At 39.4% G+C, this 72,089-nt stretch overlaps 2 protein-coding genes and 1 long non-coding RNA gene across 6 annotated transcripts in view; 1 reads left to right on the top strand and 2 right to left on the bottom strand.

Annotated features, from left to right (window-relative positions):
• LOC140924490 (2'-5'-oligoadenylate synthase 1-like) overlaps positions 1-3,742 on the top strand; it is a 5,695-nt gene extending 1,953 nt beyond the window's left edge. The window contains exons 2-5 of the mRNA XM_073374515.1: positions 482-723; positions 1,383-1,671; positions 2,743-3,097; positions 3,358-3,742. Of these exons, the coding sequence (XP_073230616.1) occupies positions 482-723; positions 1,383-1,671; positions 2,743-3,097; positions 3,358-3,511 (1,040 nt within the window). The 3' untranslated portion in view covers positions 3,512-3,742. The remainder of the gene's footprint in view (positions 1-481; positions 724-1,382; positions 1,672-2,742; positions 3,098-3,357) is intronic.
• Positions 3,743-16,653: 12,911 nt separating this feature from the next.
• LOC140924487 (uncharacterized) lies at positions 16,654-59,237 on the bottom strand. 4 transcript variants are annotated; one of them, XM_073374508.1, is made up of 40 exons: positions 59,036-59,237; positions 55,330-55,709; positions 54,872-54,964; positions 50,106-50,192; positions 49,662-49,753; positions 49,205-49,266; positions 48,749-48,779; positions 48,522-48,591; positions 46,938-47,024; positions 45,734-45,799; positions 43,907-43,984; positions 43,339-43,397; positions 42,362-42,479; positions 39,929-40,003; positions 38,421-38,630; positions 37,028-37,314; positions 35,470-35,760; positions 34,279-34,345; positions 33,121-33,204; positions 32,385-32,471; positions 31,819-31,878; positions 30,372-30,458; positions 29,710-29,807; positions 28,858-28,924; positions 28,130-28,158; positions 27,708-27,777; positions 26,378-26,455; positions 25,605-25,664; positions 24,899-24,994; positions 24,603-24,699; positions 24,306-24,355; positions 23,217-23,252; positions 22,100-22,177; positions 21,385-21,428; positions 20,570-20,639; positions 20,147-20,191; positions 19,325-19,404; positions 18,850-18,926; positions 17,918-18,042; positions 16,654-17,053 (listed from the first exon to the last, which is right to left on the bottom strand). In XM_073374508.1, the coding sequence occupies exons 2-39, from the start codon at positions 55,645-55,647 to the stop codon at positions 17,927-17,929; spliced, it is 3,600 nt and encodes a 1,199-aa protein (XP_073230609.1). In that variant the 5' UTR covers positions 55,648-55,709; positions 59,036-59,237; the 3' UTR covers positions 16,654-17,053; positions 17,918-17,926. The 4 variants fall into 4 exon arrangements, with proteins under 4 accessions (XP_073230609.1, XP_073230610.1, XP_073230612.1 ...); XM_073374509.1 differs by lacking the exon at positions 23,217-23,252; XM_073374511.1 differs by lacking the exon at positions 33,121-33,204.
• Positions 59,238-67,464: 8,227 nt separating this feature from the next.
• On the bottom strand, positions 67,465-69,748 carry LOC140924500 (uncharacterized). The gene is made up of 4 exons (XR_012164289.1): positions 69,591-69,748; positions 69,123-69,227; positions 68,442-68,486; positions 67,465-67,779 (listed from the first exon to the last, which is right to left on the bottom strand). It is a non-coding gene; the product is annotated as an uncharacterized lncRNA (long non-coding RNA).
• Between the last annotated feature and the right edge of the window lie 2,341 nt (positions 69,749-72,089).

The following is a 72,089-nucleotide window of genomic DNA, read 5'->3' as shown; positions in this document are numbered from 1 at the left end:
CAAATTGGAAAACCATTCCATTACTAAATCAATTCATCTAAGGACCTAACAGAGATGGAGTGATGGTTGCTTATGCGTTCATCTTTAAGGAAGTTCGAAGAAATTCTCGACGCATTTCCGCAGTAGCAATAATGATATTGAAGGACTACAATTGAACAGCTGCCTGCGGCCTGGAGTATACTGTACGTCCGGTTTGCACTTTAGTTCACAAAGAAAGTCAAGTAATAAAGCAATACTGAAATGCATTCATGAATTGTTTTACCGTTGTAAAAAGTTGTTTTCGCGCTGCTAGTCAATCTCAGCAGTTTCTTATTATTAAAATTATGAGTATAAAGAAAAGGAAGTGCCCTTTGAACAATAGAAGTCATGGATTTATAATTTAGCGCTTAAGGTGTAGTTAAGGTGTCCTGTCAAGGTTTGTTTGCTAGGTATGGCCTGTCTATCTGTTCTTCAGTGACTTAAATTGTTTCTCGAATTGCAGGTGCAGAAAATTCCATCTTCCACCTCGTTCCCATGTTCCTTTCCCTTCCTTCCATGAGGAAGGAAGAGAAGGGAATCTTTGAACAAGCTTGCTCTAGCCTGGACGTAAATAAATTCGTAAGTGATGAGCTCCAACCAGATGGCGAATTTCATGGTCTGTTAAATGATGCCATTGACTCCTTGTACCGAGAACTTCAGAAAGGCTTGGAGTATACAAACTACGGAATTCATAACTTGATCAAGGTAACTGCTAGAACCGCCCCCTGCCCCTCCCCACTAGCGCTAAATTATCGTTGTAGATGTTTTTAATTTTCAACAATATCCCAAGACAGGTAATAGGCTCTTGCCCTAGCAGACACTAGATTTATTTCAAAAGGGTGTGGCACAGGAAAACCAGCCGGCAGTTGAAATGTTTGCCTCTGCCAGTTATTTCAAAAGGCGATAGTTTTGTTAATACAGTGAAAGATGCTAGGAAATAGTAAAATTTGAAACACAGGTAAATGACTGCCACAACTCCTGCCATGTTAAAACACTTCTTGAAAGTACAAGATAAACTAAGCCGTTCCAAGAATACATGAATCGGTTCACCTCTCTTTCCCTGAATAATGTTTCGTGGGTTTGCTTGGGCATAGACGTCTTCAAAATCAACATTGAAGGGGAAGTGGAGAAGAAATTCGCAAGCGTTTCTCAACAATTATGACCGGGGATGTATCTTTAATACCAAATCACTGATTTTTATCCTTAAAAGTTACGAGTAGCGTCTCCGATACTTTGGCCTTAGAGTCCCGTCTGCTAATCCAGAGGGGTTTCTAGATCTTGGGCCGCGGTCATCGTGAGTTTAGCACGAAAGCAATAATAAAACGTGCTATGATTAGATTCTACATGTCGCCTTGTCTTTTTAGGGCGGATCCATTGCAAAAGGCACTGCATTGAAAAACAACGCCGACCTGGATTGCGTGATGGTTATGAACGGTATTGAAAACGCTTCCCAGTTGAGCAGCAAACTACCTGACATCTTGTACATGCTAGAGTCACGCTTGGGGAGCAGTATAGGGGACTCCTGGAGTTTGACTTCCATAAAGAAGACGCGGTTCTCCTTGCAGTTTAACATGTCACGTTATTTCAACCCTGGGGAGTCTGTTAAGGTTGATCTTTTGCCCACATTTGAAGCAAGCGTAGCAGGCATCGATGGTACGTACGTAACCGCAAGAGTTGAAACGCTGAGTTACTCATAGACAAGTTAGTGCACGGCTGTTTGAATGGGAGGCCCCCTTGAAGAAATTCTCAGTTAACTCAACGTTCATAACCCAACCTAACTTAACTCATCGCACAACTTCTTTTTACCCTACGTACAAATGTAATTGTTCACCCGGTTTTGACCGAAGTCAGCAAAATGTATGAAAATATTGATTGTCGATCAGCTTACAATTTGTTTTGTTTTTCCTTTTTTGGTCAATTAACATGTGTTTCCAGTAGGGCAATCTCTTTTTTTTATTACCTCTTGCAATCTTGTTTTGATTTATTGTTTGGTTCCCTATATTATCTTCGTCACTACTACTTCTCTTATACCATTCTAAATTCTTTTTCTTTCCATAATTTCAAGTAATTACACAAATTTTTGCTTCACTTGTATATCTCAGTCCACTCTGTGTTCATTTCACTTCTTTTTGTATCTCCCCAGTCAGTGTTTTTTTTGAAACAAAAGACTGGTCTTAACTTTTGTGCAACGTCTTGAATTTCATTTTATTTTGTTTGCCATAAATATCTTCCACTAGTTTGCTAACGTGCTCAAAGTTCTTTGGACAAAGACCACATCGCCGCTTCAAGTGAAATTCATAAGATGGGGGATCAGTCTCATCATCAGGTTCTCTCGGTCCTACTAGATGCATGGCGACAGTTTCAAATTCCCCCACCCTAGGGGTTTGCACAACAATCCAATAGTATACCTACCCAGGGACAGCTCTCAAAATCAAATTCCCATGAGAAGGCATTAGTGCCCTCCATTCTCACCAGGGGCTTACCATTTCATACGTAGGTGCAACAGACATACATAATCTTTGCGCGCAGATTAAGCTACTAAACAGTGATTTTTGGGTTGTTGGTCAACTGCCCATCAGTGAAGCTAAAGACACGCGCAATCTTGAAAAACGATTTATGAACTTTTACTACATCTTTTATGATGTTGAATCTGAGGGGAGATTTAATCTAAAAATACTTTTATGATGTTACATCTAAGCCGAGATTCAATATTCTTTGTCTTAGAGCGAGAAAGGTTTTACAGAAAAATGCTTGAGGACAAAAAGAACTGGCCATACTACTCCGCAGCCCTTGTGATGATTCAAAAACACTTCGTCAAGGAACGGCCTGCACTCGTAAAAAACTTGATTCGGTTGGTGAAGTATTGGCGCAAGACGTATATTCCACAGAGTGGTAGTAAGCATGTCCCGCCCTCCTATATTCTGGAGCTTCTCACAATACATGCTTGGGAAAATGCAAATCGTCCAGAAAGCTTTGACTTGAAGATTGGTTTAAAAGCTGTTTTGGAGGTTCTAAAGAATCACCAAAGTCTTCGTGTTTCCTGGGGAGATTACTACAGAAAGAATTTAATTCCAAGCAGGTACATTCATGGAGTGTTCTAAATTAGTTTAACCAGGATAAACGAACCGCCTTTTAGATTCTTGAGGACATAGGCCGTCTCGGATGTTTATAAACCGGTATGCTCTTTTTACCTTATTTCAACCAGTTGCCAAATCCGCTAGGAATGTCTATCGAGGCAAGAAATTTGTAACACGTTAATTTTAGAAATATAGCAATTGGACAAATTTTCTTTTACCGGAGAATTTTATTTATGGCATATTTTCCTTTTTGGCATTTCAGTCTCCTGTATGGGCCATATGTAATTGATCCTGCCAACCCAACCAACAACCTGCACGACGCTGTTGACTGCTGGGATGAGGTGAAAAAGGTTGCAGAAGAAACCATGCGGAAACCCCTTCTCAGAGATGTGTGGGTTACAGCTAACTGGAGATGAAGAACCACGATTTTATTAGATTTATTTGTAATATGTAGAGTCCCTAAAGGGATTAGGGTATAATTTTGAGTGTGTAGTGTTTAGCAGCCAAGCGTGTCATCGATAGCGTCATCAGCTATGTAACCGCGTGATATCTATTTCTTAAACTATTGTAAGTAGTCACCCTGTATTAGTTTTGCAGTTCATTAAAGCTTCTAGTAAGATAACAAGTCTCCACGTTCTTTAGGAATCCGAGAACTCAACAAAGTTAACATCTGAAATTTCCTCTGTTTTGTGTACTATCAAAACAACGGAAGAAAATGGTGTTTGGTGACATTTTGAGCCGACGAGAAGGCTACCCAGATCGTTTATCAAATTTCTGATTTCTGCTGCCGGCCATCTTGAACTGAAATTTGTTTCAGCGTGATGAGAGGGTCACCCAAGCCATTTATTAATATTTCAATTTGGGCTTCTTTTCATCTTCGAATTTTTACCACAGGGGATAACCTACAATCGAAAAGTATGTTATGGCTCGTAATTCCCTCGCCGCAAATTCATAAATAGCCATGATCATAACAATCAGTTTCGCACAGTGATTTATTCAGGACATGTGTCAATCAACAGTTGCAATATTATAAAAACAATCACCACAATTCAGTACTGGGTAACTCGTTACATTTTAATCCCATATTTCTTCTGAGGAGGTCCATGTTTACTTCGGGTGCATGTACAGAGTCAACGACTAAAGAGTAAAAAAAAAAGCGCGTACATCTTTTTTGTATCATACAGTCGACTTAACTTCGTTTTCTTAAATACAAGGCGAGTGTGCAACCTTGTTCCCAGGGTGCACTCCTACTCTTCCTCCGGGAGGATGAGCAGGAGAGGAATCTGGAAACGAAGTTGGATAAGTGTGTAGGGATGTGTAAGTGAAATCATCACGCTTGAAGCCTGAATCACGCCCAACGCTTCTTCATTTCACCTGAGAAAAATTGAAAAGATAATATAATAAGTATATATTGACAAATAAAATAATACAGAAAAACAAAGAACTCACCCGGCAAGCCTCTTGTGTTCGCGAAGTAAGGGCACCCAACGACCGAATGTTTCCAAATACGCCAGAAGTGTTTCAGATGGTTTTCTCTATGCTTTAGAAGCCTGTTTGGTTAATCTGGAGTTGCACTAAAAACTACTTATCTGTTCGGATGTCTAAGGGGAACTTTGGTCGTCACGAAAGTTTAAGGTAGCTTTCTCGTCTCATCCGAAAGTGTTAGCTATCCTTATAGGTCAGGTCGAAAGTTCGAGGGCATGAAGTAGCCTTGCATTCATTAGAAAATTATATGTCTTTATACCGAAAGTTCTAGGGGACCTTTTTTTTTTTTTTTTACAATAATCGCAATATCTTGGTATGAAAATGTCAATAACACAACCTGCGAAAATTGTAGTTAAGCTATTGGAAAACCTCCGCATTTTTTAGACGATTGGAACGGTTATCTAGGAATTTTTAGCTTTTCTCAAGCTTTAGAAATTTCTAGGCAATATTTGCTCCTTCGAACAGTTACTTTACAGAAAAAAGTCTCGGGGTTGTTTTGTCACAATAGTTTTGACCAACTAGTTGATTTTACTGAAACAATCATTCCTCTGGCCCTCATGGCCTCTGAGTCAATAGCCCATCAGGCCTCGAGGAATAATTGTTAAACATACCGTCAAGTTCCGAAAATAACGACCCCTCGAAAGTAGCGAAACTCCGGAAGTAGCAATAAAATGTCACAGGTGTTCATAACAAATCCCGAAAGTAGCGTTCTCCCTGAAAATAACAACCCTCCGAACCTAGAGACCTCAAAACTAATTTCCCTTTTTGAAATAAATAACAGATGTGATAGATTCCTTATCATGAACAAATGCCCTGACTGATCCGAGGTTTACTAATAATGATTATTTGACATTCCTATTTATAACTCTTAAAGTACAGGATAACATTACTTTTTTAAAAAAGTATTCCTTTCACATTTTTTGGAGTACACGTTTTAGCCATCCGAAAGTAACGACCCCCTGAAACTAGAGGGCCTCCGAAAGTAGCAATAACGGAAGGACGCCAAATTCGAAAGTAACAAAGGCCGTTACTTTCGAAACTTTACGGTAACTGACCATAACTCATAACCCACTGAAACTAGCGAGCCTCCGAAAGTAGCAATAGCGGAAGGATACCAAGTTCGAAAGTAACGAAGGCCGTTACTTTCGAAACTTTACGGTAACTGACCATAACTCATAGTAGATTTTACTTTGTAATTTCAGATTTCCATGAGTTGTTTACCACAGTGACTATCGCATGATGAGGCACATATTGCTGGTTTTCAGCTACCAGAAAACGCGGCCATACTGCTGGAAAAAACAAAATTTTTTGGCAAAATTTGCATGAGAGAGTGTTAAGTTTCCAACCGAGGTGAAAGCTTTTGTTCTTGTCCCGTCAGCTTCCAGCAAAAATAAACTCCAATTTAAAATACAACAGTGGGTTATTTTGTCGTTTTTAGTACAGTTATTAACCTCTATCAGTATTCGTCAAAAACTGGCATTTTTTCAGCCAGGATAACTTCGTGAGCTATACTCAGTATAACCATTGTTAACTACGTCGGGAATTTCCCTCTTTCAGGCCACTTTAAGCGCACGCACGTGTGAAATACAAATAAAACGAACCAGGAAAGTTTAGCTTCGCAGAAGGCTTAGTGGCTTTTACTCGAGAAGCGTCGTTCTCAAGTTATCAATGAGCAGTGAGCTAGATATGGATTCACTGTTAAAATCTTTTCAGTGTTCATTTTGCTCGAAGCAGTTTACCACCGCTAACGGAAATGATGATCATCAAAGAGCCGTACATAGTGTTAAGTATTCGCAGTCGAAACCTTTTACGTGTACGGTTTGCCCGAAGCGGTTTACCACAGATAAAGACCTAAAGCATCATATGAAAAACGCAAGCAAGAGGCATAAGAAAATGACAGGTAATAACCATCCATCATAAAACTTTTACATGTACTGTCAATAAGAATCTAATGCAACTGTTTATACCCATGTTTCAGGTGATATATCTTGTTCATATCCTTTTTGTCAACGTAAATTTCAATCTCAAGACGAGTTTGCCTCCAGCACCCTAAAGCATCATTTGCAAAACCCAGGCGATTGGCATGAGAGAAAAGGTAATATTAGCAATAATAAAACTTTTACATAAACGTTTATTTCGATTCCTAATGGTACGGCATGATGGGTCAATGAGTGTTTTAAATCTCTAAATGCTAACCATTATCGAGTCAGTGTTTAACCCTGCCTAATAACTATAGACACTCTGTATGGGTATTTAAGACGAAATCGCCGAAGTGATGGAAAACGCGCGACGAAAACGACCCCCGCAAGTAGCCAAACAGAGGCTAACTATTCAATGCTGATCTAGCCTACATGAGAAGCGCTTTATGAGCCACGCGAGGCCAACGCGGCCTTTTTGGCGAAGCGCGGGAGGAGGGAAGGAAAATATGAAGCACTTATTAATTATTTTTTCTCCTTCTTTCGTCTCGCGCTTCGCTCAACGTTCGCCTCGCATGGCTAATAAAGCGCATGTTATGCAGGCTAATGCTGATCTGACTCATGACTTGACTCATAATTTATAGACTCATTTGACTCATAAAACAATAAAACGGCACGAAGGGAAACCGAAAACTACTTTTGAGTGAAGGACGCCAACCGGAAGTGGACCTTTTTTTGTCATGTTTTTGTGGACTTTACGGTGCACAACGTTCAATAGCATCATCATTTTGATCTTATTGACCAATAAAAACGTCGCATTCATTATTACGTCACTATTTGTGAACGGTAAACAAAGGATTGTGCACCAGGAGCCTCCAACATAAACTGCAGCACCGCTTTGCTCTTATTTTTGAAGATTGCCGGCTCTCATGACCAGTCTCCCCTACTAACTATGGGTAAGTTGTATACAATAAGCGATACAAATGTTGTAGCATCGATGAATACTACAGTCGCTTACGGGAGGCGGTCGTTTACGAGAGTCGGACCGCATGGGCGAAATTTTTAAGTCAAGACAACCTAAAATTCTTAAAAAATAATGAAAGTTTACTTTCCTCTGCCACTTACTGGTAGTTTGATCGACAAAATCATTGGCTATTCTATGTGACGGTTCATTTACGGAAGTGCACTTAGTTAGATAACGCGCGTTTTAAATTTCTGGTTAAAAAATTTTACCTGTGTACGTGACTTCTTGTACAGAAATGTCTTTAAGGACGGTGCCCACTAATGGGAAGTATTTTTTAGTATTTTTACCTCCTAGACTTACAGGAGACAAACCCAGTCCGCGTGTCCTGCGTGTTGCGCAATTCTTTCGCGTCGCGCGCGACTACCTAGGCATGCGCAGAAAATGTGCGCAGTAACAATAGTGGGCACCGTTCTTAAAACGTCTGACGAACAAAAACTTAACTTCTTAAACTGAAACCTTGAAATCTGAGTCTTTTTCAAGGGTAATAGTTAATATTGTAGTTATAGTTCAAACTAATAGACAGTAATAGATATGTACACAACAATGAAAGCCAAAGAATATATTCCTTGTTGTCAATTTTTACAATGTACTTCACGGTTTAGTAAGACAATGTGTCAAGTGGTCACTTACCAGAAGTTGAAAACAATAAAATATTCTAAAACTGTCAGCCGAAAAAGCGGTCGCAGTCGCTTACAGAAGGTGGCGTTTACGAGAGGTTCCAGTATAAGGCTTTGACTGAGAACATTTTTGGTGTTTTGGTAAGGTGGTCGCACGTGGAGGTTCCACTCTACTTCGTGGATGATGAAAATCAATCTCAAGAAAACTAAGATTACGGTCTTTCAGAAACGTGCCAAGAAAAATGCCGAACTTCGCTTTTTCATAGATGGTAAAATTATAGGTGTTGTACAAGAATACACTTATTTAGGAACTCGAATCTCCTCATCAGGAGTCACGTGACTCAGTGTCACGTGAGCATCTCAAAGAAAAAGCTCTTCACGCCCTATTTAGCTGGGGACGACATAGGAGTCTCAGCAAACTAAAAACATCTCTTGCTTGTACAATATTTGACACGATGATCTCCTCTATTCTGACGTATAAATAATAACAGTGAAATTTAGGGTTTGTGTGCCAAACCAGATTTTAAGACCTGACAGAGCTCACAAATCGAAAAGACACAACTCCAGTTTTACAAAAGTTACTTAGAGTTAATGTATCGGTCAAATCGAAGCTTCAACATGCCCCCCCCCCGGGCAACCCCCCGGGCATTTGACTTTTTTGAAAATTTTTGTTCAAATTCCCCCCTACCCGGGCCAAAATGCCGTTCAAATGCCCCACACTAGGGTCCATTCAGGTGATCAAATGCCCCCACCCCGGGGACATTTCACGGGCACAAAAATGACAGAAGGACGGCGGAAACACCTTCAGTTGTCGAACAAAATCTTTATAAATATAACAAAGACTGAGAAACACGGTTAGCGTATTAACTACGAACAGAAGTCTCGTGCGCGCAAAGCGGCGGAAATCGCTGCTACAAAGTCACTGAATGCTCAGCTTTTCTTCGTCATGCAACATACAAAGCGTTGTAAAAAATAAGATCCCACCTATTGAGATTACTACATCATGACCATTTCACTGACATGCATTATCGCTCATCTTATTAATTAACATACTTGCAGTAGGTCAAAGTAGTTGACCTGAGCTTTTTATTTTATTTTATTTTATTTTATGTTGTTGTATTGAATCGCCGGTATAGGTGTTGTATTTCATTGTGAACTCAACAATAAAATACATTCATACATTCAAAGCCTGAATCCAATATTAAAAATTTTAAAATTTAAATACTTCAAATACGACACAAAGCTTGTTTAAGCCCTTGGCCACAAAGGCACAATCTTTTCCACGAAAATCCTCTAACACCGCGTCCCCCATGATAGGTCGCCACGCCAAAGATTTTAGTTACATGAAATCGAGGGTGCCGTTCAAATTCCTCACCCCTAAAGCATGGGGATCAAATTCCCCACCCCCTGGAAGACTCTGATAATCAAATTCCCTCCTCCCCGGGACGGCAAAGGTGTCAAATGCCCGGGGTATGCCGGGGGGGGGGGGGCATGTTGAAGCTTCGATTTGACCGATACATAAGCAACAAGGCTTCTAATGTTGCTTGTAGAGCTGAACTTGGTCGCTTAGCTTTAAATATCACTATCAATCAAAAAATCCTCAACTACATTTTATATATTAAGTCTAAACATAAAGAATCTTTCGTTAAGCAATTTTTTTAATGTCATTTGACATTAAAACTAGAATTTTTTAGATCTTTTAAAAGCGATCATACCACTTCTAATTACCTAGACTTAACGAGAGGAACAGCTGAGAGAAAGAAATTAGTAAACTAAACTACGAATAAGTAACCACAAAGTTATGATAGAACTTGGTAGATACAATCAAACTACCAGGGATAATAGGAATTGCCCTTTTTGTGGATCCAATCAAATAGAAGACGAAATTCACTTTTTTAAACTGTTCTAAATACTCTTTGATTAGAAATTTTTACAATGAAATTAAGATTCTGACTCCAAATATTACCCAGTTACCTGCGAACGTTTTGATCAATGAACTGATGAACACATCTAATTACTATATCAATTTACAATTCTTGAAATATATTTCAGATTGCTTTGACTTTCGCGACGAATTGTTAACAAAGTAGTTTGGCCAATGATAAAATTTAGTTCTTATTCTTAAAACATAATTATTAATAGCTTTTGCAATACTATATGTACTTGTATGGTCGTGAAACGGAGAAGGCCTCATTTCCGGTTAATGTCAGCCGTTCAAAAACGCCTTACGTTAGTTTTAGTACGAGTATAGCCCGCGAGCAACCTCTTCGCTCTCTCTTTTGGCCTCGCCGCCAGAGCACCTCGGAGAGCTTGTTGGCAGGCTAATACAAAGGAGAAAAGTCGCATATTTTGTGTATTTTTTCTTTCTGTTTGCGTTCTTAGAGATCTTTGATCGAGCTTGTTCCAGCGAGGAAGTGAATATATTAATACATGATGAGCTGCAGCCAGATGAAGGATTTCATGGTCTTTATGAGAAAGCTATTGATTCCTTGAAGAAAAAATTAGAAAAAGTCTTGTTGGATACATTCTATGGGATTCATAGCTTCATCGAGGTTAGTGGTGAAACAGCTCTCCAATCCCCAAATTGAGAAAGACGCCGGGATTATAGTATCGTTGTAGATGCCGTTAAGTTTCAATACTATGCCTAGATTTGGTTTCCTAGCCCAGAAGATACTGGAAAAAAGAAATGAACCTAGTATATGGCCTCGCTCTCCATGAGTTCTCCGTAGCTCAAGTGGATAGAGCGCCCGCCCGGTGTTTGGGAGATCATAGTTTCGAATCCTGTCGGGAACTCAGATATTTTCTTTGTCCTTGACTCGTGACATGTTGATCATGTCATTTTCACAAGATACTGGATGTCTTCAAAAAGGGCGTGGCACGCTAAAACCAGCCAGCAGAATTATTCTTAAAAATACTAAAGGTGATAGTTTTTTAATAGAGAGAAAGGTACTAAGAATTAGACCTTTTTTACTGATACGGCGGTCATATTAAATTAATTCGATTTAAGAAGTATTATAGGACGTCCAGGGGGCATGAGCAGTTTTCGTTTGTATTTTCGAGCGCTTTTCGGGATATTTTTTCTTAAAGTTTTCTTAGAATAAGATTGTAATGGGAAAAAAAAGATCCTTGTGCTGTGTTTTGATGTAATAATGATCGCCTTTTTCCCGAGAAATATACAGTGAAAGACCTTATTTCTAATACTAAACTAGAAAAAGGAGATCATTTTTACATCCAAACACGACACAAGGATCTTTTTTCCCATAACAATCTTATTCTAAGAAAACTTTAAGAAAAAATGTCCCGAAAAGCGCTCGAAAATACAAACGAAATGTGCTCATGTCCCCTGGGCATCCTACAATACTCCTTAAATCGAATTAATTCAATATGGCCGCCGTATCGGTGAAAAAGTCCATTGAAACGCGGGTAATTGAATGCTATCCTCAATGCCAATCGCTGATTTTGCCTGTACGAAATTCGTTTAGCGATTCCGATACTTTTGCCCTGAGTGCTGATCGAGAGAGGTTTCTGCAACTAGGGTCACGCCTCTTGGTAAATATAACCAATATATATTTAACAATTATGCCACGAGTGCGCGTTGGATATGAGTTGGCTGTAATCATCTCATATCCAACAAGCGCGAGTGGAATAATTGTTTTATTAAAAACGCCCACAAAATATCGAGAATTCTTCTCGACTTTATTTCTAAAAATCAACGGATTTTCAGCTTGTTTTTAATTTTGAGCAGCTGCTTAAAGTCACCATATTTGGAGAGCATGGTATAATGGCTCATATACCATGATGGCTAGGCCAATCAGAGCTCTAAAATTGCATTATCCAATGATTCAGTTTTTAATAAATATATATCTAGCAAGAAAGTGATAAAAATGCTATGATTAGACTCTACATGTTTGCCTTATATTTGTAGGCTGAATCTATTGCAAAAGGCACTGCATTAAAAAACCACTCCGAGCTAAACTGCGTGATGATCACGAAGAACATTAAAGACGCTTCCCAGTTAAAAGCAAAACTACCCAACGTCCTACGTGACCTAAAGAAACGTTTGGGGAGCAGTATAGGGATCAAATGGAAACTAACTTTAAAAGAAAAAACGCCGTTTTCGTTGGTGTTTAACATGTCACGTCATTCCAACCCTAAAGACACTATTACGGTTGCTGTCTTGCCAACATTTGAGGCAAACATAGAAGGTAACAATGATATGTACTTATTTAAGCGCAAGGGTTGCAACATTGCGTTCATGGGAAGTGGTGACAGGCACAGTTTAGTTAGTGCACGGCTTTCTGAATGGGAGGCCCAAGCTCGAATTCCATTAGTAGTCTAAGACACACAACTGATTAACTTTACTGTAACATCTTGAACTTCTTAAAATTTTGTTTCCCCTAAATCAGTCTTCAATGAGCTTAGTAATGTACTCAAAGCCCTTTTAGATAAAGACCTGACCTCATGGTCGCTCCAAGTAAAATTTCTATGGGTAGATGGCACCCCCCCAATAATAGCCACTATAATGGCGATAACGGCTAGAAACTCGGTCTGTTTAGTTTCTACCGGTGTCGTGTTTATGACTTGCAAATTTCAATGCGTCAGTTCACTTGGTATTCCCCAACGCTGGGAAGTGCAACAGAGATACAAAATCTTGAGAAAAACGATTCATCAGCTTTTTGTAAAAATACTTTTATGACGTTAAGTCTGAGAAGAAATTAAATATTCTTTGTCTTAAAAGGAGAAACGTTTTACAAAGAAATGCTTAGCGATACTAAAGAGAACTGGCCATACTACTGGGCTGCTCTTGTGAAGATACAAAGGGACTTCGTCAAAAAACGGCCCGCAAGCGTAAAATACCTGATTCGAATGGTGAAGTACTGGTGCAAGAAGTACATTCCACTGAGTGGTAGTAAGCGTCTCCCGCCCTCCTATCTGATGGAGCTTCTCACAATACACGCCTGGGAAAATGCAAATCCACTGAATCCTCCAGAGAGCTTTGACATGAAGATTGGTTTTAAAGCTGTTATGGAGGTTCTAAAGAATCACCAAAGTCTTCGTGTTTCTTGGGAAGATTACTACAGAAGGGATTTGATTCCAATCAGGTAGATTCATGGAGAGTTTTAAATTGCTTTTACTACAGTAGGAATAAGTGAGGCGCTTTTTACATTCTCGACGACATAGGCGTCTCGGATGTCGATAAACCGGCATAAAATTTCGACAAACGTCCCTTAACCCTCCCCTCCCTCTGACGCATTAAGTCCTTCATTCCCATAATCCTTTTTCTTTATTTCAATCAGCTGAAAAGTTCGCAAGTAATGACTCTCATGGCAAGACATTCGTAACACATGGCTGATTTTAAAATTTATAGCAATTGCACAGATTTTCTTTCACTATGGAATTTCATTTATGGCATATTTTCTTTTTTGGCATTTCAGTCTTCTGAATGAGGCATATATCATTGATCCCGCCAACCCAACCAACAACCTGTACGCCAGTGTTGACTGCTGGGATGGGGTGAAAAAGGTTGCAGAAGAAACCATGCGGAAACCCCTTCTCAGAGATGTATGGGTTACTTTTAACTGGGGGTGAAGAACCACGAGTTCTGAAAACAAATTCTCATGGTGCAAAAGAAATTTTGAATTTTTGCAAATTTTATTTCCCAAATCAGATTTGAAAACTGAGGCAATTCTATGTAAGGAAGTTGCCAAGGCACATAATAGACAGTAGCCTAGTTTGTACGCGCATTGTTACCAAGAAAGGTTTTGCTAATTTAAAAGTGAGTTCTTTGGAGAAAACAATCCTTCAATATTTCCACAGCTCATGATAAATTACATCGAGATTCTAAGTTTATAAAAGATTGCGAAAGAAATTTGCAAAATTGGTAAAGAACCTCAAAAGTTAAGCTAACATTAACACTTACTTCCCACTTAGTGCAAAATGATGGCTTAGGGGAGGGGTAGGTGGGCAGTTTCCACACATATCCGTTTTTGTTTGAAACCGGATTTTTTTTCTCCGGTTTGGCCTATTGTCTACACGTACCCAATGAAAACAGTCAACGAAAAAGCACCTTTTCAAAAACGCTGGCTTTTTGTGTATACAGCTATTTCGAGAAATGTTGTCGGAAAAAATGTGCACGCAACAATCCCGAAAGGTAATATGGGATATGGTCAATAGACTGTTCCTGACACCTTAGCTCTCGAACCCACTTTTGTTGCTTTCCTTTAGCACTCACAAACATATGTCCATTGTCTCTCGTGCCATTCTTTCAAACTTCTTCGAAGAACAGTGAACTCAAAACCACCCACAATCCCTTTTGGGATTGTCGCGTGCACTTTTTTCGACAACCTTTTTTTTGAAATAGGGAGCTTTGGCAACGACGACGGCGACGGCAACCAGGACGTCAAAAAAGCAATAGGTTTATTACGCAAAACAACAACTTTGCACGTGCATCACGCTTTTTTGTACATTTCTTCACCGTCCTTGCACGACTACGACGTGAGAATACCTCATTGCAAGTTTTATGGAGGACGTAAACAAGCGACGACGAATCTCTTTTTCTCTCTCTAAACTTGAGTGCGGTCCTCAAGAAATCAGCTCCAGGGAAATTCGCCTACACTTGCAATTTTCAGCAAATTGGAATAAACGCGACAAAGATTGAAAAAATGGGAATTCATTTTAAAACTGACGTTTTCGCTGCCGTTGCCGTCGTCGATGCTAAAGCTCCCTAATATCCGTATGTGGACGGACAAAAACGGAGGTGTTCGAATACGATATCATACATCATATACTTCGGGCATGACACATTTCTCAATAAGGCATGCTATCGTATTTCCATCGCTTTAGCGTTTTCATGTGGACGGGCGAAAACGATTCGAATACGCTACGTGTGGATGAGTATTTTTTTAATAACGGGGAAATAATATCCGTTTCCAAAAGTATCCGGATACGTATGGACGGGGCCTTAGACGATCATAGACACCACAGAGCATTCCAAAACACACTAGAACACTTCGGACAACCAATCAACAAGTAAATTGGCCAAGACAAACCAAGACACTAACCAGAAAATATTAATTACTTTTTTTTTGTTTTATTAATTTCACTATTTTAGATGTTTCAGTTAAGTCGAGGTAGCCTTTGATTTTGGGTCAGACTCATATTTCTTTTTTCTTTTCGTCGAAATCAGGTCTAAATCGACCAGGAAATGATGTTTATAAGTTTTAGAGTAGCGACAAGGTTATCAAGACTCTTGATTTTGGCTCGAGGCCATCTTGATTTTGGGTCTGTGGTATTTGAAGGTTATATTTAGCAACCAGCCATGTAAGGCAATATCAGCTGAGTAATCGCATGATATCTATTTCTAATATAATTCGGTAAGTAGTAATTAGTTCTGCAGTTCAATCGGGGTTCATACAAAAACTTGCAACCATTTTTCAAGGACCACATTAGATTTTCAAGGACCACCTACTATGAATACAATTTCACACATTGTACAAAAATGAACATTCCCAGTCTATTGTAATAAGACTTTAAGGCTTGAACTGTTTGCTTCACCAACTTCTCTACATTTTTCAGTTCACTGGTCTTAAATTGATAGTTAATTATTGCATGAAACATAGAGCACTTTATGTAAATAACTTTTAAATTCTCTGAGCTATGATTTATATTCTGTCTTGGACAACCAAAGAGCATAAAAAAACTCTTTCGAGGCCACTACATTCAAAGTTGAAGAAAATTCAAGGACTTTTCAAGGAAAAATAGAATTCAAAGACTTTAAGGACCTTCCCTTAAATTCAAGGACGTTTCAAGTTTGTGCGAGCCCTGTCAATAAAGCTTTCAGTAAGATAACTAGGCGCCACATTCTTTAACAATTCAAGTGCTCGACAAATCAAAATTTTAAATGTTGTTTAGTTTGTGTATTGTCAAAACAATGCAAGAAAATGGTGTTTGGTGACATTTTGAGCCCGTGACAATACACCTATAAATTATTTATCATATTCTGCTTTCAGCTGGCGGCCATCTTGGATTTTTCATAACGAGTTCACCAATGAGTTTGGGTCAAAATCTGAAATTTGCTACGTGTTTGTTTATTGCAAAAGTGCACCAGGGTGTTTCAGAGTGATGAGAGGGTCACTAAAACCATTTACAAAGATTTCGATTTGGGTTTCTTTTCATCTTCGAATTTTTACGGACTAGAGCAAGTCGTTCAATCACATCGAACATCGTGCCCGAGAGGTTGGCCGAGAGGGTTTAGGCACTACATTCTAGTCCTCACTTCTGAAAATTTACTTCCGTCTAACCATTTCGATATGTGATGCTAACACCGCGGCAAAACGCATTGCGCATAAGCACAAAATTTAACATCCGGTCAGCTTTTTATTTCCGGTCTAGTAAATAAACCAATTGCGTAAGCGTAACATTGCCGTCGCGCCAAGTTTATAAGCCAAAAAAGGGTGAAACAGACAAAAAAGGGGGCGAAAAAAATCACTTCATTCGATAGCTGATAAATTAGCTGATAAAAGTGTGTCACAGTGATTTATTCATGTGCCATCAATCAACAGTTGCAATAAAAACAATCACCACAATTCAGTACTGTGAGTAACTCATTATATATTAATCCCATATTTCTTCCGAGGTCTATGTTTTCTCCAGGTGTACAGAGTCAACGATTAAAAGAGAGTTAAATAAAAGCACGTACATCTTGTTTGTATCATACAATCGACTATTTATAACTTCGTTTCCTTAAATACAAGGCGAGTGTGCAATCTAGTTCCCAGGGTCCTGTCCGACTCGTCCCTCGAGAGGATGAGTAGGGGAGGGACCTAGGAACGGGATTTGACGAGTGTGTCGCGATGTGTAGGTGATATCATCACGTTTGGAGCCTGCATTACGCCCAACGCGGCTTTTTTTTTTCACCTAGGGAAAATTGAAAATATAACATATAAGTATATATACTGACAAACAGAAAATACAAAAGAACTAAGGACTCACCCGATAAATCCCTTCCTTTCTCGAAGTAACGGGGTGAAACCCACGATTTGGAGTTTACAAGAAGTTTTCTCACGTTTTGTCTCTCCTCTGACATAAAAGTTCAACCGTACTCTGTGAAAAGTCTGATCAACGCCAGGGTCAGAATAGAGTCCTCATTCAATTTAGATATGATGCCCACGGTATGGGCAGCCTCTGAACAGGCTCTCTTGTGGGGAAGGGATGAAGAGAAAGCTAAAGAGCGCGAACAGATGGAAAGGGGCGGAGGAGAGGGGAGGAGAAGAGGCTACCGGTTCCCTCACCACGTTCCTCTGGAAGCTTATTCACAGGCAGGCTAAGCCTATGGGTATTACTTTGTCCTGTTACGGCTTAAAGTTGACTATAACTTGAGACATTTTCGGGAAACTGTGGATAACTTCAACAGCTTGCGTGAAATTCCGTCCCATAGTCTCTGATTTTCTTCAGCGCCAGTAAAGCGAGGGTTTTTACTGAAAGATCTCCGGTTGGCCAAAAAATACGCCTACACTACGGGCAAGGACGAAGACAAGGCCAGAAGGGGCGCGAGAGGCCTGAAGGGACACAGCAAAGAGATGGCGAGAAAGCAGGAAAGAGGCCAGGGGCAGGCAAAGAGAAGCAGCAAAGAGCGAACTGATGGGAGTCTTTTCAAAGATTGTTATCATCATGTTTCTGCTTAGTGTTCTATAACAAGTAATTGATCGCCGTTTCAGGATATCGTCCTAGCACTGGATTCCTACCGCTCTCAAGAGTCATCAACTGTCAATGGATACCTACCATTTGTCGTTACCTTTCTTTATAGTCCAAGTCAGTACTAGCGATGGGATCTTTGCCACGGTAATCCTTAAGCTTGTAGCTTCGTTTTCTATCTGTTTTAAACGGTGAAATCAAGGGCGAAGGATCTAAAGATAAGACGAAAAATATCGTAAAAATTCGGTTCAGTAGGATTGGTAGTCACCTGTTTTGAATTGTGGATTAAGCAAAGTAGACCCTCATCAGATTGCCAGATGTGAGTGAGCCACAAGACAAAATTTTATCGACCAAAGTAGACGCACACGGTAACAACCCCTCTTCAATTCAGTTGAATACACCAAAAATAAGTTTTTACAGTTCATCCGCAAATGTCTTCATGCTTAAGTAGAAAAAATGTCTCAGTTCATTGGGCATTTATGGGTGTGACCACGATTTGTAAGGTAATCCCTTCCAAGAGGGCTGAAAAACAATTGAGCGAAAGTTACCAAAGAAAGCTTAAATGTTACGAGTGTTGAGACATCGAAAAAGAAAAAGTTGCCTAGTCGAAACTACGGATCGAAAGAACCATGAGTAATAAGAACCGGCAGATTTAGCCACAAATAAGTAATTTTCCATTAAAAAAAAAAACACTGACTTAGTATGACCCTTTTCAGTTTTATCGCGTATTGTGTTTCATGATAGGATAAGCCCAAAACACACCCGAGCTCGTAACTTGGTATGTGATCATGAGCTCCGCATCATCGCTCGACTACTCGAAACATCACATTTTCGATCCCAACACCCTTCTCTTTTGGCATGTCGGACGACAAGTTAACAAAGAAGAGCCTTCGCTTCGTCTCCAGTCCTCTCCAGCCGGCCGGATGAGAGCCCAAGGTTCAAGAATACTGTGACCATGTATGAGGTCTAGTAAACACATGCACGTAAACACAAAAAGCAAAACAAAACAAAAAACTAACTTTCCGAGACGGTGGATAAAGTGTTATCCGATGACGGAGACCATTCTGAAACAGGCATAGTCTTACTTGTCGGTGGTCTGCAAATGAGAGAAAGATGATACAGTCACTGTGTGGGAAGAGAGAAAAAAGGGAAGAAAAAGCACCATTTCAAAAGAATGTGTCCAGAGAAGCTTATAAATCTTATTGCATTTTGTTTTGAAATGTGAACACCATGAGAAACCCATTGTGGTATTTATTGATCTAAAATTATTTTGCGTACAAATATATTCAAAGTAAAGAACGTCATTATTTGTTGAATGAGATAATAAACAAGTACAACCAAAACGATCCTAAGTGGCATTCACCTATCAATTTAGGGAAATTGGGCAACGAATTTCATCGCCCCTTCAAAGGAATAGGGTAAAACGTTGCAATCAAGGAAGAAGAATTTGTAACATATAATGGCATAATTACCCGATTTAGTCTACGCACTTACCTTAAATTAGTTGGTGGCGTGTCTGGAAACTGATGAAGTCTTCGTTGTTTGGCTTTTGGACTGGAGATGCGGTCTAGACTCTAAAAAGACAACATACAAATCAAACTGAATCTCGAGCACCAATGGAAAAATCGAAAAAAAAACAAAAACAAAAACAAAAACAAAACAAAAACGAGCAAATCGACATACTTCGGTTAAAACAGAGTTTCTTTCCCCAGACTGTGTGCAGCCCTTATCTTTTCCTCAAATTTGGGACCCCGTCCCCACAAATTTGAAAATTTTTGAAACTGCATATTGTTTTACCCGGATTCGTGTGGACTCTGTAGAGCGGCTTCAAAAACAGGCGGGTTCGCTCAGCGGATTCACTGGTTTTGTGTGGACGAAAGGCTGAATCTTGTAAAACAATACCTCACTTCGGAAGAGAGCGATAGCCTGGGACCCAAACTAAGCGTGCTGCAGTTATGGGATTGTTTGGGGAACACGTCGAGCAGCCACCTTGAATTATGACGAGACATGCAAGTTGTTGTGTGCCTTTGTGTAAAAAATAACTTCAGGAACTCCCCTGAAACATACCACTTCGCTTTCCGCCATGTTTGTTTACATTCGCGTCCCCCCAATTAATCCCATAAATGCGCGCGCGCCTAGTTTGGGTCCCAGGCTATCACTCTTTACCGAAGTGAGCTATATGCTTTTGAAAAATATCCGGATTCGTATGGACGAGGCCTTAGTAGAGTGGCACGCGTAACACACGCGTGGCGTGGATACTTTTTCTCGCACGCGGACTAAGAAATTAGAGGGGCTACTTGTAGTGTTTTTCATTACCTCCAATAGTCTTGTGGACAAATTGCTGGCGTCCAGACCTTCTTGCTGTACAGAGAAAAGGATATACGTTAGATGACATTTTGTCGATCATTTCAAACAGTGAATGTCTCAACAAGATATTTAAATATGTAAAACAACATCAAAACGATGCCAAAAATATGATGGCAGTTAGCCTGCGAGCAAGCTCTCCTATTTGGGCGAGTGAAGCTAGCCGCGCGAGAACGCGCGAGCGAGTGGCAAAGCCGCGAGGGGCCGAGGAAAGGAGAGCTTTCGACGATCTCTCATGAATTTTCATTTGTCTCCCCCGCCACCCGCTTTCGCGTCTCCTCTGGCGTGCCTCTCGCGCGTCTACTTTTCACGATATCCCCAAACGGAGAGCTTGCTCGCAGGCTAGATGACAGTAAGATGACAATTTTTTCTTACCCTGTAGTCCTCCGCCATTGATTTCGCTCCTTGTAATTCTCGACGAATACTGCCAACTCTTTCTTTATACCTAACAAAGAAACGAAACGTGAGCTTTGCCAGATGCATTTTACGTTCCACATCATTTTACGTGGACAGTCTTTACTCTGTTTCGTTTCTGAGCGTTCCTTGTTGCTTTTAAAGTAACACGCGTATTGTTTTTGAAGGGATGGTCTGCACTCTTCCCATGATGCCTTGCGTTCTGTTTTCCGCAATGTGGTGGGGCCTGGCGCCCGTTTCTCAGTCGAAAGTCCCGATAATTAACGGGCCCGGTAAGCTGTTGCCGTTTACATTAAAGATCGAGGTTTCAATAGTTTTGTATCTAACATGATAAAACTATCAGTTAATGAAACAAAATGGAGTAGTTTGCTAGGCAGGACCCACGCCTTTATTCTTTATATTTCGATTTCAGTATCTGATTTCGGGCCCGGAAAGATACCGGGATATTCGAGAAACGGCCCGGGCAGTTAGGCAGGTTGTTGATAAAATTGCAGAGCAAGTGCGCAAGTGTGCCTTGACACAGGACGCTAAATTTCGACAAACTCAATGTTACTCGAACAAAAAAATTCATATTAAATCGTAGCACCGAATTGTCATTATGTTCTACTAACTAAACGACTTAAATGCAGAGGAAACTATATATGCTATGTGTAACTATTACGAGAGATCTGACGGTATCACATTTAACGGACATTTGACATCAAATTGTAATTGCTATTACTGTTTTTATTGTCTTTGTTTACCTTGACTCCCTATAAGCGCAGCAAAATACTAACCTGACATACTTGTCGTGAAGTTTGTCTCTTTCTCTCTGTTGCCCCTGCAACAAGGCAAAAAAAAAAACGGTTTTTGTACAGTTTATCACAAACGACAAGTTTATCCCTACAACATCAGTATGTACCTTTTGCAGGCACTGAAACCGTAGTGGCTAAGCAGTTTGTAAACAAAGAAGCAATACAATTCGCCACTTGCACATCTCCCATAATGCACCTTATTTAACCCCAAACATTTTGCATAAGCATTGTTTTCAATTTCTCTTGGGATGGCTGTAATACCCCGGAGAAATGAAAAACAAAGATTATGCAAAACTTTAGGGGGCAAACAAGGTGCAGTATGGGATATGTGCAAGTGCCGAGTGAAAGAATTGATATATGAAGTGCCGGAAGAAGAATTAAAAGTAAAAACGATCAACGCAGTTATGGACGAAACTTTTGTAGTTGCCAAAGAAAGCCTGAAGAAATTAAGGCTTGTACCGGATTTGAACGCTATGAATGACGTTGAGGTCACACGATTAACCAATAATGATAACAAGCAAAATTCTTCTGTCTACAACAACCAGACAACCATATCACGTGATAAGAACATGAAGGCGCTGGGAAAATAAAAAAAAAGCAAAATATAGCTATTCATCTGACAATAAATCACTGAGGTTTTTAAATCTATTTAATGTCAGAGTTAATCTGTAAGTTCAATATCATAGTAGTTTCTTACCCGTAAACCTTCAAATTCTTCTAGAACCTTTTGTCGGTCGTCCAGAGCTTCAGCCGTGGCGTGTAAGGCTCGTGTACTCTACACAAACAAGCACAATCACGTAATTCAACACTATTTTCATATACAGTCGAACTTCCCGTAAGAGACATCCCAAAATGCAAAGATTTAGAGGTCATTAATTTTAAGAGAATAGAACAGGGGATCTCTTCCGAGGGGAGTTTCGACCGATGTAACTTTCGGTAGAAAATTTAAGTTACGAGAAAATATGTATTTCCACGTTGTCACTAAACATTGTTTGTATTCTCTGGGTGGTGTAGTACATACAGCAAACTTAGAGATCAGCTCACGTGTCAAGTCATGTCGCTTTCAAGAGGTTAACAACAGTAAAAATTGTAAAATCGTCATCCAAAACGGGGTCGTGATTGCTAACGAGGGATGGTCGTTTAGGGGACATTCCAACCATAAAATTGACGGGAAAAATTTTGGTGTTTGGATCGCTGGTCGCTTAAGGAGTTTCTGCTGTAGTAGAACGAAAAGGTTTGAATTTGTACGAGAAAAACGTTGGCCAATTTATAGATCACACTGGCATTTTTTTCGATTCTAAGGCCATCCTCTTTTTTTCTCCGTTTAGCGTCCTCCGACCGACCCAAATTTTTGGCATTTTAAAAAGAGAAAAAAAAGGAACGACGTAGTTGAACCATTTTTCACTTGAAATAATTCTTTTAATCTGAAAAATGAGCACAGTAACAGCATAGAGAAAAACAGGAAAATTTTTTTACAGTATTTGTGTATTTTGTTAATCCAAATACGTGAATCTTAACTTTTAACGTCGTCCTGGGTTACCGGGGCCTCCTATTCCGAAACTTCTTGTGACTTTTTTTCTTTTTTTCAATCCGACCGACCGACCCAATATCAGAGAACGCATTCGACGCTAAACGAAAAACAAAAGGGGATGGCCTAATACGTCTCAATGCAAAATAACGTATAAAATGCCGTACCTTAACAGCGTCAGAAAAAAATAATCAATTGTGCCATAAACTGCATTTGGTTTTAGTTCATCATTTACAATTGATCGTATCGTACACTGAGGAAAAGATTGTATTGGCATAGCACTTACCGTTTCGAGATGCGAGGTCAACTGAGTTATCCTATCCTGGTTAAACAAAGAAATAAACGCATGATAAATTCATGAAAAAGTGCTGATGGTGGTGATCTCTTGATAAAGGGGATAATGATAGTGGAATGAGTGGTGAAAGTGGTGGTAATAGCGATGGTAACAGCGATGGTAAGGGTGTTAGTAAGGGTAGTGGTACAACAATGGGAATGATGGTAACACTCTAGACAAGTACATTTATCCTTTCTGGAGTTCGTGATAACAATAAAGATGATGGCGGTAGCGGTAATGGTATTGATAATAATGATGGTAGAGGCGATGGTATTGGTGATGATCATGGTGTTGGTGTTAGTAATGGAATGGTAACGATCATGGTGATGGATGGTGTTGGTTATGGTGACGATGATGGTATTGGCATTAGTGATAGTAATGGTGATAGTGATGGTGTTGGTAATGGCGATGGCAATATGGTAATGATGATGGTATTGGCATTGGTAATGATCATGGCGATGACAAATGATAATGGTGATGGTGTTGGTAATGGTGATGGCCATATGGTGACGATGATGGTATTGGCGTTGGTGATAGTGATGGTGTTGGTAATGGCGATGGCAATATGGTGATGATGATGGTATTGGCATTGGTAATGATCATGACGATGACAAATGATAAAGGTGATGGTGTTGGTAATGGTGACAGCATTATGGCGATGATGATGGTATTGATGACGTTGGTGGTGATAGTCACAATGATGGTAACAGCGGTGTTGTGGTGATGGTACTATCGATGGTAATGAAAATGGTGATGGAAATGGTATTGGCGACGGTAATGGTGTTGACGAGAAAGGTATTGGCGATAACAGTGGTGATGGTGGTGAATATATCAATAATAAGCAAAGGTGATGCTCTGATTGTCTTTTTACTCGTACAGATTACACAGAGGAAACATGTCAAAACGCTTATGTGAATTAAAAAAGCCACTTTAAAAGCTATCTAAGGAGCCCTGTTTTCTTAATAAAAACGACCAAAAATAAAAGACAAAACCTGTAAACGCCCTGGGTTGGAGAGTAAACTTTAGAAATAAATAAGTTACCTGAAGAGCTTTGATGTTGTCCGTATTCTGTTTGTTCTTGGACTCTAAACCTGAATAAAATAACATAACCAATGTCAGAAAATTTTTCGAAAAAACAAACTTGAAAAAAAATGGAAATATGAACCCTAGACAGCCGTCATCTTCTTTTTAGATGTATTGATTTATCATGGGTGTAGGTTTATTTCGCCTGTGAGTGTATTTAGGCGGTAAAATACCCCTGAGCCCTCCCCCTGGGTCGGCCATTGGCCCATCTCATTCTAATGATAATCTGTGATTTTCAAGATTTTACGTGATTACCTTTCTTTTGTGCCGCTAGTTCATCGAGTAACATGCTCTGTTTATCCAGCTCAGATATAAAGTATTCCTTATCTTCATCCGCTTTCTGTACGACATCCTAACAATGCAAAAAAAAGAACAAAAATTTTAAAATGTCTTGCAAACCCACAAGAACGCGCGAAAATACTCTCACAAGAAAAATACGCTTCCATACGTTCCACGCTTGCCATGCGCCTCAGGGATCGCTCACTCGCCTAATGAACGACTACTTGAGGTCTACTGTGAAAAGCACCAACTTTAAAGGATCCTCTACAAACCCTGATTCTCTTGTGGCTCCATTCTGCTTGTTCTTTGAGTCTCCGTTCGGTTGCGAGGCGAGCCTTCAGCTCTTCAGAAAGCCAACGAAATTTGCCCTACAAAAAGAAAAAAACAACTTTACCATATTGACTTGTTTTCGAATCCCTCCTTGGCCAAAGTGATGCCAAAAACGACACCGATGTTATGCCATGTAATGTAATACATAGATTTAGCCAAGGCTAAAGGCGAAGCTCCAGTTAATGAATTTATCATTTACTTCACACAATAAACTTATAACCATGAGTTGCCAAGAAATCCACTTGGAGTTTAGCCTGCGATCAGTTGAAAACTAGGAATTTGTCAGCGCAGAATTTCAAAACAACACGTAACCTTGATGGGCCGGCACCTGAGTCCGCGATACGGTCATGCAATACTGGTCAGCGAATACCATGTTTTGACAGCTGTCAATTAACCACAACATGGATGTGCAGAATCAGGTTGCAGGCGGATTGCAGGTTCCACAACAAGCTAGAAAGTGTGACATTTCACATTGGTTTCTCTGTGCTGCGGACGGACGGGCGGACGGGCGGTCGGGCAGACGTACGGTTACGTGACTACCAAAATTTCTTGGATGGATAGACAAATAAATTTTTCTTAGCTTTCGGGTTCCGCTCGCCAAGGCGAATCGGATTCTTTACGGGCGAATTAACCGCTAATCATACTCACTATCATGTCGGCGATCCAGTGTTGGGAGTTGTTTCGTATGCTTCCATTAGCGAGCAAAGACTACAAATAACAATAAACAGTAATAAGTTGCTAATCTGCCAAGACAACAAAATGGGAAACATGAAAAGGTCTCTTTTTTTTTGACGAATTGGGACTAACGGTTTTGTAATGGACAGTAGAAAGACTGTCTCGCATCTTAAGCAACAAGTGAAAATTCGTGCCGTGTTTCTTTGCACGATACACTCGAAACTGTACAAGCTCTTGTAAAATTTACATTAGGTCTCTTCTTTTGGCTTCGAACAAGTAAGTGGACAATGGCGTCGGTACTTGCTTGGGATCCTTCGCCCTTGCAGAGGCAATTTTTTTAATGACGAAAAACCGAAGCAAAATTTGTGTCAGAATCCCTGGGATGGGGATTGGAAATAAGAGGGCATAGAGTGAGGTAACATTTATTTAGGTGATTTCGGTCGACATATTCACCAGAAGGGGTGTGTCGGAATCCATGGGGTGGGAATTAAAAAGAAGAGGACATAGAGAGAGGTAACATTTACTTGGGCGATTTCGGTCGACGTACTCACCAGAAGGGTGTGTCAGAATCCCGGGGATGGGGAATGGAAATAAGAGGATATAGAGTGGGGTAACATTTATTTGGGCGATTTCGGTCGACGTACTCACCAGAACGGGTGTGTCAGAATCCCTGGGATGGGGAATGGAAATTAGAAGGCGTAGAGTAGGGTGTCATTTATTTGACTGATTTCGGTTGATATACTCACCGGAAGGGGTGTGTCAGAATCCCTACAAACCTGCTCAATCACTCGGTCTAGCTGATCATCAACCTTCTGTAGACTAGACTGCAAAAGATAAAGAAACCAGATAGGTTACACAAAAGTAATTCGAATCCCTCCGAACTGTGAATATGGGAAGATCGACGGCTTCCTTCGAAAATCCCTTCTTTTACTAGATAAGAAACGAAGCGAAATGAAATGCCACGAACTTTTGCGAAGTTCAATACTCATGCATCACTAGTTGCTGCCAAGGTCTTGGCTGTTTACGACTGGCTTCCACACAGAACTTTAATACGTGTAACCATTGTCAAAAATGACATTCCGTGGTAATTAGGGCATGTTGTGAAAAATCTTCCTTTCCAAAGTCAGTTGTAGACACATCTACATGGGTAGATGCACGTGTGTAATTCTTCAGTAGTCTATCTACTCGCTCTAAACGATAGGCTCCGATAGGACCGGCACTTTTGCGACTGCTATGGACCATCTCTAGTTGTCCATTATAAGAAGAGTCCGTCTCCCAGTCTCCCAGACATGTCCGTTAAGAGAGAGAAAGAGAGGACTGTACTGTCCAAGCTTAAGTTAGCTCTCACATTCACATAATAAAATCGGCGACTGGGCCCCTTCTAAGGCGTTCTCACTCGCGTGGTTTTCGAGAAACATCAGATATGCATGCGCCAGTCGACCCAGACTACACGATTTGCGATTTTCCAGAGTTTCGTTTTGACTTTGCATGAAATGAAATTTCGTTCCAGAACGAGAATTTTATTTGGAATGAAAACCAGAATGTACGGGAACGAAATTGCCCGCCTGACTCTTCGGTCTAGTTAATGTCTCCACTGATGCAACCCTTACATCATACTAATTATCTGTCATTCCGTCATCTGCTGATCTAACAAAAACTGTTATAGATTTCCTTTTTCCCTCGCACGATCCCTGAACAGAACTCGTCACCTTTGACATTACGCAGTACTACCTTAGTTCAGTTATTCAAATATGGACTGTCTCATTTGGACACCACTGAGATCTTAAATTCAAGTCATTATTGCGCTTAATGCCGCTAACCACCCCTGTATCGAATATCCCATATGAGAGATTATACACTTCCAATTTAGATTTAGATTTAGAATGCCGTTTCCCTATGATGTTAACAAATACAGAAAAATATGTGGAAATGGTATAAACTCGTTCCAGAATGATAGTAATTTCGGTATCATAAGAATAGCCCTTTAATTTACTCTTGTACCCAATTTTCTCTCGTCCCCAAAACACATCAGTGACTATGTGACATGCATAGAATTAATTGTCATGTTTAAATTACCTGTTGTTCTTCGGCAGCTTTTTCCAGTTCGTACTGATTACGCTTCAAGGCGTCTTCCAACTGGGAAATCCTGTAATGGTAACAACATAAACTCATACTCCTTACGTTGTTTTTATGAAGAGAAACATGTGAAATCTCATTAGAGAGCTTAAGCTTCACGTATACGGCGAACGGCAGATTCAAGTTGAGAATTTCTCAAAATAGAAAATGAGAAGATAAAAACAGCTCAAAACAATTCTTATGGATAAAAAATTGCTTGAAACAACCAATGTATGTGTAGAAAAAATGAACAGTCAACGACAAGTAAAGGGAAACTTGGTCACGTGGTACAAATTCGCGTTTGCTGTTTGACGTAAACGTGATGCTTAACCTCTCTATCAATCCACAAATACGTTCGCGGAAACAAAGATAGTGGAACATACCTTGCTTGATTTACTTCGATTTTTTCTTTCTATAAGATTTAACAAGATAAGGAGTTAACAAGGTACCACCACAGAAAAAAATGGTGAGTGATGGTTGGTAATCTATATATTTCTTGGTAAGTGATGGCGGGCTCACGGCATAAGATTTGTTGTTAGGAAGGACATGGCTCTCCCTGTCCTAGGGTGCCTCGAGAAAGAGCCAACGAGTTGTTTTTTTTCTTTTAGAGAAAACGTGATGGGTGACCACTTGAACGAGCGGAAAATTGTCCCCCACGTCGAGTCTTGTCGCGAGCTTAATAAATGGCTGCTTGATTATCCACAACAAAGAAAAGATAAAGAAACTAAACTTTATTTTCGCCGCAAACTTGGTCCGGTACTCACCCAAATATCCCAGGGGTAAGTGAGGGCACATTGCCCTCACAGTGGCTGAAAATTTAGGGTACGAGAGGTTTAATGCTATGGCCAAGGCTCCATTGGATCAACTATCGCTGGAATTACCGACTAAAAAGTTACTTTTATCTGCATTGAAGTCAATTGTATGCCACATCTGACCATTTTCAACTTTCAAAAGTTCTAGAGGCTCGAACTTACTGCAACTGCTAGGAGGGACAACTTCTAACTCAAAACCTTAAGTTGAACTAATTCCACAATTTTTGTCTCAGACATCCTTCTCGTTTCTAGGTTTGTACACATTTCCTGTAACATAGGTAAATCTTTAGCTTACTTACCAAGTTTTCTATTTCCTCCTTCGCCTGTTCGTAGCGTGTTTTTAACTTATTGTTTTCTTCGTTTGCTCTACGCAGAAAAAAAGTCACTATCATTAACACATCCATTTTCAGGTTAGAAACAGTTTATTAAATTTAAAAATAAACATTATTAAAAACTAATAGGCCACAAAAGGACCATTTATACCAGAAAAAATATAACGCGTCCTAAATAAGACGCAATTTCTTCCATTTGTACGAGTAGAAAAAGTTCGCTTCCTTTTTGCGTCCTATTTCCATTCCTGGACCCGTTTTCAAGTGAATGTTGCCCGTAGCAACGGCAATCCATCATGGCGTGTGTTTCAAAGTTACGCCGTTGTGTTGCGATTTGTCGCAAGGGTAAGATCTTGAAGACCTTTTTCATGAGGATGGAGAATTCTTCGCTGATTACAAAAAAACGTCATTTGCCGTAGAATAGTTGAAAAAAAATGCTCTTTTGGAAAAACTGAGGAGCCCGAGAAAGACGGAAAGAAGGCGAAAGGGTAGTTGACCTCTGAATTTGTTGCCAACTTTGGGCTCTCAAAAGCAGGGTTTTAAAAACAGTGTCAAGAAGTTTGTCCTCACATAATGAAGCACTTGACCAAATATTTCTTTTCCCCTTTGTTGGCTTGCTTTATAATAATGAAAGAGCGAAAAAACAAATAAAAAGTCTTATATAACACGCCGGGGAGACGAAACAGCGTTGTAATTTGTAAACAATTTTTTTCCCCGCCAGTCCGCAGCGGGGCACGCGAAAATTTTCCCGCTCAATTTTAAAATAACGCATGGAGGGAAGTATTGCGAGAAGGAGACTTGGATTCCACGTGATTAACTTACACATTCAGTTCAGTCTGCAGTTTCTCCATTTCTTCTCTGTCCTTTTCTTGACGTTTTCGCATGGCTTTTATCGTGGACTTTTCATCCGCAAGCTGAATCTGAGTATTTCAAGAACAAATTAATGTTTTGAATCAAACAATGTACTTAAATCGTCTTTGCTCGTCTACACGAAAACATAATGGTTACTAAAAATGGTAACAGCTTTGATGGGAGCATGCGCATTACTGGTATCTAAGCCCGTAACGTAAGTTTTTTTTACAAACTTCCGTTTTCATCCATCCACACGAGTACAGCAAAACGGAGTTTTCTAAAATGTCCAGCGTTTTTGAAGATGCGTTTTCGGTAACCATTTTCAATGGATACATGTGAAAGGTAGGCTAAACCGGAAAAAAATCTCCGTTTTCAAACCAAAACTGATACCTGTGGACGGGGCCTAAGTCTTCTCTGCGCAGCCGTTATTTGGGTCGTTACCCAATTCTTCTCTCGCGGGAGAGCGTTGCGAGACGTCAGCCAACGTATCAACACACATGTTCTTCACACTCTTCGTAATGCATTTCTTACGCTACCAATAAAGGCTGATTGTTTTCTTTATTCTCACGGGATTTACGGTTGATTAGCAGTAACAGAATGAGGAGAAATTACACGTCGATCACCATAAGTACCTTCATGTCTGCGATTTGCTCTTCTATTTCTCCTCTCTGTTTATTAGCCTTTTTAGCTGCGTCTTGAAGAGCTAGCTCGTGATTAGCCTAAGAAAGAACAGTTGAGTACAAATAAGTGAAAAGAAAAAACGAAGAATAGACCTTGTCACGGTTTTCGACGCCATCTTGACGAGTAAGCAAACGCGTGAGAAATTACAGTGATTGTATGAGAATCTAATGTCGAATAATTTCCGTAAAACGGCTGTTCTGAGAAAAATATGATTTGTAAACTAAAGTTTTACTCCTAAGGATTCTCTTGAAAAAATTTGAGGGCGTTACATGCTCTAGAAGACCTAGAACCACTTTTTAAAATTTTCTATACATTTGTCTGTAAGAAAGTCCCGGAAAAATTACAGACAAATATATGGAAAATCTAAAGAAAGCCTCTGGAGAAATTTAAGCACAGATACGCCCCAAATTTTTTTGGACAATCCTTTGCTTTGTAGCTGTAGTTAAAATTGATATTTTGTTCAGAACAGCCGTTTTACGGTAATTATTCGACATTAGATTCTCATACAAACACTGTAATTTCTCACGCGTTTGCCTACTCGTCAAGATGGCGTCGAAAACCGTGACAAGGTTTATAGTGTGTAGGCACACAATAGGCGATTGTTATCCAAGCATAACGTTTTCCCGTACTCAATTTAACCTCTGAGCGTGGGAAGAAAGTTGGTATGTAGCAAAAAGATTTGCTGTAATAAGACCAAGAACGACAGGGAGTGTTTCTTCTGGCCCCAGTTGTTCAAAAGGTGGATAACGCTATCCACAGGATAAATCACTATCCACTGGAAAGCGCAATTGGTTTTCTCTAATACTTTTCACTGGATAGTGATTTATCCGGTGGATAGTGATATTCAGCTTTTGAACATTTGGAGCCTGATGTCCAGTCATCGCATAGAAAAAAGAAAAAAAGGGGGGAGGGTGCAGCCGATTCTATCAAAAAGGTTTTCGAGGTGTCTGCATATCTGAAAAGAAAACTGAGTCGAGTGTTTGATATAGCTTCTCAAATTGTTAGTAATTTTTTGTAGAAATAGACCTTTTCCCGCATTACGCTCCAGTGAGCAAACATAAAGAAATGAGGTCGAGGCCCGGGTGGACAATTTCATACAAACCACTGTATTTTCTCCACCCGAGCCTCGACTTGACGCCTTTGTTTACAGGAATGCGGGAAAGGTCTATTTAGAGCTAGAATTTCCAAAATGGTAATAAGGATCTCATACCCTGAGTTATGGTAACATTCCCTTTGTTTTATTGATGACTAACAACGCGAATGTTAGGAGGAGAACCAAGATCCGAATGTCTCAACCCTAACCCGCTCACCATTTTGACATCTCTCGCCCCAACTAAGTATTTCAATGCTCAGCTCTTTACAAAGTAATATGGTGTTGAGTAGCAAAAAGGAACCAACCGTGAGGGCCTGGATCTGTTCCTCAAGCTCCCTCAAAGCATTCGTATGAGCGTCTCGTTCCTGTAACAGATGAATGTTCAACCGTTACTCTCTCTCTCTCTTTTTTAAGATATACGGGTTAGAAACAGGGCTGTCATTAAGAAGCGGGGGCCGGGGATTTCCCTCCGCTACTAAGAACGTGGCCCCCGGCTGCTTTCATAGTTGTTGTATTTACCCGGCAACTTGAAATCTTAGTGACAGCCCCTCTAGAAAGGAAACATCCAAGCACGCGCGGAAGAGGAAGCTACGCGAAATCTCGCTTGACTTGTCGCGTCTCTCGCACGCAGTCAGTTTTTTCGCGTTTCGAAGACGCAACATATAGTACAGTAACCCTCGCCTTAACAGAAGTGTAAGGCAAACACACATTTGTTTGACAAAAAAAAAAATGGGAAGAAAACTTTGAGACTTGGGGAGGCTCATATCCACCTTAAAACTGACTTAATAATGAGGAAGGTTTAATTGTAAAGCAAGCCAATCAAATATATTAAGAGAAATTGTAAAAGGAAACCATGGCGATGTCAACATACTTGTTGTAGTTGAGCATATAGTGAGGCTGCTTCCTCCTTTGTGGCTCTTTCCTGATGTCTCGCTTCCAAAATACGTTCCTCGTAATTCTGAAGATAAAAATGGAAACAATACGTCCAGATTTAGACATTCTACAAGCAACAAAAAATTAGTTTATTTGGTCGCACGAAAAAAAAAATATCGTTTGTCTGTTCAGTTAGTAGTGACCAGGCCGAGGTTGATGAAGGTTAAAAAAAACGTGAGCAACAGCGAGGGAAAACACGAGGCTTGTAACGTATTTTGACTTTTAAGTAACAGTTCTTTCGAAGAGTAGTTCACCGAGGACCGATGGTCTTGTTTCATGATAATAAATCAAGTTGATTTATTGTCTTGAAACAAGATTTGAAAAAAAAATGATGGAAGGAGAGAATTATATAAATTAAAGAGACAACAAACTCGATAAGAAAAACATTTCGGTACAGTACGTTGGTGGTGACATAAGATTTGATGAGTTGTAGTCCGCTTTCATCGTTGTAATACTGTAGTTTATTCCCCAAGAATTTCTTGAGTTTACTCTGCAGAATCTCTTTATCTGACCTAAGTATGTATTTCCTAGCCTTTAACAATATCACATGAAAATCAAGAAAACGAAGTTTTAATATTTTGCTAAGTGGAGGATACAGTTTCACATTGTCTCTTAGGTCACTAGCTCCCACTGAGCTTGTCTCTCAAAGACTAGTCCCATTCCCCTGCACTCACCTGTCGATGCTCTGCTTCCTCTTGGAGTTTGGACACTAGTTTGGCCACTTTAGAGCGTAACTCTTTTATTTCTTTCATTTCCCTCTGTAATGAAAAACCGAATATGAGACAAGTCTCACGTGAGAGGATCGAGGATTGACAAGACTGACTCGGTAAAGAACAATTAGTGGCTTGAGTGTGGGTTATAACGAGAATTCATTAATAAATGACTCGCTGTACAGTTGACGCTCTCCACAACGTCGACGTTGGAGACATGAGAAAGAGGCCACTGTAGAGGGGTTGAAACAAGAGTCAATGTATGGACTGTCCGCCAAAAAAAGTGGCCGTTAGTGGAGGCTCGACTGTATTTGTGAAAGCAGAGATACTTTATAATTAAAAGAACCAACAAGGCATAAATTAATAACATTAATATGTTATGATTGTTATGAATAGTGGCACTCAAAGGCAGCGTAACTGAGTGATCGGTCTATTCATGTCTCTCTTTTTAACGCTACTTTTGACTTAATTAACAACCCAATGCGATGAAACTGAAATAGATATTAGAGACCTATAGATTCTAGGACGAGTACGACAACGAGTTCGAGAGTCAGCGTCATTTTGGCGGGGAAACTTGGTAGCCGTCGTCTCTCTACTACGAGTCTTAGCGAGAAAACTGAAGTGTTGGAAACAAGTTATTAAATGTAAGAAGTTTATCATTTTGCGATCGGAAGAGGACGTAACTTCCTTCACTAAAGATAACAGTGCTAGCTTTTCTAGTCAAAAAATGGTAAAATAAAGCTTTCTGGGGAGTCTATATGTTGAGAATACGCGAATCTAAAGGTCTCTATTAAGTACATGAAAATATCATGCAAGCTATTGACAGGCTTAGGGAAGTCACAAGACATGAGCGAGTACACTGAACACTGACACTGATCAAAGCCACACCCTTAATTATCTGCATCTCGCGAGCAAATTAAACAGGTGTTATGTACAATTTGAACCAACAAGTTGCTATAATTATATACTCTTTGTAAAAGGCAACAACGTTTTAAACATCAAGCGCTGTTAAAAGTATACTGGAGGAGGAAAGGAGTTGGAGAACGTGGCAGAAGAGATCGTGTACCCTCGAAAAAAAAAACACACCACCAACCAAACAAACAGACAAACACTTGTACCAACCACTGGTTCATGTACTTGAAGCCCCTGTTCAGCTTCTCGTTCCAGTCTCTTGCATTTTGTACGATATCTAGGAATATAGAAAACATTACGAGTAACAGTTACACCATAGTCAATAAAGCTCAACGGTTTTGAAGCCCGTACAGACTTCTTTGTAATATGTTTTTGCAGGCGTTTTTAGATTTGACCGATCACAACCTTCAATAGCATTCCTATTACCTTGAGTTTACTGAGCAATAAAAATGAGTTTAGGGGTGGAGGTACCAGATTCCAAGAGATTTCGGATCCTTATACGTTTCTGGGAAACTGCCAACCTACCCCTCCCCTAAGTCAACATTTTGCCCTACGTGAGATTTAAGTGTTAATGCTGGCTTAGGGAGGGGTAGGTGGGAAGTTTCCCTTTCACTTGGAACTTCATCTGAATCACTGCTTTCAAAGCTAATAGAACCCTTATTGAAAGTCAGGGGTTTCAATAAAAACTGAAGTAGCCAGCAGGTTTGAATGGAGTAACCAACTGTAAGAAACCTGTAAAAAATTGACTGAAATATAGCGTTCACATAACTAAAGCATAACATAAAAGCAGTGGGCCTTTATGAAAACACATCATATTTACGTTTTCATTCAGACCTGATGATATATTTTTCTGTTTCGGACATCAATCAAACTAGTTTTTTTCTTCTTTCTAGAAAAAAGTAGCCGACTTCCCTGAGCAAAGTAGACAACGCGTTTCGTCGGACGTGACGTCGGCGCTTATTAGGGAGCTTAAGCACCCATGACGAGAGCTCTGCACGCGCACCACGTCCTTAAGAATTCAACTCCAGGAAAAATCGCCTACATTTAAAATATAGAGCGCGTCCAAATAAAAGCGATAAAATTTGAAAGGACGCAAATTCTGTTTTTGGAGCGACTTTTTCCCTTACGTTGTCAACGTCGTTGCTTAAATTTGCTCCCTACCGAAACCCCTGAAAGTACAATCCGATTCTGCCGCGCATACTATTTAGAAATAGACTAATCTTGCTGGCTGTTTAACGTTGGAATTCTCATTGGGACTGGACTGGTCTGGCCGGTCAGTTCTGACAAATGGTAAGCGGCCTAAGTCTAGGTTTAAAATGACCCGCCCAAACTTGTAGGGATGCCACAGACCATTAGACCATTAGTACATATTAGAGTCTGTCAAAACCACAAGGAACCTACTCTTTAATGGACTGAACAGCTTTGTTCCTCAGCTCAGCTCTTTTCTTATCACTCTCTCTCAGCTGATTCTCTTTGTCTTCTAGCTGTCCTTCAAGTTCTTGCACATCTTTCGTAGCCTCCTTGAGTTTCTTGGTAACAGTCTCCAGCTCGGTCGCGAATCGTTTCTTTTGTTCCTCGCTCTCTTCATACTTGGACAGTAAATCTCTCATCTGGCTGAGTAACCGCTCCTGCTGCTCGTCCTTTCGATCCATGTCTTGGTGCAGCGCTTCCAAACTGTTTAGAAGTTCAATTCTACAAAGAAAAGCAACTCTATATCAGTGCATACAATCCGTCTTTTGTGGTGTAATGAAATTTGAACTTTTGTTTCTGTGGAGGAAATCGTATGGTGTAGCCATTCAAAGGAAACCTCTTTCAGCAGTACGTTCAAATAGTACTATCTATTCAGTATACAGTCCTAACTTTTAAGTCTGTGGATGAAATGCTATGGTGTAGCCAATCACATGAAAGCTCTTTAGCAGTACCATCACGTGGACTAACAAACTAGCGAAGCTCTTTCGGGTGTAGCCTCGCAGCTTAATATGCGATTTCCGAGTTGGCCCAACCCCCTGTTTCTAAGCGAGGTTAAGTGCGAACCTACTGATATATATATGATTTTTCCATTTTCATGCTGATAAAACTCGGTTTCGCACCTAGTCTCGTTTTGAAAGTGAGAGTTTTTGAAACTAGGAAATGGCCTATAGTTAAAAATACAGGCGAACTTACACAGGATACATGGGTCATGAACAGGGCGCCAGAGTAAAGGTTTTTTGAGATCAATTGCATGTAAATATTCTATCGTCCTTGTCGACTGTTAACAAATCTTGTAGCTTAATTGTTTTTAACACTCCCTTCTTTCTGAAACGCCTTAAGCTCATAGCCCGGAGAATGAATGTAGTTGGGTCACGGTGTTTTGACAGACAATTTATTTTTACAACAATTTGGCGCGAATTGAGAATATCGTTTAAGTCCCACAAACCAGTCAGCCAAGCCTAAGGGTAGTCTTTGACGCTTTAACGAAATAAATTTTCTCTTTCACATCACTGAGGACGTTTACGCTACTATGCACGTGCGTGCCTAGAAAAATGTCGAAATTTAAAAAAACCAAAAACAAAATAGAATAAACAGAAGACAAAAAAGCGATCGCTGAAGGAAATATCTTCGCCTACGTCACTCTAATTTAACTGCTTCCAAATAAAAAAAGTGCTGATTTTGCCAGAAGCAAAGGCAATAACTGTTGCTTACAGAACACGATCCTACACAAAAGAAAGAGCTACCTCATTGTAATTATTCACAATCGCAAATTTAATCGATTCAGTGCTTACCTCTAGAAAATTCTTAGCTTTGCCCTCCTATCACACTACTAATGAGCACATAGAAAGAGCCGAGCTTCCATTTTCACGGGAAAAAGTGCTTTCTAAAAATAAACCGTTCATGAAAGTGCCGTAACGTAGGTCTAGTATGGGAGTAGCTCTCTTCCGGTTATGGGCTCCTAGCTATTTGCCTGATAACAATAACTTACCTGTCCCCACCGCCACCATCCCCTCCCCTGAAGTTTCTGCCAGGCAGTCCATCGTAAAATGACTCGCCCATGTGCCTACGATCCAGATCCTGCTCCATCTCAAATCGGTCCAGGTTCCTTCTCATTTCAGACGCGAAGTCGCCTCCAGGCCCCTCAGTTCGCCCCAGGCTTCTCCTGAACTGAGACGAAGCGGTTGGACCGAATGATTGACGTCTTTGAGCGGCGTTCCGAGTTAGTCTTGTTACCTGCTGCATTATCTCATCTTTTTCTCGCTCAGATTTTGCAACCTGAAAATAAGGTTTCCAGCTGTTAACCACAATAGCCTCTCACCTATGCCCTAAGGGTTTCAAGTTGTTAAGTAAAATGAACCTCTCACCTGTCCCCTAAGGTTTTCAGGTTGTTAACTACGATGAGCCTCTCACTAGTCCCCTAAGGTTTTCAAGTCGCTAACTGCAATGAACCTCTGACATGTCCCCTAAGGTTTTCAAGTTGTTAACTACAATGAACCTCTCACCTATTCTCATTCGCGTAAAAGCCTCCGCAAGACGATTTAATCAACTAGATAACTGCGTGCTCCCTTGTAAGGCCCTCTACCGGCCCTATACGGTTCCCAGGGAAATTCTCTTGGCCTTTTATACGCCCTTGCAAACAAATTGGCTCCCTTCTCGCAAGTCTACCCAACAACGGGCAAGCAAGTTTCCCAACAATCCTTCGCTTCAGCGGCGCGGACAAATTTCCTCTATCAATTCACCCTATGCCTTATCGGACAAAATTTTTTCTCCCATAACTTATCCATCAAGAGGCATAGGGTGGCTTTTATGCGAATGTGAATCTGCAATCAGTTACTATCCCCAACGTTTTCAAGTTTTTAACCACAATTCACCACTTTCAAGCATCCCAGCCACTTTTTGGAAAATCCGATAGGAAAAATAGGCTATTCAAGTTCAAAATATAGGACTGAACTTTCTGCCAAAATATAGGCTCTTTATAGAAAAAAAAAATTACAAAATTAAAAAAATACTATTTTTACTGACAAAGAATTTCGATTTTGTAAATTCACAACAAAATTGCTTCACGATGCAAAATGCAGATATCCTATTTATAGGAAAAATAGGACGATTTCTTGAGATATAGACTCTTTATAGAATCCTGACAAAATATAGGATAAATAGAAAAAATCATGAGGAGGTCTGGAATGCCTGCACTTTAGAAATGAGAAGGAATGGGTCGAGTTAGCGTTCGCAAGGATTTCTGGGATCGTTACTAGGGACGCACCGGTCAGCTATTCGCCAATTTATTTTCTCTGTCCCCAGAAACAGTCCCAGACGTCTTTGTAAAAGTTAACTCGGCCCAGTTTCCTTCTCGTTACTAAAGTTGCAAATGATTCTCTCACCTGTCCCCTAAGGTTTTCAAGTTGTTCCACTAGCCGCTCACGATCCCCTTGTCCTTCTTCCATCTGTCGGCTCAGACTCTCCAATCGTCCCTGAAGTCGTTTCCGAGCTGCTTCATTTTCTTCTAATTTACTTTGTGCTTCTTCAAATTTTCTAGTCATCTCATTTTTTTCGTTTTCGGCGCGTGAAAACTGTTGACGTAGTTGTTCTGCCTTAAGAGTAGATTAAAAACGTTACGTAAGTGTCCGGCCATATACATATAGCCTGCGAGCAAGCTCTCCGAGGCGCTCTCCCAGACCCTCGTACCCCTGGGAACCCGGGGAGAGTTTGCTTGAGGGCTAACAACACACGTGAGCAGTATGACCCCAGGTTAACGGGCCTTCAATTTACTTTGAAGTTAATGCTTTTGGAAAACGATTGAGCTTAACTGCAGGGGACCCTGCCACTTTGAAGCAAACCCTAAAGGAAGGAGGATACGCGGACATCTGGATATCGTATTTACTTGATCAAAGGCCGCAAATGGAAATAAAGTTACCATTATTACTACACTGCCCTCGAATAAACGCCGCACCCAATCAAATGGAAAAAGAAAAAGAAAAAGAACTCAGTACAACTCAGTGAACTACATCATCCGGACAATTACAATTCGACCACAGCAAAAAAAAAAAAAAGCGAAATAATCACAATTTAAACACCTTTCTGTTTTACATGATGTCGAAAAATGAATTATCGTACAGTTTTTTAAGAAAAGTGACTCTGAAATAAACGCATTGGAAACACTAAAAATTTAATATACGCTGCGGCGTTCAATCGAATAAATTCGGTGCGCAGTCACTCCTCCTATCTGCGTTTCCACGTATCCGAGTCAGCTCTTTCAAACATACAGCTTGAAAGCAAGGTATTGAATTCTACAGTTATTTCAATGACCGTCTTATCAAAAGGAAAACATTCTACAGAACAAAATCTTGCTGTAATAGCTTTGGCATTCATATAGGTATCGGTGTGAGTAAGTGCCACTGTGCTTGTTTTACTCCATGATAGTTTTCTTAAAAAATAAACGGTAATAAAAAATAACAGCAAGCAAAAAAGATCCATAGAATTACCGTTTTTAGGGAAGCCCCAGGACATATACAAGACATATACTGTCATTTTTACAATGCCAAACTACCAGATGAGCATGAAAGATCAGAGAATGAAATGGCTTCGGTTGACTTCAAACTAACTTGCAGGGTTATATATATGCTGGCAGTACCCTAGGTGCCCCACTTTTTTTCTCTTTCAGTATTTTGCTCTTTACGTTTCTAACCGCTGATGAGCGGGAAGACCTCTACTGTAGCATCCAACGTAATCAGTAAAGATGGAGAGTGACCTCTGATGACTTAAATACGAGCAGACAGTTTATAGATAGGTTGACACGGGTGCAATTGGTCACACATGACAACTATTTCACACCCAGTGAAACAGAGCCAAAATATTCATTGTTACAGTGCAGCTGTTCAACCATGTTTACCTGGTCCACAAGAGCATTTTTTCCACCTTCACTTTGGTCCAGCCTCTTTGTTGCGGCATCTAATTCAGCCATGACCTGGGAGTTTCACAAAGACGCAAATTCGCATAACAGTCATTGCATGGATTACGAACTACTCTTTTTTAAACTTTAAACGTACAGTGAAACCCAGTCGACGCGATCAAAGGGCCATGAAATTTGTTGTATAGCGTCACACGTCATATTAAGCCCTCCTTCACTATTTAATGACAACCATAATTTTAAACTCAATATCAGTCTGTATAATTATTTAAGTAAACTAGAAATTCTATGTGATAATCAATTTGGCTTCAGGAAAAATCATTCAACTTCGTTAGCACTGATTGACCTATATGAAAAAATCTCCCTTGCTCTTGATCGCAATGAATATGCCGTTGGCGTTTTCCTTGATCTTTCTAAGGCCTTTGATACCGTCGATCATAATATTCTGCTTGACAAACTCGAACACTATGGTATACGTGGCGTGGCTCTGGACTGGGTTAGAAGCTACCTCTCCAACAGGTTGCAATTCGTTCGGTTTAACGGTCAATGCTCCTCTCCTCAAACTATCTGCTGTGGTGTCCCCCAGGGATCCATTTTGGGCCCCTTGTTTTTCTTGCTCTATATCAATGATTTAAATAACGTATCGACGCTCGTCGAGCTGATTTTTTTCGCTGATGATACTAATTTCTTTATGTCCCATAAAGATCCTGTCTACCTGGCAGCCTCACTCAATTCCGAACTTAATAAATTATCCACTTGGTTTAAGGCAAACAAACTCTCCTTAAACCTGAAGAAAACAAACTTTATGTTATTTAAGCCTAGACAGAAAAGGTATCATTTTCCAATGCAAATATGCATAAATGAACAGAGAATCGAACAGGTTAAGGAAACGGTCTTCCTCGGTGTAGTCCTTGATGAACATCTGTCTTGGAAAGCGCACATTTCTCAAGTAGCTCGTAAAATCTCGAAATCAATAGGTGTCATTAATAGAGCAAGATTTTTTCTACCTAAACCGTGTCTGAAAACTCTTTATTATTGTTTAGTTTATCCTTATCTTCATTATTGTATTATTGTCTGGGGATCTACGTACAAAACCAATCTTCGCCGTCTTGTCTCTTTGCAAAAGCGAGTTATCAGAATTATTTCTAAATCAACTTTCGATTCTCATTCAGACCCTATTTTCAAAGAATTAGAGCTACTAAAACTTTCCGATATTAGACAACTAGAATCGGGTAAAATTATGTTTTCTCTTAACCATTCTCTTTTGCCTTCAAAGTTCAACAATTATTTTTCTTTAAACAAACAAGTCCATAGCTATGCCACTAGACACGCGAACGATTTTCACCTTCCCTTTTGTAGAACAAACCTTCGTAAATTTTCTGACAGTTTCCAAGGACCTACTTATTATAACTCTATAGGAAATGATATTAAAGAATCTAATTCTCTCCACTTATTCAAAACGAAATTGAAAAAAAAATTATATATGAATTATTAGTTATAAATCTTGTAGTAAATAGTTATATTTCTTCACATGTCTGATATTATTTTTATACTTATTGTTACATGTACCATACCTTATATTTTGTCAACTCAGTCTATGTAATTAGTTAATTTATAGTTACCTTCATTGTATTTTACTTTCGATCCTGGCCTTACTGTTACTGTTAACTTTATTTTTACTCTGAGGGAGCCCAATGTCTATAAGCCTCATGGTTTCTTTTTGGGCTTCCTCGCCACTTTCATTTGGTTTTGTGTAACTGTCTTGTTTTATCCTTAGTGCATTTTGTGGTAAATCAAATAAAGTTAAAGTTAAATCAGTCTGCCGAAACTCACACACAAAACGAAGACTTCAACGCTCAACACAGCACACTTATCCGCTTACAATATAAAAAAAGCACTACTTTTATGTCAAAAATCCTTACTTGCCGATCGGTCTCATCAGGCGTAAGATTTTTCACCCGCGTTATGGTAATCTGTACAGAACAGGAGCCCGAACTAACGCACCACCCTTATGACGGGGAAGGCCGACAGCGAGTGCTGCGGAGGTCCCGAGTTGAAGCCCCTGCCCTAACCTCCGACTGTATTTTCCCAGCGCGGCCTTGTTTGAACGATTTTCCCAGTGCCAATGGGCACAATACTAGAGAGCTTTAGATTCTAAGACGAGTACGACTACGAGTACGAGATTTTCTCAATACTAAGTAAAGCACGCTTGTAAGCCAGCGTCATTTTGGCGGGAAAACGTGGTAGCCGTCGTCATTCTACTACGAGTTTTCGCGCGAATGTCGTCGTGGTGGCTAAAACAAGATATCAAATGTTAGAAGTTTTATCATTTTGCGATCGGGAGAGCGCGTAACATCCTTCAAACGTCCACTGGACAGGTACGTTTCCAGTTTAGTCGTTAATCACTTGACATACCTCCCTGCGTTCTCTTTCAGATAGTTCCAGTCTCCCTGACAAATCCTCTACGCGTGAAGCAAGTAATCTCTTTTCTCGTTCACTTTCCTCAAGCGCTCGCCGTTCAGAATCCAGCTCACTGAAAAAAAAGAAAGAAACAACTTCCATTTATTACAACCCCGCATACATTACAACGTATTTGCGCTTCTTCTGTGTGTTGTTTCAGGGTCATGTTTCTCATTGACAGTCACTCAATCCTGTACGCTGTTTCGAGCCTATAGTATAAGCCCGACCCAGAAAAAATCTAAAAAGTTAAAAATAAATCCTACATATATGATAGTCCTGTATATGACACCCTCGCTTATATTGACGGGTTTCACATGCGAGGAACGCACGAATCTGTATTTCGGCCAGCATACATGCAAACATGGCGAAGAACAGATGAGGTGTCAAACAAGCGTAACATGCAAGCGAAGCATAGAACTTCAAGGCTAAGGTTGTCACATTCAATATGCAAAGTTGAAAAAATTACCAATACGTGGTTAGTTTACTAAACTCTGAGGGTCGGTTATTTAAACGGAGTCACCTCCAGATCTCTTCCTTAGTGGGTTATTTTAAGAAGATAAATGCTTTTCTAGTCTACTCTATATGCTTCAATGAAACTATTCACGATAAATGGTGTTGACATAAAAGCGTTCGCCAAACTGAAAATGGCTTACAACGCGGTTTTGTTAAACACTGGCTAAACTCCGTTTAAAAACTGGCCCTAAAGCTTTGAAAACTCAGAATTGCCTTAGCCAAAATAAGTTTGCTAGGGTGTAAAGTATTTTCAGCAAAAAGAAATTCATTATTTTGAGAAAAATTTTACATCGACCCATACTTTCGACATCCTAGCCCATATTTTCACTTAACAGTAAATGAAATCCGGCCTTTAAATGAAGCAAAAAATCAGACTTTTGCTGAAGTATTTTTGTTCTAAAAATGGAAGGAAAGCGTACCTGGCAACAGAGCGGATTTCTTCCCGTAGTTTAGTTTCATTTGCTTCACCTATTAAATTCTAAAAAGATAAACAATCACTTTAATTTTCAAAGTAACAACTATAGCTTGGAGGAATGACGCTTTTTGGATTGCGTTATAGAAGAGGTTAGAAAAGTTTTTAAATCTATTCATAATAACATGTAGTGCAAAGTAGCCTGACTGTTATTTGCAAGATTAGTCTAGATAAGTTTGCTTAACAACGGAGTTAGCAGGTAGTTATATTTCAGATTGTCAGTGATTAATAAAATTATGAACAAGAAAGCTCCGCAATGTTAAAATGGGTGTTAATTTAAAGTTAGGTTGTATTAATTCATACTGAGGGTAAACTTTTTAATCAAGATTACCATGTTTAGATTAACGGTTATCATGGTTAACTCGCCCACAGGCAAATTAAGTTTTTCATTCTTCCCTAAGTGAGTATGTTGTGGGCATATTTAAAATATTAGTTTTGAACACTTAAATGGCTCAACAAGCACGTTATTGCAGAAGAAAAGAATGCGTTAGTACGTATGAGGAACGTTTAGTTACCCGGACATTTTGTAACTCGGTGGCGAGTTGACCGACTTCTCTCTGTTTCTTCTCCCACGATTCTCGCTCTGCTCTCATCTGATAATCGCACACAATAAATATAGTTCCATAGTGACAATGCCAGGGGTTACCAGTCGTTTTGCTACAAAGTCATTTCGCTACCTGCAGTCAGTAGATTCGCTACTGTTTTAAGTAGATATAATGAGATGATACTTCACCTCTTCATACACAAACAATGCGGCTAAATTTTTATATAGAACGAGCGATAACCACAGATTTCATAGTTTAAATTAACAAAATGTCTCTATTACTTGCGTTTCTCGCTCGCCTTTGTTCGCAACACGAAGCGCATACATGAAAAGGAGGCAGACTTTGTAGCGAAACAACTGATTAGCAGTATATGATTAAACAAGGCAAGTGATAAGATGGAGAAGAAAATGGATTGATGGACGGTGAAAAGTTGTGGATCGATAGTGAAAAATGATGCATGAGTACAGGGTACTGTTTTAAACTTTAAGTTATATCGTCAAGATACGGCACACTTTCTTATTATCAGGTATTAAAATAATGTGTCTTCAGATCAGGCAATCACTTCCTTAATTCTCACAAACTTACTGCTTAAATTTTGCATTGTTCATACAAAGAGAATTAATGTTTAGATGTCGATTACAACTAAGACTTTAAGGGTAATAATCACCTAACAATATTCAGTAAAGTAACGTTATGCAATGTGATGTAATTAACAAATAAAGAAGCCTTGACTGCGCTCTGTTCTGTAGTAAAGCACGCAGGAAGAGGCTAGAGCACAAAGAGGTGTATGGGAAGGCACGTCAAGTAGTCGAGTGTTTCCCTCTACCTTTTGAGTGCTGTAGCCGCTTCCTAAGTCCCTTACAACAGAACAGAGCACAGTCAAAGCTTAGCTTCTTCATTTGTTTTATGATAAAGAATCTGTTAAATTCCCCACGCACTACTTTCTAATTTTCAAAACAAACCATTTGCAGATGGCGCGACCGCTTTAGTTCCGTGTTTTATACTCTCATAAAGCACGCTTTTTCAACCAATCAGAGTGCGCGTTATATCTGAACTTTAAAATGTAATGTAATTTCAAGTAACTGTAAGTAACTATGTATAGAGTGTGATAGCTGCTTTCCGGTCGCTGACCTTTTCGCCAGCGATCTGATCAATAGTAGCAATCATGGTTTAATCAGAACAGAAGTTTATTTCAGCGATCCTTGCCTTTTTAACTTTCTTTTCTAGTTTGCCTTTAAGCAATCGCAGCCATCGTATTTGTGTGGAAACCAGCTTTAACTCGAAAAAGACTTAGCCTGCAGAACAGACGTTATTTTTTCGCGTTTTTTAGGCGAGCAAAGGCAAACGCGAAGCGAGCGAGGAGCGTCAGACAAGCGCGATGGTGTCTGCTACTCCTTGTTCGCTTCGCGCTTGCCTTTGCTCGCATGAAAAACGCGAAAAAAAATAGTGCCTGTTCTGCAGGCTAACAAAGACTAGATAAAACTCAATTTAGGATTCACTGCTGACAGAAAATATGAACCAATTTTTTGCCACTTGACTGTTTATTGTCCAATTCACTCCTTGTTTAAATTTTGAACGTTAAAGAAAGCGAAGAAGCCGAGTGCCTCGCTTCATTGACTCTTTGAAAATCTACATATTGATATTACGGGTGGCGGGAACGCCTCTTGCTGGAAGGGGAAATGCGATATTCGTCAGTAACACTAAGCATAGCACTTAACTTTGAGATGCCACTCTAGACATTTCCTTGGCTTGGAAAAACAAAATTTCACAGAATAGATATTGGTCGTTCATGTTTACCTCTTGTTGTATTTCTTTAAGTCTGTTTTCGATTTCATCTTGTTGGGTTTTTTGATTGGCCTGCAACTGTAAAAACATGAGGAGGTCACCAGACCTCATTCCCAAGGAGCCCAACCCATCAACAAGCCCCTGGAAATGACGGGTACCACAGGTAACCCAGTCTCTGTGTTATTACCACAATACGGTTCCAGTAAAATTACAGTTTTTGTATGGGGTAAAAATAAGTTCCTAAAAGTTGTAGGGAAGACTAAATAATGGTCAGTGCAACTTAATATGCAGTAAGTTGTTATTGTTCTTAATGCTCACACGAATTTTCGTCATAATTTGCTCAAATTCACCCTCCATACAATATCATAATACATAAGGTAGGAGGCACGAGATGGCATCTCGGCCGTCATGCTCCCTTTCCAACACAACTTTTTTCCGCGTAATCCTACAAATTTTAGGACCTTATTTTTACCCCATGCAAACACTGTAATTATACAGTAACCGTCCTGTGGTACTATCACAGAGCCTGGGTTACCTGTGGGGTACTAACCAATTTATGTTTAAAATAGAGTGGACGACATGAATTATTATATTTGTGAAACTATGGGATTTGTCGGGTGTTGTAAAAGAATAGCATCCGAAAGGCCTACTTGCCAAAAACTAGCATTACAGGGCAAATTGTCTCCAAGATATCAGTCAAGTTATGCTCTAATGACTCCACACAAATCCCACTAAATTTGACTCGGTTCTCAAAGTTATGAATCAGGGCAAATTTAGAAGGATTTGTATGGAGTCATCAATGTGAATTACAAGTATCTGACAGGGTGCAAAGAAAATCATTTTTACAGCTTGCCATTAGGGCAAGCTGAAGCTAACATTTACTAGCCCAAACATCATTTCAACTAGCCCCAAAAACGTTTTGATGAGCAGATTGATTTCACAGTTCTTCTGTAATTTGAATTCCTCAAAAAACTTCACTTGCCCATCGGGAAAGTTAATAACAGAATTCACTAGCCGATAGCAAAATCCACTGGCTCCGGGATATCGGACACTACTTTCTTTGCACGCTGATCTGAGCTCTTAAATGTTTTCAAAAAATGCATTCCTTAACCAACTATTATTAAGTAGATGATGAACGAAATGTAATTTACTCCTACCCTTGGCTTCTAAGACTGTACTTTTTATTTTGCCAAAACCATTGAGAGGTAAACCTTACCTGCTGCCTTAATGACTCAAGTTCCCGATCTCTTTCTGAAGCTAATCTTTGACTTTCACGTAGAACATCACGCTCTGCATCCAGCCCCTGCAAGGTTATAGTCTGTGTGATGTTTCGCTCCAATAGTAATGTCCTAATTAACATACATCCAGGTCATGGGAAGGGAAGTGGGAAGGGAGCAATTGGCTTGAATTACGGTTGTTTCGCCACAAAGACGTTCTGCTGCATAATGAAGTCGTTTCGCAGCATCATAAAGTTGATTCGCTGCAACCAACTTGTTGTATTAAACAGCTTAAAACAGTTTAGAATGAACTACATAAACGGGTAATAACAAGTTAAGTTAGCAAAACGACTTTACAACTTTGCAGCGAAACGACTTGTAGAGAAACGACCATACTCCATTGGCTTCATGCTGATGCTGTGTAGGCCGAGTCTGTTAACATTCTGAAGACGCTTGATACTTACAGTATTTCAACCGTCTCGCGAGACGAGACTCTCATCTCGAGAAACGAGACTTTTCCCCCCCAAGACGGGATTGCAGTGGTGGTCGAATGGCGGATCCAGGAGTTCCGGACCTCCCCCCTCCCTGTCCCCTATCAGACCTGACCCTTGTTTGAGACAACCTCATTCCCAGGGTTTTCTCATACCCATAGGGCAGGTAGGAGAGAACCGTGGGAACAAGGTTGTGTTTGAGACTGAAATTCATACATCAACAGGATCGTATAACACTTTTTAACTGGCAGATTTTTTAATGAAACGCGTGTTACATTTGCCACTAAATTCCCAGGATATTAAAAAATGTAATTGTTTTTGGGTACCCTACTATGATCTGTTCGCCTCTGATCGCAAAGCAGTACACGGTAAGAGGCCAAGGAATTATAATGTGCAACCGCGACTGGTGGGATGGGGTGTGGGGGGTGTGAGGGAGAAGCAATTTGCCACCAAAAAGTACAACAGTCCTATCTGAACCAAAGTTTGGACCCCCCCCCACCCCACCCCCAATTAAAAATTCCTGGATCCGCCCCAGGATTATCATCTCTGGAGACGAGACTATCGTCTCTCAAGCGGTACTGTACGTTCCTACAAAGTTTAAGCAAATTTATGACTTAACAAATGCAGAGCAGCTACTCAGACTGGTAAATTACTTACACCAAAGGTGAAACATAATATGAGAAATAAAGTTTATCCTTTTTGGAAATTCTCAAGGCACACAACACAATGCCATAAAATTTCACAGCTCTGTACGAGAAAAATCCATGTGAAATGCACAAGGGCATGGAAATTATACATGTGCGTACAACTTCTGGTCATTTGCTTGTAGAATGACATGCAAGCATTTTCTGATACCTTTTGTGGTTAACACCTCAAATTATTTTATTTTGCACCCTTGAATTCAAGGACATTTCAGGGACCTCCTGAGTAATTCCAGGACCAGGAGCCTATCACCCCTGCCAGGACATTTTAAGACCGACCGAACCCATTTATCATTTACCATTGTACGCACTTATATTCCCAAGACAAACCTTTCTTTCACCACTATCATGCCTACAGCAGCAGCAGCCTCGAAATTTTAACCAAACTAACCTTCACAAGAACTTCAGCCTGGCGTCTGCTAGCTTCCTCTGTTTCACGAAGCTCATTAAGAAGTCTTTCTCTAGTGAAAGAAGAATCAAAAGGAATACTTATAAACACAGCATAATTTAAAGAATAATGCAAAAAATACCAGGTTATAATATTATTAATAATAATCCTTTTTGGCCTCATTCTGCAAATGCAGCTCATGTATTAAAGTTTAATAAAAGTTCAAGTACCTCTCTTCTAAACCAGCTCTGACACTAACCCCTGTAAATAAGACAAAATTGTATTTAAGTAGGTGCTTAAGACACCAGATCATTTCTTTACTTGACTGCCTCTGCCTCTGTTTTATAGCTAAACAAGCATACAAATGTCTGATTATACGTGTAAGTTTAGGTACAGTGTATTTAAACAATACTGGAACCAAAGGGAGAATAAGAGAGTTCTCAGTCCCCTTTTCATAAGCCAAGCAACATGTTTTATCAGTAATCTGTCAAAGAGACTTCAGAACAAAAGGTGACCTTAATCAGAAAGACAGTTTTTTATCATAAGCACCTTCCAAATGGATAACAATCAATCTTAGTAGGTGTTTTAATTTGAAAAAATTGTGCAGGAGTTAACTATGAGACAAGTATAGCATTCAGTTCATAGTTAGTGACTAAAAAAGAAGTGAACGTTAACATTTTACGCACCTGGGAGTCCAATTGGAGCTCCCTGGTCATGTCTGGGTACACCCCAAGTATCACCATCAAGTCTGTTCAGCAAAAAAAAAATTCAACATTAAAATATGCTACAGAAAAGGAAAATCATCTAAAAAACACGTTAATTTTATCTAGTTGTTCAACGCTGGGTCCTAGCCATCCCTGCAACTCCCTCCTCCAGTTTGAAAACAAGAATCTATTATTGCCCTAATTACTAGAAAAATGCCAAAACGTTTTTTAAGCAAAACTTTCTGAACAATTTAAACACAACTTTATACTTTTCCAAAGTTTCATTTAAATAATAATTTTAATGTTTTGTGCCTTTTCATCATTTCTAATTAACGTTTAATACAGTCAACTGGTCCAAACAGTCAAAAACATTGCCACCTACAGTGTACCATAACCTTTCTTGAAACAAAGCCTCCTGCTAAAACAAGGACTAACTTACCTTGTACGTTCCTCTCTTTCTCTTTCAAGCTCTCCTGTCAAGCGATTCTGTTCACTTTTTAGGTTTCTCACAGCTTGCCGAAGATGCTCAACCTTAAAAAATGGATCATAACAAAATTCAACCTCTAAACATCCTGAGAACAACCCTGGTCCTTAAGTGCTATTTTGTGCATTAATTTTATCTTTTTTGTACAGACAGGCTAAAGAACAGTTTATCCATTTTTACCAAAGTTGAATACTTTTTATCTTAAAACGCAAAAAATTTTAACATAAGTATTAAATAGAAAAACCAATTATTGGAAATATCCTCTTTGAAAACTACTCTGTAGGGTTGTTATAGATTTTTTTGAATTCATAGACTCTCTACCTTGCACATGTACATTGCTTGTAACTCATTAAACAAATTTAAAACAAAATATTTAAGTCACAAACTGATCAAACTTACATCAGATCGAACATCATCATCAAACCGAACAGCAGATCCCCTTTGACTTTTTCGCACAGGTCTTGCATGCTCATCTTCAGACACAGACTACCACAGTTTGCAATAATTAGAGCAACATAAACATTTCAGTTGACAAATTCCTTTCAAGCCATTTTTTTAGTTAGAACCAATGCCCTATTGTCAGGCAAATTACACCAGTCCTTTGGTCATAAAAAGATATTTCATTGGATGATTTCAGATCTCGTTACATGTAATTTTTCCCTTGGTGTTTCAGAAACTACACTGTACATTTATGTCTGCCTGTTGATTTTGATAAATGTGTTCTTGCGTGTTAAACACAAGGAAACTGCCAAATTGTGCCATCATGACACCATTTCCAGGTTCTATACTAAATAATAATAATAATAATGAGTCTTTATTTCACCAAAAGATAAAACTACATATCTTATGTTACAATAAGAGAAGATAAAAACTATGATAAATATCTAAGTTATATGTATATATTAAAAAAGTGTATCATTACAATAAATGGAGCTTAAAAATCAACCTATTTACAAAGGTGTTCATAAAACGCTCTGTATTAATTTTTGGGCGTACGTAGCCTTTTTTCCTAAGATTATGTACATACGTCTTCTCGACAGGAATTATATCTTTTAGTGGGTGGCAATTAGTCAGGTCTCTTAGTGCAAAATATAGGCCAGGTCGTTACAGACGTGACAAAAGTGTCAAATTTGGCACAGAGCTTCCTTAGCACATGCCGATTAATACTGGAGGGGGTGCCCGTTACAAATGGTCCTAATTACAGAAAAAAGGGGGGGTTAACTTTCACCTATAATAGGAGATTGGGTACCCTGTGGTGAGTACTCTTCTTGTTTGATTTGGCTAAAAAACATTTGCTTCAAATTTTTAAGTTTTTAATTTCGTAATGTTTAGTTGTTGTTACACTATTCAAAATAATTTTACATGTACATAATACTGACTAGTGCCCAGTCTCCACACGATAAGTGTGGCCATGTTCACTGTGCGGCTATCAGTATCACCGCTAAGACTTGCCAGTGATAATATCGTTACATATCAATTTAAACAGATCACAAAGCCAGCTTTCACAGATGTCACACAATAACATAAAACCCAAATTTATCACATCCTAACGATAGAATCGTTAAATTTTGACATGCCACATGAACGAGCTCATGAACCGTAACTGTCTACGCGCCTACTTTATAATTGTGCAGCTAAGATTAGATTATAATTTGCTTCGTTGGTAACCCGGTCCTTGAGATAATGATTAAAACATGTCAACCTTGTCCTCAGGGGGAAAAGAAGGAGCAAGGGTGGCACAGTTGGTTAGTGCGCAGCCTTCGGTGCGCGAGGTCCTGAGTTCGATCCCCGGTGTCAACACATCCTTATTTCAATTTCTCTCCTTTCTATGTAGCTTTGACCAGCTTTAAATACCCTAAAAACAGAGCATTAATGGAGAGAGGGGGTAAAAGAAGCGCCCCGTCGACCTCAAGCTTATCAGTTATCATTACTTTCACGAGTTATTGACGTAAAATATGGTCACTTTACCTTTTTCTACCTTTTTATTGAGCCCTGGGGACGAGGTTGTAAAACATGCCTCTCCAGGAATTTTTAACACTCTTTATTTTTTACACGTTTGCATTTAAAAAGAAGAGTATGAGGTCCCTGCATGCCTAGACACCTGTAAGGAGCTCATTCACTTTAGAGCCCTCGCACCAGAGTGTTAATGGTAGGTCTATACGATCTTTCAAAAAAAAGGAAGGTTGTCGCGTGCGTTACAATTTACAAACAACCAAACTTCAGAAGAGCTGAAAGTTACAGGAACAAGGCCTCTTTTAGCCAATCAATGATGCATCATTTATGAAAATGAATGTAATTTGTTTGATGCAATTAGGCAAATACCCCGTGGTTATGAAATGTTACAATCATGAATTCCTCAAGAGCAATTCAGTTACCAACTTTTCACAGAATAATGCTGTGGAAAATTACAGAAAACATAAAAAAAGCAAGGGTCAACAATAATTATGGCCTGTTCCCTTATAATAAGGGAGTGGTCATGATAAAGAAGCCCATCAGCCCCAACTTTGACCACTCAAACAGCCAAGTTTCTGACAGATTACATACTGCAAAACTTTGCATTCAATTATGCCTATGTTGCCACACCAGGAGCATAGAAATCGGCTCCTGGTCACACCTTGTTTTTATTGCTGAATATCATTCTAAAGACCTTTACGAAATATTTTGTTAGTAGGGGTGTTTTGAGCATGATTGAAATTTAGAGATGGTGACAAAAACGAACACAAAAAAAGTCACAAAACGAGACCCGTGAAACAACCGCGAACTAATATTCGTGTTACACCGATATAATGGCTCCTTTGGCTGCTATGCTGACATTTTTGAAGATGGAAGTAGTATCACAGCTAGGCGCGGGTTAGGTATACCATTTATTACCATTTTCACGGTTCCTGAGACTTAAGGCCTGTTAACATAAAGGTGGAGGACCCCAGGTAAGTGAGGTAGCCTGCTTAGGTGAGGTAAAAAAATCCTTTACATGCAATTTTACAACCCCGCCATCCTGAGGTGCACTTTCTCAAGATCATTGAATGGTCGCTAAGCACGTAAACAAGAAAAATGCTGGCAAACCATGTCTACGCTCACTTGCTGCTCTTGCTGCAACCCTCAGTGTTGTGGCTTTCTATTGTTACCTTTAATAATTATGTGAAGCCACCGGGCGCCAAAGTGAATTTTGCGCGAATTTGATGTATCACGAATCCGACTCCGACTAGCCTGAGTTACCTCACCTTGAAACGTTGACATGGCAAAATTTGACCTCAGCTGAGAGGGTTACCCGGTGAGGCAGACCGGGCTACCCACCTTGAAGGGTCACCCCACCTAACATGTAAACGTGATCAAATTAAAATGAGAGATTATATGGACAGGCGGGTTACCCCACCTAAGAAGGTTACCATGCCTACCTGGGGTCTCCCTCCTCCATGTAAACAGGCCCTAAAAGTTAGCCCGGCCCCCTTTCTACAGATTCAGCAGTTAAACCATTCACCATTTATCATTTGAGTCAATCTTGTACCACTTGAGTCTCACTTTTACGACTTGATAAGCTGTAATTAATTTTGGACACTGAGTGCTTCGGTGCCAAATGTAGAGGCTTCATGATAAACTGTGCTGTTTTTTGAAGCTTGGGCTAACTTGTTTCTTTTTTTTCGTTTATGAGACCAGATTCTTTTTTGTTTGTTTTTGCTTTGTAAAGCTTAGACAAACTGCAGGAATTTTAAATGATATGACTAGAGTCACGATACTTGCTTCTCTTTCAAAACATGCACATGCGTCCAGCAGATAAAGAGAGACTGAAAGGCATCCAGGCCTATGTTAAGCTGAAAAAATAATTATCTCCTTAGGAAAGAACTATGTTGGGTTCCGTCATTTTGTTATTTGCTCTTCATGAACAGCTGTCATAAATCCCCGATAATATGTGATACAACAGACTCTTTGACAATTTCTTTTTTCTGAAATTTTGTGTGTGAATCGCTATGCCATACGCTTTCTTTAGCTTAAAGTGACATGCAATGACAAGTAATACTTGATAAATAAAGCTTAAGCCACACAATAAGGCCTCCTCTAATTGAAATGCATTGGAGAAGGAGAAGAGAACCCCAGAAGCTGAGTACTTGCAAGTTATGAAGCAAAGACGAGGCCATCTTAGAAATGACTTATGAAAATGTGGGCGGACTGTGGACTTGCTTTAAGGGCACAGTGATAATCAACTTAATTATACAATCAATAAGCTAATAATGGATGGGAATGCCAGATGTTCGAGTGCAATTGTTGTTTACAACATGAGAAGAGCCTTCTAAGTGATTTAAGGTATTAAATAACAATTTTCAATCAAAACACCACAGGGCCCCCAGCAGGTGAAATTTACAATAATTAAATCCTGTTTAGCACGCTTCAGTGGCATATTTGCATTGGGCACCCCCTCTAATATTCATGGTACTGCAATAAGCTATCGCTGTGCAAAGTTTGGTGCTTTTGTCAACTCTGTAATGATCCTGACCTTAAGAGGCCTGACTAAATCCGTTGATATTAATTTCTTTAAACTCTCTTCCTATAGACCACATCCCAGGGCTAAAAAATGGGAATTCCCAGCTCTCACATTTTTCTAACCCAGGGCCACTTCTCACTTGTCTTAGTAATGATTTTGTTGAAGGATGACTTGGACTGGCAGGGTGCAAAGAAAGTCAGTTTTACAGCCTGCCATTCGGGCAAGCCGTAGCTAGCATGTGCTAGCCCACAAGTCATTTCAACTAGCCCCAAAACCCCTTTTGATTAGCAGGATTGATTACAATTATCCTTCTGTAATTTGAATTTCCCCCAAAAACAGCACTTGCCCGTCGGGCAAGTTAAGAACCAAAATCACTAGCCCTATAGCAAAGTCCACTAGCCCCAGGCTACGGGACATGACTTTTTTTGCACGCTGCCTGGACAACCGGATGGGGCTTTTTTTGGAGCCCTGTATTACATAGCTCTTGATTGATGAGTGTGAAAAAATCACTCAGCTAACACCCTTTCTTTCAATGTAGAAAGGAAAAGGTGCTAACTGTTTCTGTCTCACAGTGAAACTCTTTTAAAACAGTTTCAAACATCTGTTCTAAACATCTGATGGCAACTCATTGTCCCAAACATGACGGGAAACATTTATTTTATCAAAAACAGAAATGAGTTGTTCTCACCTGGGATGACGGAGGAGTGGTAGGAAGACGCCTTCTTCGTGAAATCCTTTCTCTTCTCAGAATGTTGGCAGATTTTTCAAGTTCAGCACGCAGCTTAGGATAAAAGAAAACATCAAAATTTCAGCGAAGAAAAAATTTTTAGTCTTTCTTCTTACAGATTGCAAACTAGAGATGTTGACTTTTGATTTGACAAAGACAAAGAGCAGTCATTATTACACTGTATATACTCATTACTGGGTGCTCTTTTATTCTCAAGTTTGCCTGTCACCTGCCTGTCAAATAACTGTCGTACGTACCAACTTAAGATTGTGAATATTTTTCACAGTACTTGTTGTTAAGTCAAATTGCTAAACACTATGCAATTCCAGAACAAAATAAAACTTTTAACAAACTTTTTGCAGGTTTCTGTGACAGCACTTTTTCAAGGTTAAAACCTCTGTACATTTCACTGGACACACCTTTGCAATTTCCTCATCCTGCTCCACATTTATGTCTCTGTAGTGCTCCAGCATGCGATCTGCTGTAGACAACACTTCTGTTGTAGCCTGCAAAGATGCAGCAAGATCCTCCACTTTGTCAACCACCATGCCACCCGTCCTTGGCCTCGAAGACACTGCACGGCTGGCATGTCGAGAGGGCGAGGGGGGCCGGGGGTAAGGCTGATGCAGATGACTCACTCTGAGTGTGCTTCTCCTTGGAGGACGGGTTGTTGCAGCAGGGGCATCATAGCTCGCACTGTCATCAGTTTCATCCCAAGGGCCAGTGCTTGATGCCATCCATGTAATGTTAATTGCATTTACTCTGGCACAGCATTAGCAATTAATTTCTTCTGACAGTCCTGAAAAAATTTAAAGGGGCTTTGTCATGGCTATTTAGTTCATTTTGTTTACATGTGCCAACTATGCTTCCTAAAGGCTGGTGGAGTTGGAGTCGTAATCAAAAGCGTAGATCTTTATGATCTAGTGAAAACAGCTTTCTGATTCTTCTGATTCCACTTACGACTCCTTCATTTACAATAAAGGGAAAACTGGGTTGTTGGAGTTGCAAGCAGAAGTGGAAGAATTAAACCAATCACAAAGCGTGGGAACGTGTTTTTATATTAGATTATCCTCCTGCTTCTGCTTCGGACTCCAACAATCTGGTTTTCACTAGAAAAGCGGAAGCGGAACTTGTAAATGACAAAGTCACAGTTCCTTGATCAACAAGATATGCCTCCTACGCGCATTACATCCATCATTCTAAACAGCAAAAATGAACTTAAGAAAATTATTAGGCCAACAAGGTTTCAAAACCGTCAAATGCAATCCGTTTCAATCTTCTTCAAGTTTGTCCATTTGCACCTTTCTTTTGTATTTGCCTTGTTATTTATACTTTCAGGGCTGTGCTCTACATTGTAGCAGAGCCTGGTGGCCCCTGGTAACTAACTTTTGCTCTTGGGCCTCTAGAAAATCATACAAATCATATGTTGGGGACCTGGGATTTTACAGGTTCAGAGTACTGGGCTCCCTTCAATTTTTTAGAACAGAGCCTTGACTTTCTTTTAATGTTTTGATCGTTTATTTTCATGTTTCACTCAAATGGGTGGCAGTTCCTATGTTTCACTATGTAGCAGTCAACCTCAGAAGGGGCAAATGGCTTTATAATATATAAGGATGGCCACTTAACTTAAATATGGCATCTCTTTTTGTTACTTACAGGGCTTCATTTGTATTTTTTAATTTTATCCTTGGCTGAAATTCTTATTCTCTTTATTTGTGTACATGAAGACAAAACAAAGGAAAACAAAAATTGAACCAGGATAAAATATATTATTGAACACACCTACAATAAATTCTGTACATCAACTGATAAAGTTTGCATGACAGCAACAGTTTCAAGACATTTGTAAAACCAAAGGAAAATAAGGCAGTTCAGCTCTTGATTGGTAAAATTTCTATTTTGAGAAATGGTCTAAACAGTCATAGACCTAAGATCATAGAACTAACAGAGTGGTTACCTTGAACATGTTTGTGTGACTTTGATTGCATAGAGTGATCCCAACAAATTAAGAATAGTTCAGCCAGACTAGTGAATTATTGGACTGAGTAAATACTAATTATGTTAATTTATTCTAACTTGCACTCATTTGCTATTACAAACTTACCTCCCATGGGAATAGCTGTGTGCTTGAATATAAACAATAGAGTCTGATTGTTATGTTTACTCTAATAAAACAATGAAAGGATTAACTAAATATCCACAGGCGTCCACATTTCAAATCCATCTAATCTGCACCCTTTTTTAATCAATGCCAATATTCAAAAGTGAGCTTTGAAAAACAAACAAAATAATGAAATCAAGAATCCGGTACTCAAAGTACAGAAAAGCTTAACACAGAAATAAAAATTTAATTAGGTAATGGAAAAAAGAGCACTGAAAGTTGAAAAATTTATTGCAACTTTAATTTTTTTTTAAGAGAGAGCAATTCACTTTTTAGCTTAACAATGATAAGTTTTCCAAGGTTACAATTCATTAACCATTTTGTTCTAAAACACAAAAGAGACATTATCAGTGACTAATGGAAGCATCCTAAAATAGCAGCATACAGTAACGGTCCTTGATAACTATTTGCAGCTATCTGGGCTAAACAGTTGAAAAATCACTGTGAACAAAAATAATAATGTTTCATTTGGATTCTAGGCCCAAGTCATCATTTCACATTCTAAGGTTTCATGCAAATATATAGTGGACTGGAACAAGGTCTTTATATCAAATATCAAATTGCATCTTTTAAATACCATAAAATGAGTCTTTCCTAATGGGAACTCATACATTTCATGCACACACAACTCAAGTCGCAGGCCTTTTTTTTTACAAATAGTTTGATAATCCTTAAAATTATGGATCTCTTTATTTTAAAATGGTTAAGTATGGGATCAAGTTCCTCCAGCTGGGTTAAATTTGAGGTACAGGTGCAGATGTTTTTGAAGGTGTCATCTTAGGATCAGGGTTGGGTTTCAAGTTTTAAGAACCTTAGTTACCCGAAAATTAAACTCTCTGAGTTCCCCTGGAATCATAATTAGGTTTCTGTTTTTGAAGACTGTCCTTAATATTGCATATTTTGCATTATCAATTCATTATTCAGTGTACCAGCTCTTACAAACAGCTTGACCTGCTATAATTATATCATCAAAACTTTTACTATTCTATAGAAAGCTACCTTCTCCACTGTATCTCCAGAACAGGGGCACTTGTAAAGCTTTCACTTACTGTCCGAGTGAATGAAAATTAACTTTCCAAGAAATTGTGAACACATCTCAGAGTCAACTAGAGTTACTTTAGAACAATATCTGTTTATAACTGATTATTCTGGCACCAACCTTTTTTAAATAGTGAGTTGAAGGTTAAATTTACTTTTACTATACAGAAAAGGTTGTTCAATAAAAAATATTGTTATGATCAGTAATGACTTAAATAATGGTTGCTTAAAGACTGGTGGTCCTCTGAATGAGGTACTCCAAGACAAATATCTCACATCATACACATGTTTGACATTACTTTCGGTTTTCCATCAAAGAAGGTCCTTTTTTATCTCCTTCAGTTATGTTCAATAATTAATACAAATTTTACACACCAATAATTTCAATGAGCCTTCATGCTAACACAGTGTTGACGATGAGGTTACAACATCGTCAGTACAACGCACTGTGTTATCCAGAAGACCCAAAGTTTTTTTATCCTCGTCCGATTTTGAAAACTTTTCATGAGGTGGAAGGAAAGAAAAACTGAAACAGTACCATATGTAGTAGCTCGAATTAAAGTTGGATTGACTATTTAAAACGAACAGTGAAACTTATTCTCGAGATATCGACAGCATTAGCACCTCAGTAATTCATTGTTTCGTAGCTCTTGTTTTAAATGATATTGAAACAGACATGTGCATGTATGATGTAAGATAGCGTGAACGATCTTATGACAACCATATTCCATGAAAAAGTTTTGTGCGCGTCTAGCGTCTACAATGAATATCTCGTGTGCAGTTCATTTTTGCAAGCAAAATTGAAGGATGCCGAACAGCTAAACTGTCATCTTCATTATTCTAAATCTTAACCGATCGCTTGCTTTGTTTATTTTAGTTTGAAGTGATAAGAGACTAAAAACATTACAAGGAGGAAATTGCCTTACCTTGCAAACCGAGGTCCAATACCTAGACTTTATCTGTCAAAAACAAACCCACACGTTCGATTCAAAGGGCTGAGAATTCAATAATAACGCCATGAACTACGATAAGTCATGAATTCCACTGCAGTAATCAACTCGGCTCAGGTATTTACATATTTTGGGGGCTTTTTTTAGCCGTTACAAACAATTAACATCGAGTTGAATTGTACCGCGCAAAGTTATTTACATAACCAGGAGTGTGCTCTTATGCGGGTAGCCGCTGACCTTTAGCTCCGCTTACATCTCAAGAATAACAGACCTTTGTTACGCGGCGGCCATTTTATCTCAGGAGATTAAAAAAGCTTTGTTTATGCACGGATAGCCTCGTTCTTTAAAACTATTTTAAGATACGAATTAATTTGCACATGGACGTCAGATCTTAGCAGCTTCTTTCCAGCGTCCATCTTCTCTTCCTGGATGCAGCTGGTCACATGACCATGTTCCTACCCTAGCTGATGTTTTGATTCCCACACGAATCCTCGATCAGACCACTGAAACTTTCTCGACAAGATATAATGAAATACTATCGACCTAGGATAAGGAGAAATTGAAGACTCGTTTCAAATGACGCTCGATTTTCTGAGTTACGTTCAAATGGCAACGCCTTCGGTTGAAATCTTTCTATAAGTTAAGTGGTCGATCATCGCCCCAAAGGTTAGTGGTTAGGGGTCCGGGGCGCGGGGTAAGGGGGGGGGGGGGGGGCGGATATTGGGGGAGATATGAAACAGGACGTGCAGGACGTCTCCAAAACAAATACCTTTAGAATTAAGTGACGCCATGACGCCATGACGTCGACGAAACATGACAAAAAGACGAGATTTTTCCCTTAAAAGAGGCCCTTTTGGAGGGGAGGGGTATTGTCATCCCTTATCCTGTAACTTTGGGTAGAACAGATATCCCTCATCCCTAAAACCCCGTACAGGGCCTCTTTAAACCCTATTATCAGCGTGCATATTCTCTACACTGTGGATACCGTCAATGAGCAAAATGTTCGAGCGCATTATATGCCAAACCATTGAATGAAAGAGTTAATTATTCTACTGCAAAAAAAAAAAAAGTGATTTTGGCTTCTATTTTCTACTTTATTTTCGTTGTCCGGTTGGTCCAGTTCAGTCATAGTTGCTCCCTTTGCATCCGCCGGTATTCGCGCTGTTGTAAACCGGTTAAACCAGGACACTACAGTGTAGTACTTCCTCCTATTTTGCGCGTTCTCTTGACCTTATATGGCAAAATGACATAATAGTGGAATAACAAGGTGGTAAATTGTTTGACTCCGGCGCGAAGTGTCCGTAAAGAAATTAGCGGTCGAAATATAACGGCAGTGCCCGCCACGTTCGGACGAACTATAGCAACTTTTCTTCCTTTTTCAACGGGGGTGGGGCTGGTGGTAGTGGTGGGGGTGGGTACAATTTAAAATAGTTATTGGGGAACGGAGATATTCATCGCACACATCTCCGACATCTCTTTGTTTCTCGATTTGTGAAAAACACTCACTCACTACGATCATTAACATGATCAAGATACATCCACAGTCCTCATATTCAGGGTTATTGTCAAAGAGGTGATCCTCAAGGTCTTGCCTCAAATTCAGAGGAGGAAATGATAACAGAAATTGAATTCATTTACCGCCTACGGAGGTAATTTCCAACGCCATTTTGTTCGCTTACCCTTTGTACGGAGCCCTCGCAAAAAAAGCGCGCGCATGTCACCCGAGATGGAACAATTTGCGCTAAAAATAGCACATTTGGCTATTTTGATGGACCCAAACCCATTACTGGAAAAGGTATGCACTTGCGGTCTCCTACCCCTGTTATGGCTTCTGTTGTCTGATTTTATTTCAGTTTTTTATTTTTTCTTCTTATTACGTGAATTTATAACAGCTGCTGACTGGGGAAATCTGGGCAGCACCCTTACAGAATGAGCTTGCAGCAGCGGTAATCGAAGCGAACATTGGACTCCGTCTCCCCATTCTGCCTCACGAGATGAAATCTGGTCAAGGCTTTTCCTTCTGGGCACTTTACGTCGTGTCGGTCTAAATACACTGGGCGCATGCGCATAGTCGTTCCAACCTGTGGCCAGGTCATCACACTGCAGGTGGGCGTGATTAAACCTGTTTTCGAGGTCCTGCATTTGTCAGAGTGAAAAGAAACGTTTTTATGAGCTTATACCATCCCATGCTCGCAGATCATGCATGGGACACCCAGCCGGGACGAACAGTCGGTTTTTTCTCTCTCTCTCCGTCTTATTGTTTATGGAAGGAAAAAGACACAAGGAGCCAAGTTCTTTCAGAATAAACGTTCAGTTTTAGTTAAATTTTCATTTTTTAAATAAAATTTTCTTTTCTTTCCCAGATTGATATGTTTAGTCGCCTGTTCGACTCAAGACAGTTGTTAAGCCTGGGACCAGGTTCCGTATTGAGAGAAAAAGAAGAAAAAAAATCGGCGAGCAAAGCCAGCTGAGCGGTAGTCTATTAAAGGAGGGAAAAATGGGTGGCGCCGCCCTTTCCCCCTCCCCAGTCCACCGCTTCCCTCGCCGATATATATATATATATATATATATATATATATATATATATATATTTCGCTGCGGTTTTTCACCCCGTTTTTTGCCTTTTTCCTCCACCGCGGAGCCTGGTGCCAGGCTACTCTCACTCGTGGTCACAGGTCTATCATCTAATGCATCTTTGTGTGGCAGTGGACTCAGTGCGATTTAAAATCCATGACTGACTCGGTTCTGTAAAATTTCGCCGCTTCCCTAATTTTTTTCGCACCTTGATTTTTCGGTCCATTTCGGCGACTTTGTCCTCATTGTTAGCCTGAAAAACATCAGGAATGTAGATACCAGTTTAGTAATTCAGTAAAACAGGCATCGTAGTGTTGCCTATAAACCCAAAGAATAATTGCCAAATCTCATTTTGTAAGACGGAAAAATAAACTGAAAAACAGATTGTCATATCACTATGCCCAAAAACATTTTAAAAGCCTTTTTTTTTTCTTTTTGAAAGATTACAGTAAAGGATTTCGTCCTGACCAACCCAAATTTGCTTGCTTTATTCTTACTAGTTAAACGCGTACTTAATTTCAAGAAAATTCGACAGTTGGGGATATAAAATAACTAAAGTGTATTTTATTATATAGACACGAGTGTTTTACTGGAAAATATACCACTCGTAAAATTCATAAAAACTACATCCGGGACCCGAGTGGTTTATTTTCCATAATCTCACACGTGAGTTTATCGATGACGTAATTTCTGTCATTTCCCTCTAGCTATTATTTTATCAATGTCTTTTTGTCTATATAATAAAAAGAACATTACACGGCGGCTTGAAGATATGAATTTCATTTTCTCTTGGCAAAAACAATGTTTTACTCACTCGCTGCGCTCGTTTGTAAAATATTGTTTTGCCACTCGAAAATAAAATTCATATCTTCGCGCCACCATGTAATATCCTCTATATAATTCTCTCCAGGTGGAGTACTATGGATTTCAAGTGACGGGGATTATCGAATAAAAGCAAAAATCAAACCCCGAAAGAATCCCTAGGGCTTCCAACAAGACCGGCCCAAAAAAATCCCATGCTGAATTTCCAAGCCCTAAAAAAAGTCGCAAAACAAGTTGGGTTGCATTTTATTCGCAGAACTAGGCGACCGGGGATACGAGGGCGCCATGAATCTTCAGATTGTTTTGTAATACTCCAAACAATCCCTATTAAATCAAGCCACATAAAAAAATACTTTTCGAATTTCCCTACCCGAAAAAATCCCAGAATTGAAGATTTCAAACCCCCAAAAATTCTTTTGATCATTCCGGTCACTTGAAATCCGGAGTAACTGGGCCTTTCTTCTCATTTCTTGATTTCCTCGTCATCTCTTTAATCATGTCGTAAAACCCAGCTGATTTGCAAGACGATTGAGTTTATAACGCTGCTGTTAATGTGGCTTGCGAGGATTTTGCTTTATCAGATTCATCACTACAAGGGGAGATTTTATCACGCATGTCGTCACAAGTATTTCTAAAGATAAAGAAGAAATCGGTTTTCACGATCCACAGGTTGTAGCCGTAATTGCAACAAAACGCGTATTAAATTGCCTGGTAGTTTGGCTAGCAACACTACAGTTTGCTCAGTTTGCCGAGAGAAATATCAACAGTTCCGCTCTTGTTACGACCTTAGAAAAAGAAGACATTATCTCTCTCAACTTAAAATTATTGCCATAATTCTGTTTCTTACAGAAACTCAAAAATTTGTGTCGGTTTGTACAGATATAAAATAGTACTTATATTAGGCGCTTAATGTCAGTTTTAGCGCTCAAGTAGTAATTTTTGCGATGTTTTGATATCGAGAAAACCGAACGTTAAGGGGCATTTGCACAGGCGATTTGTTGCGCAAATAAGGTGCCAGAGGAAAACGAGAGATCACTCGTAGTCTAAGCGAACATTAGCCCTAAAGTGGATTTCCACTGCCGCGTAATTCTTACGTGCATACGCACGTAAATTTTATTAGCGCGTAAATAAAATAGAGGCAATGTATGGTAGGTCGCACGTACACGTAAAGGTTGAACCCCGCTCCACGCGACCTTTCATGCATTGCCTCTATTTTATTTACGCACCTAAATTTTCCGCGCACACGCACGAAAAAATAACGCGACAGTAGAAATCAACTCTAATGTAGAAAATACTCCGGCGTTATTGTACATCTTACATGAGCGAGAGAAATCTTAATGGCAGCTCCTTTTCAATAGCAGTAACTATAACCGCGTTACCAACCTGTGATGGCCCAAAAGTACTGGTAAAGAAAACCAAAAACGCTATCGCAGACAAGCGAAACACCATTACCATCCAGGTTACGTTCGGTCAAAGGTTGAAAATATACTGCAAAAATGAAAATAATTTAACAGCAGTTTAGTGAAAACTAGATGTGAAATTGTCAGAAATAATTTAAAAAATTAGGTCTTTTTTTAAGTCCAAATAACTGAGATCAGGAGTTAAGTTGACTGTTTGCGACATCTATTTCTATATCAGCTTGAAATGCTTTTTTGTTCTTTGTGTCTTAATGTACACTATAATTTTCTCAAATATTAACTTGTTTGATGAAAACAAGGACTGAATAGTAAATGAAGAAAGGCAAATTGTGTACTGCTTTTAAACTGAAAACTTTATAGTAAATAAAACGCAGTTTTCATCCAGGTATGAAAGTTAAAAGCGAGAACAAGGAATACCTTACCTCAATGAGAGGTACTCGAGGCCAAGTCTTCTGCTTTCCTGTCGCTGTATGTGCGATGACTCCGCTCATGAACGTGTTCTGTTCATTATGGTGGGCGTGGTTAAAAGTTCTAGTCGCTGATTGGCTGGTTGCAAACTACGGTCCTCGAATGGTTTCCCAATCGACTGTAGGACTTTTCCCCATCGAGAGGCAGTCAAACACTGTTACAAATTCAAAACGTCTGAAAAATTCAAATCTTTTGTCAGATAATGTAAGTATCCTGCCGTCTTTACCGACAATGCAAATAGCCGAAAGCTTACGTGCTGACAAAATATTCAAGGAGAAAGAATCATCATTTCTGGCGCACGAGGTAAAATCGTTTCGTGCAGCACGTTTTATTATCACGGCCATACAGAAAACGTGCACATAAGTTTTTATTGGAGAATTAGGGGTTTTCACATGACGTCACCAAAATTGAAACTAAGAAACTATCGATTCTTTTGAGTTTCTACTCTTATGAGGTACAGCAACTAAAACTTTTATTTTCACAAAATTTCGACGCTTGAATTTCCAAGTTTTTGCGTGACGCTGCATTTAGCTGGCGGCCGGGAAAGCTGTTATTTGGCCGAAAGTTAAAGATCATTTTTGAGATTTTGCTATTTAAACATTCCTTGTCTTAGAAAAAATATTACATTTATCTTTATGAGTTCCTCAAGCGAGGAATTCACTCATAAGTAGGAAAATTCGAAAACTGATGTTTTTGTTGGTTTCCGGCCGCCATATTTGTGCACCTCAAAGGGACACCAACATGGTGTCTCCATACAAAGCGCTCTAAATTTGGGTAAAACGTTTTTCCGAATATCTTGCATATGAATTATTGCACAGGGCTGATTCTTGGCGAGGCTTTTTGTATATTCATCTTCTTTCATTTCTCAGATTCTGGACTTTCTGTATTGACTCACTGGTTTACATTTTAATTTTTGATGGCGTGACAGTGAAATTTATGAAGATGAATGATGAAAACTGCGGAAATACAAATTTTAAATTCCATTCATGGGCTAAGATGAACTCAACAATTTGGCCTGCTCCCAATGTGTTGGTCTTCATAGGTCAACTGGTTAGAGCACTGCAGCGCTATAAACTGCAGAGGCCATGGGTTCGAATCCCTTGAAGTCCCGAAATCTTTTTTGGGCTAATTTACAATTACTTAAATTGCAATTACCATTGCGACGATCAAATCTTCATTTAAAATACGAAATTAATAAGTACACTATAAAATGCATTATTTAAGCCATTTTCTGAGGTTTTGGTGCTTTGGATGATAGATCTCAAAGCGGCGATAAAAACACTACGTTTGACGCGAAAATTGCAAAATGACATAGCAACCGTTGATTAGCTGAAAATATATATCAGAAGACACGTGTTTTGATACAACGTTCTCGTACGACATTTGTCAGTGGCCAAAATCCCTATGATACAGTGTAAGTTTATATATTTTATAAAAGCATTTGTTGCGCGTTCCTTTTCACTAAAGTCCACTGAAATCCTGTTACAACACACAAAAATCATTTTTTTGCCGTTGTTGTTTTTTTTTCTAAGATTTCATTCAGCTCAGTTCATGTCATTTTTCAATTTCCAGCCCTTAGAGGACAATGAAGTTCTTTTAATTATGCTCTCATATGTTATTTCCAATCATTCGCGCACATGACTCTTAACAAACACAGTTGGTCTATCCGTTCATTCTAATTATTTTATTGTAAACACTTTGGGTGAACTTTCCATTTTAATTACTCATCAAAGGTCTTCAAGGTTAATATGTTATTTTCAAACACATAAAAACAAGACAACGGACATTTTCAGAATTTTTATGTCAGCAAATAACCAGCTGTCCCTAAATAATTGATTAAAGGTTTACAAATCTCTCATGTCGACATTCTCGATTCAATTTTCCTGTATGAATGTGGGACGGTTTAGATAAGTATTCCATCCCTGAGCTGAAGAATTGCAGTTTAATTTATTTCCTTGTCAATGGTTTGGCGGTCATCACGCGGTGCACTACCGCTGTCCACATCTGTCTCTCTTGGGGGTGTAAATTGCAGATTTTGGTCTCAGTTGGGACGGAAAGTCACCATATTTGCTTATTCAGGCATCGCTTAGGGCTGTGCATAAAGAAATTAACAAAAAAATGCATTGATCTTCCCATCCTGACAGACCATGCATGGGGCAGCCAGTCGGGACGACTGTCTGCAAAACAGTCGGTTTTGAGCCACACCCACTTTTGTCTCCTTAAGGGGTTTAATTTCAATCTTCCGACGAGCATCCTCGTCACGTTTAAGTTAGCCTGCGTAGCAAGTGTTTAGGTTTAGTGTCGGAGCAAAGTAAAGCCTAAGAACGAGATGTTCGGTTTTGGCCGCCAGAAAAATGGAACGAGAGCCAAAAAATAAAAGAGGGAGTAGGGGTAGGGAAGGATAGAGGGGATCTTGGTAGTGTTGTTTTCGTCGGCCACTTGCAGTGCCCGCCACGTTTGGACGAAGTATAGCAACTCTTCTTACTTTTCAACGGGGGTGGTGGCTGGAGAGGGGCGCGGAGAATTTGAAATAATTATTGCGGAACGGTGGGCAATTTTATTTTCGCGGGCTACAGTTTCGTTTTTCGTTTTGAATTCAAAGATGCATTTGAGAAAAGTTAGACCTAATCAAGAGCCCGTCATAGGCTCCTGACATAATTATTTGCTGTTGTCAGGTTAACCGTTTCCATCCTCCTCTTTCCGGCAGGTTTTTTTTTGTTTCGTCCGCTCGGTATATTCGTCGCGCACGACATTTCCGATATCTCTTGCATCTGGATTTGTCAAAAACACTCTCACTACGGTGATTAACATTCACAGTCCTCATATTCAGAGTTATTGTCAAAGAGGTGATCCCCAAGGTCTTGCCTCAAATTCAGACGAGGGAATGATAACAGAAATTGAATTTATTCATCTCCTATGGAAGTAATTTCTTGTTCGTTTACCCTTTGCGCAGTGCCCTCACAAAAAAAGCGCACGCGTGTCACACGAGATGGAACAATTTGTGCTAAAAATAGCACATTTGGATATTTCGATGGAGTCAAACCCATTACTGGATAAATTATAAAGTGGCGGTACCCTACACTGATTATGGCTCCTGTTGATAACCATCAAATAACCAAATAGTTAATTGAGCTGTCTAATTTTATTTCAGTATTATATTTTTGCTTATTCGTACGTGAATTCAGATAACAACTGCTGACTGGACAAATCTAGGCCGTACCCTTACAGAATGAGCTTGCAGCAACGGTAATCGAAGCGAACAGGGGAATTTGGATCCCCACGCTGCCTCACGAGATGAAATCTAGCCAAGAACTTTCCCTCTGGGCACTTTACGTCTTGTCGGTCCAAAAACACGATTGGCGCATGGGCATATTGGTCCCAACCTGTAGCCACGTCGTCACACTGCAAGTGGGCGCCATTCAACCTGTTTTCGAGGGCCTGCATTTGTCAGAGTAAAAAGAAAAGTTTTAATGGGCTTTGATCATCCCATCCTGGCAGACCATGCATGGGACAGCCAGTCGGGACGACAGCAGACTGTAAAACAGTCTGTTTTTCTCTCAATTTTGGTTTCAAGCGTAGCTCAAGAGCCTCAAACGCTCTTCCCAGTCTCGCTCTCCGTTTTATTGTTTAGGGAGGGAAAAAGACCTAAGGAGCCAATTTGTTTGCGGATAAATGTTTAGTTTTACTTAAGTTTTCATTTTTGCGAAAAATTTTCTTTTCTTTTCTACTGGACTGATTTTTTTAGTCGCCTGTTCGACTCAAGACAGTTATTAATTGCTCCCACTCTAGCCAGGGACCAGCTTCCGCATTGACGGAAAATGAAGGAAAAAAATCGGCGAGCGAAGCGAGGCGAGCGGTAGTCTAGGGAAGCGAAAGGGTGACGCTGCCCTTTCCCTCTCCCCAGTCCACCGCTTCGCAGGCCGAATTTTTTTTGCTCCTGTATTTCACCCCGTTTTTTGCGTTTTTCCCCCACCCCAGAGCCTGGTCCGAGGCTACTCTTCCTCGTGATCACAGGTCTATCGTCTGGACTCTGTGCAATTTAAAATGCATGACTGACTCGGTTCTTTATAATTTCGCTGCTTCCCTAATTTTCCTCTCACCGTGAGTTTTCGGTCCATGTCCATTATTTTGGTCTCAATGTCAGCCTGAAAAACATCAAGAATATACATACCAGTTTAGTAATTCAGTAGATTACTTTCAACAGGCATCGTAGGTCTCGTAGTGTTGCCTGTAACCCCAAAGAACAAGTGCCTAATCTCATCTTGTAAGACGAAAACATAAATTGAAAAACAGATTATCATAACACTATGCCAAAGTACTTTTGAAAGCGTTTTTTTTTTCTTTTGAATGATTACAGGAAAGGATTCCGTCCTGACTAATCTAATTTGCGTGCTTTTTTCTTAATAGCTAGTTACGCGTGTACTTAATTTCAAGTGAAATTCGAAAGTTGAGGATATAAAATGCTAAAGCGAATAACATTTCGGCCAGGTGGAGTACTACGGATATCAGCAAGTGACGGGGATGATCGAATAGGGGCAAAAATCAAAACCCAAAAAACCGCTGGTCCAAAAAATTAGCCACCATAAATCTTGAGATTGTTTTGAATACCCCAAAAAATGCCAACTTAAATCAAGCCACCCAATACAATACTTTCCAAATTTCCCCACCCAAAAAATCCTAGAATTGCAGATACTCCGAGGGCACTGTACACTTTACATGAGCGAGCGAAATCTTAATGATAGCTCCTTTTCAATAGCAGTAACTCTAACCGCGTTACCAACCTGTGATGGCCCGAAAGTACTGGCCAAGAAAACCAACAAGGCTATCGCAGACAAGCGAAACATCATTACCATCCAGGTTACGTTCCTTCGAAGGTTGAAAATACACTGCAAAAATGAAAATAATTTAAAAGCAGTTTAGTCAAAAGTAGATGTAAAATTGTCAGACATAATAAAGAAATTTTACTTCTTTTGATGGGTCCAAACAAGCGAAGATCAGGAGTTAAATAAGTTGACTGCTTGCGACATCTATTTCAATCTCAGCTTGAAATGCGTTTTCATCCTTTGTGTTTTATGTACACTATAATTTTCTCAAGTTTTAATTTGTTTGGTGAAAACAAGAACTGGAGAATAGTAACTGAAGATAGGCAAATTGTGTACCGCTTTTATACTGAAAACTTTATAGTCAATCACACGCAGTTTTTATCCAAGTATGAAAGTTAAAAGCGAGAACAAACTGGAATACCTTACCTCAAAGAGAGGTACTCGAGGCCAAGTCTTCTGCTGTCGTGTTGCTGTATAGCACTGATACAGTGTGCGATATCTCCACTTATGAATGTGTTTTATTCAGTATGATGGACGTGGCTAAAAGTTCTGATCGTTGATTGGCTGGTTGGAAACTACGGCACGCGATTGGTTTCCCGATCAACTGTAGGACTGTATTTTCCCCAACGAGAGGCAGGAAAACACTGTTACAAATTCAAATCGTCTCTAAATTTCAAATCTTTTGTCAGATTATTTAAGTATCCTGCCGTCTTTACCGATAAAGAGACGAAAGCTTACGTGCTGACAAAATATTCTGTGTAAACAATAATAGTTAAAGGAGGAGTCGCAATGTCTGGTGCACGAAATAAAACGTTCCCTACAGCACGTTTTGTTATCACGGCGATGCAGAATAACAGAGAGCACGAAAGATTTGGCCATTGCCTTATTGCCTACTGAGTACTAAAAATCAGCATGATCGTCCGAGATGTATTTAATAAACCTATAATAGCTAATTTTTATTACAAAGCACATAAGTTGTAATTATAATACATAATACATGGGCATGAGGAGATATGAAATTTACTATCTTCAAAAAAAGTTAATATCAAAAAAGCAAACTATAAAATGAATTATTTAAACTATTTTCTGAGATGTTTTGTAGCTTTGGATGATAGATGTCAAAGGGGCGGTGAAAAAACTACGTTTGGCGCGAAAAGTGCAAATGACCTAGCAACGGTTGATTGGCTGAATGTAGATATCAGAACACATGTGCCCTGGTCCGACATTTCTCAGTGGCCAAAATCCCTATAAAACACTGTAAGTTTATATAATAAAAGCATTTGCTGTGTGTTTCTTTTCACTTAACACGAAAACTGTTTTTCTTTATTTTTTCTAACCTTTCATTCGGCTCACTTTAAGTTATTTTTTAATTCGTTGCCCTTGAAGGAAAAATAAAGTTTCTTTAATTATGCTATTTTTCATTTCCAATTACGGTGTTGGCGCACTAGACTCTTAACAAACACAGTTGGTCTATCCGTTCATTCTAGTATTATTTTATTGTAAACACTTTGGGCAAACTTTCTTTTTTAATTACTCACTTCAAGGTCTTCAAGGTTATGTTATTTTCACACACCTAAAAACAAACCAACATATCTTCAGAATTTTTATGTCAGCAAATAACTGATAAAAAGTTTATAAATCTCTGTCGACATTCTCCACTCAATGTTCCTATATGAATGTGGGACGGTTTAGATGAGTATTACATCTTTGAGAAGAATTGCAGTTTAATTTATTTGCCTGACAATGGTGCAGCAGTCGTTTCCTTACTTAATTACACACAATTTAAACGTTTTCATTTATAATGATTTCCATCAATTTCTCTTTTACAATTAAAATCTTTCAGATCCATTCGGGGCTAGTATAAATTGCTTAGAGTTAAGATTATCCACGGCCGGACCGGACAAAAATTCGTGCCGAGGCAACATAAATAGCATATCGTTTAAATGATAGTTTTTTATAAGGTACCAAATTTTTACCAAGAAACGACCTCGGCTGCCTTTTTAATGGTTATTGGCCTATTTGATGTAGAAGTAGGTCAGATACAGTGTGCTTCTTGAGGTGTGTTTAGCAGTTTTACGCCCTTAAACCTCGTGGAGATTTCGGCGTTCCTAATTAATTTAACTTTAAATAGATTTCAAATAATTATCATCACTTGAGGCAAATGGTACAAACCTATTTGTTTGCCTCATTTGAACGAGCGAAGCAGTTAAGTTATATCAGAAATATAGCAGTTTCTGAAGTTATTCTTTTAATTACTCTTTGTATCGATAAAGCATGTGTCAGCGACTCATTATTATTATTACTATTTTTTTGTTTTTAGCAGTTGAAAGAAACTTTTGAATTTTAGAGGTTGACAGTTTTTTTTTATTATTGAAATGAAATGTTTTTAATTCGAAAAAATTTTTCTTCGTTACATTAATTTTTTTAAGCTAAATTAAGTGCTTTTTAATTCGACAGGAATTGTAAATAGTGTTTTTGAATGAATAGTTTTTTCTTTTTTTTTAAGCGAATTAATTGTAAATAGGATTTTAATAGTTAGCATTGTTGTGTCAGCGACTTTAAACGGTACGTCCCTCACGAACAATTTTCCACATTCATTCCCTTCAAGTCCCAACAGTGACCAACATCAATTTTCTCCTAACAGTACCCATACATCGTCAAGAGATTAGGTTATGAGAATTAATAAAATGGTCACCTAAGAGAAAATGCTTTGATCTGTTATCAAATTCTCTCAATTTATTCTTTAAGGAAATGTATAGAAAACAGTTTGGAGAATTTGTATGTGGATACTGGGGCTTGAGGAGTTAATTAAATCGCTAGCTCAGATACACGTTCCCTGTACACCATGACACGGCTAAACTCAAAGATAAAATAGTTCAGTTAGAGAAGATTTATTTTGACGAGAGAAAAAATATTCTTCTACTA

This window comes from Porites lutea, chromosome 14 (assembly GCF_958299795.1).
Source record: "Porites lutea chromosome 14, jaPorLute2.1, whole genome shotgun sequence".
NCBI classification, from domain to species: domain Eukaryota; kingdom Metazoa; phylum Cnidaria; class Anthozoa; order Scleractinia; family Poritidae; genus Porites; species Porites lutea.
Note: the sequence above shows the minus strand (reverse complement) of the source record. Positions and strands in the feature narration are given on the sequence as shown.

Bases quoted from the DNA above. Each gene is read 5' to 3' on its own strand.
- LOC140924487 (XM_073374508.1), bottom strand. From the start codon at position 55,647: ATGGCATCAAGCACTGGCCCTTGGGATGAAACTGATGACAGTGCGAGC. The intron at 23,253-24,305 runs GTAACTTATTTA...TTGTTTAACCAG, and splicing joins ACAACATCAAAGCTCTTCAG to GATAGGATAACTCAGTTGAC. The intron at 19,405-20,146 runs GTAATGAAAAAC...TTGTCTTTTTAG, and splicing joins TGTCCACAAGACTATTGGAG to AGTCTAGACCGCATCTCCAG.